The sequence below is a fragment of the Prunus avium genome, chromosome 1 (genome assembly GCF_965620075.1).
Source record: "Prunus avium chromosome 1, drPruAviu1.hap1.1, whole genome shotgun sequence".
NCBI lineage: Eukaryota > Viridiplantae > Streptophyta > Magnoliopsida > Rosales > Rosaceae > Prunus > Prunus avium.
Window position 1 is genome coordinate 44,580,467 of NC_142284.1, and position 67,196 is coordinate 44,647,662.

The 67,196-nt window shown below is 40.5% G+C and overlaps 10 protein-coding genes across 14 annotated transcripts; 8 read left to right on the forward strand and 2 right to left on the reverse strand.

The window, feature by feature from the left end:
* Positions 1-2,323: 2,323 nt before the first annotated feature.
* Positions 2,324-2,926, forward strand: LOC148297897 (uncharacterized). The gene has a single exon (XM_088248845.1). It carries the CDS (start codon positions 2,324-2,326, stop codon positions 2,924-2,926), a length of 603 nt encoding a protein of 200 aa, XP_088104971.1.
* A 5,192-nt stretch (positions 2,927-8,118) lies between these two features.
* LOC110751464 (uncharacterized) lies at positions 8,119-12,587 on the forward strand. Its single transcript, XM_021951938.2, has 10 exons — positions 8,119-8,743; positions 8,844-8,981; positions 10,027-10,215; positions 10,499-10,636; positions 10,763-10,881; positions 10,962-11,094; positions 11,184-11,313; positions 11,415-11,494; positions 11,631-11,765; positions 11,972-12,587. The coding sequence occupies exons 1-10, from the start codon at positions 8,231-8,233 to the stop codon at positions 12,209-12,211; spliced, it is 1,815 nt and encodes a 604-aa protein (XP_021807630.1). The 5' UTR covers positions 8,119-8,230; the 3' UTR covers positions 12,212-12,587.
* NDHL (inorganic carbon transport protein-like protein) lies at positions 12,215-13,876 on the reverse strand. Of its 2 annotated transcripts, none has more exons than XM_021951945.2 (5): positions 13,683-13,876; positions 13,485-13,577; positions 13,284-13,391; positions 13,081-13,175; positions 12,215-12,989 (listed from the first exon to the last, which is right to left on the reverse strand). In XM_021951945.2, the coding sequence occupies exons 1-5, from the start codon at positions 13,800-13,802 to the stop codon at positions 12,842-12,844; spliced, it is 564 nt and encodes a 187-aa protein (XP_021807637.1). In that variant the 5' UTR covers positions 13,803-13,876; the 3' UTR covers positions 12,215-12,841. The 2 variants fall into 2 exon arrangements, with proteins under 2 accessions (XP_021807637.1, XP_021807636.1); XM_021951944.2 differs by having other exon boundaries at positions 13,284-13,394.
* A 119-nt stretch (positions 13,877-13,995) lies between these two features.
* On the forward strand, positions 13,996-18,402 carry LOC110751463 (ARM repeat superfamily protein). 2 transcript variants are annotated; one of them, XM_021951936.2, is made up of 9 exons: positions 13,996-14,429; positions 14,544-14,888; positions 14,979-15,194; positions 15,440-16,086; positions 16,258-16,354; positions 16,447-16,500; positions 16,587-16,681; positions 16,960-17,150; positions 17,426-18,402. In XM_021951936.2, the coding sequence occupies exons 1-9, from the start codon at positions 14,163-14,165 to the stop codon at positions 18,064-18,066; spliced, it is 2,553 nt and encodes an 850-aa protein (XP_021807628.1). In that variant the 5' UTR covers positions 13,996-14,162; the 3' UTR covers positions 18,067-18,402. The 2 variants fall into 2 exon arrangements, with proteins under 2 accessions (XP_021807628.1, XP_021807629.1); XM_021951937.2 differs by having other exon boundaries at positions 13,997-14,429; positions 17,429-18,402.
* Positions 18,403-18,582: 180 nt separating this feature from the next.
* On the forward strand, positions 18,583-20,054 carry CRR3 (chlororespiratory reduction 3). 3 transcript variants are annotated; one of them, XR_002525858.2, is made up of 4 exons: positions 18,584-18,973; positions 19,244-19,386; positions 19,521-19,665; positions 19,813-20,054. XR_002525858.2 is itself a non-coding variant. In XM_021951947.2 (3 exons), exons 1-3 carry the CDS (start codon positions 18,702-18,704, stop codon positions 19,568-19,570), a joined length of 465 nt encoding a protein of 154 aa, XP_021807639.1. In that variant the 5' UTR covers positions 18,583-18,701; the 3' UTR covers positions 19,571-19,666. The 3 variants fall into 3 exon arrangements, 2 of the variants coding, with proteins under 2 accessions (XP_021807639.1, XP_021807638.1); XM_021951947.2 differs by lacking the exon at positions 19,813-20,054 and having other exon boundaries at positions 18,583-18,973; positions 19,521-19,666; XM_021951946.2 differs by lacking the exon at positions 19,521-19,665.
* Positions 20,055-20,936: 882 nt separating this feature from the next.
* LOC110751465 (ENTH/ANTH/VHS superfamily protein) lies at positions 20,937-25,832 on the forward strand. The gene is made up of 15 exons (XM_021951939.2): positions 20,937-21,281; positions 21,380-21,449; positions 21,578-21,675; positions 22,362-22,500; positions 22,727-22,854; positions 23,178-23,270; positions 23,387-23,437; positions 23,619-23,684; positions 23,779-23,844; positions 23,989-24,069; positions 24,157-24,237; positions 24,443-24,613; positions 24,741-24,822; positions 24,920-25,041; positions 25,226-25,832. Exons 1-15 carry the CDS (start codon positions 21,192-21,194, stop codon positions 25,574-25,576), a joined length of 1,689 nt encoding a protein of 562 aa, XP_021807631.1. The 5' UTR covers positions 20,937-21,191; the 3' UTR covers positions 25,577-25,832.
* A 3,649-nt stretch (positions 25,833-29,481) lies between these two features.
* On the forward strand, positions 29,482-34,108 carry LOC110751462 (myosin-binding protein (Protein of unknown function, DUF593)). The gene is made up of 4 exons (XM_021951935.2): positions 29,482-31,534; positions 31,663-31,851; positions 31,937-33,329; positions 33,433-34,108. The coding sequence occupies exons 1-3, from the start codon at positions 30,133-30,135 to the stop codon at positions 33,298-33,300; spliced, it is 2,955 nt and encodes a 984-aa protein (XP_021807627.2). The 5' UTR covers positions 29,482-30,132; the 3' UTR covers positions 33,301-33,329; positions 33,433-34,108.
* A 4,637-nt stretch (positions 34,109-38,745) lies between these two features.
* On the forward strand, positions 38,746-43,173 carry LOC110751460 (Protein kinase superfamily protein). Its single transcript, XM_021951932.2, has 6 exons — positions 38,746-39,096; positions 39,191-39,330; positions 40,129-40,339; positions 41,667-41,901; positions 42,014-42,164; positions 42,671-43,173. The coding sequence occupies exons 1-6, from the start codon at positions 39,033-39,035 to the stop codon at positions 43,052-43,054; spliced, it is 1,185 nt and encodes a 394-aa protein (XP_021807624.1). The 5' UTR covers positions 38,746-39,032; the 3' UTR covers positions 43,055-43,173.
* A 1,819-nt stretch (positions 43,174-44,992) lies between these two features.
* On the forward strand, positions 44,993-46,495 carry LOC110751461 (HMG-Y-related protein A). Its single transcript, XM_021951934.2, has 2 exons — positions 44,993-45,582; positions 45,701-46,495. The coding sequence occupies exons 1-2, from the start codon at positions 45,511-45,513 to the stop codon at positions 46,193-46,195; spliced, it is 567 nt and encodes a 188-aa protein (XP_021807626.1). The 5' UTR covers positions 44,993-45,510; the 3' UTR covers positions 46,196-46,495.
* A 15,110-nt stretch (positions 46,496-61,605) lies between these two features.
* On the reverse strand, positions 61,606-62,511 carry LOC148297898 (uncharacterized). The gene has a single exon (XM_088248857.1). It carries the CDS (start codon positions 62,509-62,511, stop codon positions 61,606-61,608), a length of 906 nt encoding a protein of 301 aa, XP_088104983.1.
* Between the last annotated feature and the right edge of the window lie 4,685 nt (positions 62,512-67,196).

A 67,196-nucleotide genomic window follows, 5' to 3' on the forward strand; every position in this document is an offset into this window, starting at 1 on the left:
ACATGGGGGGGGTGCATTGGGGGGTCCACACCCCTTTTGATGGTGAGATGGGCCTCCTCACATAACCTCCTCAAATTAGCTCATCATTATAGAAGCTCCCTCCATCTAATCCATCGTTCTCTTTTGGACCTCCAGATATTTCATCACCTTGTTTTTTTTTTTATGAAGATATTTCATCACCTTTGTGCAAAACAACAAACTACTTTCTCACTTAAAAAAATCTTTTTTTTACTATAAGAGTATCCACAATGGTTGTTCAATAGTTCAATAAAATGAATTATTTTGGCATTTATTGAATTGAAATGTAATTTTACTTACCATGGTACATCTCAATAGTTTAAATTTTTTGGCATGTAAGTCCCATGGTTAGCCTATTGCAATTCAATAAAAGGTTTGTGGGAGCAAATATTTTCGTCTCCAATCAGAGCATGCCATGTGGAAAAGAAGATTATCCCTTAAATTAATTAATTAAACCATTTATTAGGATAATTAATTAATTTGGATAATATCTTAATTATATGGTATTATCTCATAATTAATAAAAATAATATCATTAATTGGGATATTATCATAATAAAGGGGTATTATCTTATAATTAATGAGATAATATCAATAATTCGGGTATTATCTTATCAAAGGGATAATATCCTAATTATAGGATATTATCTTATAATTAACGAGATAATTCAGATATTATCAAAGTCCGACTCGATCTCTTCGAAACCCTAGCCCCGAGGCTCCTATAAATAGATGACTTCAGTCATCATTCAAGGTACTTCAAAAACCCTACATCTAAACCTACTCCTGATACCCGAGAAAATACCGAAGCTCTCTTCCCTCTCCCTCTCCACTCTCCACTCTCCATATTTTCTCCACATGGCTCCGGCCGCCCGGTTCACACCATACATACAAACTCCGTACCCTTTGCTTAGCTATTGTTTTCCTACAAACAATCGAACTAACTTAGGCATCGGAGGGCCTTTGGCCAACACCCCCCGGGTGTGGTCTATTTACTCCAATCTTTTTTACAGGAATCGAGGAAGAGAGAGAAGGAAGATCGAAGGTTGAAGGATCTAGAAGCGAATATTCTCCCGCGAGATTATTTGCACAAACATTTGGTGCTTTCATTGAGAGCGCGAGTTATACTCAACGCGTGCTCAAGGAATCCGTTCCTCCTATTTTCCAATCCATTGAAGCCTTCCAAGCAACCATGGTTGCAAGCAAGCGCACGAGGAGCAAGACTGCCACGATGGCTCGATTTGTGACTGCCCAAAGTCACTCCTCCCACGATCCCACGATCGACATGGTTACACCTCCACCTCTCGCTGCCGTGAACCCGCAGTAAACCCTTGTTGTTGCACCACTGCAGCCACCCCGTGTGGCTGGAACCACCGTGCTTCCTGTCGGACCCACAGCTGGGACCATCGCACCGGCCTCTGCCATCGTCGTACCATCTCAAGGCCCCGTGGCTGGATCTAGCCACCTTCATAGCGCTGCCGCCGAACATGGAGGAACCTCCCATCAAGGTGGGCTCACGACCACCGCCGACTTAGGCCCGATCTTGGAGCAACTTCAAGCATTCCCTCCATTGCCTCCGCGCTCGACGTACACTCTTGCGTACACCTCCAATTAAACCCTAGCCCGTGTGCAATTGGGCTCAACACAATTCTCTTCTCCCGATCCACGAAGTCAAGTAGACCTCAATATGAGAGTTGACCAGCTAACTCAGAGAATGGACGACCAAAACAATTTGATGAGGCAGCTCCTCAACCAAATAAACTTGGCTCAAAATCTTGGCCTTGGACAACAGGGCGAAGAGAGAATGATGGACGAACGCGCTGATAGGCAGTTCGATGTGTATCAAGTAGGTCGAGCAAGAGTAAGCAGACAAGGAGAGGGACAACAACACGGTCGGCTTGCCGACATGTCGCAAGCATACACTTAGAGCAGACGAAGTCTCTCATCTAGATTGAGTTCAAGGACCAATGTTCACGAAAGGCTAGGTCCCCAAGGAGGTCAACCTAACGACCCCTACAGTGAGGATCGTGAAGAAAAGCGCTCCGCTGCCCGCTCCCGAAGAACTAATTCCCGTCGACAAGCTATAGGAAATTCCTCACAAGCGCAGTCCACCAACACGCCGCCTAGGCAGCACAGCCGAGAAGGTCGACTCTTGCAAACCAACGAAGAAGTCAATCAACGTCGCCCAAATCGCGAAGGTCACCAACGTGACCAACTAACTATGTGTGCGGAAGATGTTTAGAAGCTTGTAAATAACCGACTTCGAGATTTAAGGATTGACGGAAATTTCGAAGATGCATTACGCATGGAGGTAGACCGAGCAAACTCCTCACCTTTTACCGCCGAAATAGAGCAAGCTGCTACTCCGAAACGATTCTCAACGCCCTCTTTCACATGCTTCAAAGGGGATTCCGATCCTGAAAATCATCTGAAGCATTTCAAAAGCGTTATGATCCTCCACAAGGTTGAAGACGCATTAATGTGCAAAGTGTTTGCAATGACTTTGCTAGGAGCAGCTCAGGACTGGTTCTACACCCTGCCATCCGGGTCGATCAGCAGCTTCAAGGAGCTTGCTTATGTCTTCACCAAGGAATACACTTCTTACCGGACGATTAAGAAGAATCCTGACCATCTGTTCAACTTGCACAAGAAGTCCGACGAATCCCTTCGAGACTACATCAAGAGGTTCAAGGCGGAGAAAGCAAAAATTGTAGGATGTGATGACCAATTTGCGTCCTCTGCCTTCAAGAGGGGCTTGCCAACTGAGTGCGAGTTGTATCGCGAGTTAACCATCTCTCCCTACCAAACACTGGTAGAAGTCTTCACCACAGCAGAGCGCTACGCACTTTGGGACGACGACCGGATTGCGGCAAAGAAGGCTGCCAAGCAAGTCGATCACCAAGGATGAAGGAATGGCAACAACAAGGATGAAGGCAAGCGCAAATCACAACCTGAAGGAGGTACTCCAGCAACTGAGAGCTACACAAGGTTCACTATCCCGATTCACCAGATCCTGGCCCAAGTAAGGGACATGCCTTGGTTGAATAAACCATCGCCTTTGAAAGGAAACCCAACCAAGAAATATACCAGTAGATATTGCGCATTCCATGAAGGGCACGGTCATTACACAAACGACTGCTTCGCTTGGAAAAGGCACCTCGAAGAGCTGGTTAGAGATGGCCATTGCACGGAATTCATTGCAAGGGGGTCTATCCAGCAAATCAAGGATTGTGATGCAGCTGCCAATGAGCCTTCACGAAAAAAGTCATACGGATCAACACAATTCTAACCGACTCCAAGAGTCCGGGCTGACCACCAGGGAGTAGAAGAGAAAGATCAAGCAAGCAACTTTCATCTCCCAAGTCGTCACCAGCTACCCAGTCATGGAAGATAATCCTGGCATCATCTTTTAAGAGAAGGAAGTTCCAAGACAATGGAATGCCCATCACCCCCAAGGGTATTATCCACGAAGCTCTTCACCTATCGACTCGCCTCCAAATAGGCGGCCGAGCCTCCCTCACCTTCATTGAAGCCAAGTTACTTTTGATATTACCCGTGCAACTCATCTCTTTTGTTCAATAACGCAATGTAGTGGCATCGACATCAATACAAGTTCAAGCATTTCTTTCCAATGAAGTGTTCGCAAAAGCAATCAATACGTCTCCGGACGTAGGCCAAACGGGCCACACTCATCGACACGTCTTCGGACGTAGGCCAAACGGGTCACACTCATCGACACGTCTCCGGACGTAGGCCAGACGGGTCACACTCATCGACACGTCTCCGGACGTCGGCCAAACAGGCCACTCTCATCGACATGTCTCCGGACGTAGGCCAAACGGGCCACTCTCAACGACACGTCTCCGGACGTAGGCCAAACAGGCCACTCTCAACGACACGTCTCCGGACGTCGGCCAAACGGGCCACTCACATCGACACGTCTCCGGACGTCGGCCAAACGGGCCACTCACATCGACACGTCTCCGGACGTCAGCCAAACGGGCTACTCTCATCGACACGTCTCCGGACGTCGGCCAAACGGGCCACACTCATCGACACGTCTCCGAACGTAGGCCAAACGGGCCACTCTCAACGACACGTCTCCGGACGTAGGCTAAACGAGCCACTCTCATCGACACGTCTCCGGACGTCGGCCAAACGGGTCACTCACAACGACACGTCTCCGGACTTAGGCCAAACGGGCCACTCTCATCGACACGTCTCCGGACGTAGGCCAAACGGGCCACTCTCATCGACACGTCTCCGGACGTAGGCCAAACGGGCCACTCTCATCGACACGTCTCCGGACGTAGGCCAAACGGGCCACACTCATCGACACGTCTCTGGATGTAGGCCAAACGGGCCATACACTCATCGACACGTCTCCGGACGTAGGCCAAACGGGCCACTCTCATCGACATGTCTCCGGACGTAGGCCAAACGGGCCACTCTCATTGACAAGTCTCCGAACATAGGCCGAACGGGCCCCACACACTCATTGACACGTCTCCGGACGTAGGCTAAACATGCCACAACCCAGAGACACTCAAGTAGTTCACAAGACAATATGCAAATTGTAGTTGAAAAAACAACTGAAATTTCCATTGCAAACTGACCAACTGGGAGTTCAACAAAAAGAAGATGGTCAAACCAGACAAATTATTCTAAATAAGAAAGCAGACTACAAAAGCTGAAAAGAAATAAATGAGTCGTCATCTACTCCGAGACGCCAGCAGGGGATCCCTGATCCGCAGCTTGTTTAGCATCCACATGATCAGCCACGATCTCAGCAGCTTCACATGCCTGATCCATGAAGTTTGCCACCATAGCCAGTCTGACAGATTTGATCAACTAGCTCAACATAAGTGGATAGGCTTGACAGAAAGTTTGTCTTCAGCAGATCAAACACGCCTACATCCCCTGCAGGGCTGCACTTATCCACCTTTGGATCAGCCGATGACGTTGTAGAAGAACCCTTCACCCGAGCAGATGACGAAGGACCAACTCTTACTTGAGTCTTCTCAGTAAAAGGGATCCTTGGCCTCTTCATCAACGGGGGATTCGGCAGAACACTCATCCTGCCCAACCGGCAGATCATCAGAGTCTAGACCGTTATGCTTCCATCTCTCAACATCTTGGGCAGGGGCAGACCACCAACTTCCTCCCGATACTCGCTCAGCAGCCACCAACGGCCACCGCCTCTCCAACCGTCTTCGGCCACCAGTCACGACGACAACCAGCCTAGTCCTACCTAGCTGGTCCTTGCAGCGAAAAATAGAAGATGAAGAAAAAATATACGTGCTCGACTTACCTTGGGATGCACGGCAACTCCTCTCTTCGACAAACAGTACAAATTCTCCAAGATCTTTCTCAAGCTAGAAAGTAGAGAAGTTAAATTTGCGATGTGAGAAAGAGTGAAGAGAAGCCCTGTATTTATACAAGTTGGACAACCCAGGTCAAGAAGGAATCGCAAGCTCATTCCTACTGGGAATCCAACTCCAAGAACAGTTAGAAGCCTACTCCAATTGAGAATCTGATCCGCAAAAGGAATCCAACTCCAAGAACAGTCAGAAGCCTACTCCAATTGGAAAACCGATCTGCAAAAGGAGTCCAACTCGCAGAAGAAAGCCCAGATACAGTTGGAGAGCCCGAAAAATAATTTCATCTCCTACATGCCACGCAAGCGCCATGCAGAAGCTGGGGGGGCATTTGTGGGAGCAAATATTTTCGTCTCCAATCAGAGCATGCCATGTGGAAAAGAAGATTATCCCTTAAATTAATTAATTAAACCATTTATTGGGATAATTAATTAATTTGGATAATATCTTAATTATATGGTATTATCTCATAATTAATAAAGATAATATCATTAATTGGGATATTATCATAATAAAGGGGTATTATCTTATAATTAATGAGATAATATCAATAATTCGGGTATTATCTTATCAAAGGGATAATATCCTAATTATAGGATATTATCTTATAATTAACGAGATAATTCAGATATTATCAAAGTCCGACTCGATCTCTTCGAAACCCTAGCCCCGAGGCTCCTATAAATAGATGACTTCAGTCATCATTCAAGGTACTTCAAAAACCCTACATCTAAACCTACTCCTGATACCCGAGAAAATACCGAAGCTCTCTTCTCTCTCCCTCTCCACTCTCCACTCTCCATATTTTCTCCACATGGCTCCGGCCACCACACACGGCTCCGGCCGCCCGGTTCACACCATACATACAAACTCCGTACCCTTTGCTTAGCTATTGTTTTCCTACAAACAATCGAACTAACTTAGGCATCGGAGGGCCTTTGGCCAACACCCCCCGGGTGTGGCCTATTTACTCCAATCTTTTTTACAGGAATCGAGGAAGAGAGAGAAGGAAGATCGAAGGTTGAAGGATCTAGAAGCGAATATTCTCCCGCGAGATTATTTGCACAAACAGGGTTCATCACATAGCACCTTCTATTACAATTGCATCTATTGCAATGAACTAAATCATACCATTGCAAGTGAGATTTGACTGTTTTAGTTCAATTTCATGCAATATTAATCCTAACCATTACTAATGCTCTAAACAATCCTTTTACTTGCCTTTATTAATCATACTTCGAGAGGTCATTTATTTCCAAATATCGCTTATAAAAAGAAGGCAAAAAGTCACTTTCGGTTTATGTGGTTTACCACTTTTACCACTTAGGTCCCTGTAGTTTCAATTTGATCATTTTTGCCCCTGTGGTTTTCAATTTAAGCAATTGAAGGACAATCTCTAATTTCTGTCAAATTAGAGTAACTGTTGTTACTTGTTGAGGGGCATTTCAGTCCAAAAATAAAGCCTGGAAAAAAAAAAGAAATAGAAAAAAGAGAAGGGAGATAGAAATCCTTAGCCATAGAGACTTTTGGCCCTGGTCCAACAGCTCCGCCTTTACAAACCACCTCCTTTCTCCTAGGACGATGATATTGAGGAGTAGAGGATTGCGGAAATTGCTCACGGGGTTGTCGACCAAAATGCCCCTTAACAAGTAACAACAATTACTCTAATTTGACAGAAATTATAAATTGTCTTTGAATTGCTTAAATTAAAAACCATAGGGGCAAAAATTATCAAATTGAAACTATATAGACTTAAGTGGTAAAAGTGGTAAACCATAGAAACCAAAAGTGACTTTTAGCCCACCTCGTGGTTCAGACAAAAAAAAAGTGACTTTTAGCCTTAAAGCAAAGGTTATATACTTATGAAAACTATCATAACATTTTGAAAAAAGGAAAAGAAGAAAGTGTCATAAAATATAAATGGGATTATACAATCTAAGGAGTGTAGTTAATTGGTATTTTAGAGAAATTTGAAAAACTTTTATTAAAGGATGAATTTTATGGATTTCTATAAAAAGAGTAATACATTCATGAATTTTTATGAACTTTTATTATACTTTGGGTATAACACAAAATTAGGAATATACGATCTTAAAATAAATAGGATTAGGATTCAGAGTTGAGAGTTATTCTAAAATACTAGTGAGCAACGAATTAATTAATTATGGTATGTTTACTAATTATGAATTAGAATTCTCATTAGGAATTGAATTCCACCTATGTAGTGTAGGATTACTATGTTTACTTCACATCAAGGAATTGGAATTCAATTCTTGGATGAGAGAACTAACCCATTATGAATTCATCCTTTTTACCAAATATATCCACACACAATTTTAAAAATTCCAAATTTGCCATCTACTTTAACTCAACAATGAGAATATTTTAGTAATTAGCACCGCTTTTATCCCAATTTCATTCAATCCATATGATTTAATAAAACTTCAATAAAAATTTGCAATCTAATTTTCTTCAATTCAACTTCTACTCAATTCAATTCATCCTCAATTTAATTCCTTGTAATCTAATTACGTATTAGAAAACATGTCATTAATGTAAATATCAACCGATGGTTGGATGATGAGATATCATACAAACGGGGACAGAGTTACGAATTGGGAATGGGGAACGCATTTCTCCAAGTCTTGGCATTGATGTAATTCTGTGGTAAAACAAGGGTCAAATTCACCGAGTCAAAGCCTTAAATTCGTTCCCAACAACCGGAGTTCAATTCCTTTCTCTTACTCTCTCTCGTGTTTCAGTTTCGTTTTCCTTTCTTTCAATTTCTCTCCCTAGAAAGTGAGAGAAAATTCAAGCCAAAAGCAGCATTAGTCATGGAGGAAAATCACGCCCCAGCTTTGGAATCAATCCCAAACGGAGACCACGAAGCTGCAACCACCACCAACGATTTTAATACCCATACCCATACCAACAACGACCATGGCTGGCAGAAGGTTACTGCAAAGCGCCAGAGGAAGACCAAACCCTCCAAGGCAGATTCAATCAACAATCTCAATAAGCTCGTCCCCGGCGTCACGATCGCTGGCGGAGAAGGCGTTTTCCGTTCCCTGGAGAAGCAATCGGAGGATCGACGCCGCCGGATTCTCGAAGCCCAGAGGGCGGCCAATGCCGACGCCGACAGTCTTGCTCCGGTGAGATCGAAGCTCCGGTCCGACGACGAGGATGGGGAGGACAGCGATGATGAATCTGTGGCGCAGAACGTGAAGGCCGAGGAGGCGAAAAAGTTGAAGCCTAAGAAGCCGAAAAAGCCTAAGGTCACGGTCGCTGAGGCGGCAGCTAAGATCGACGATGCAAACGATCTCTCGGCCTTCCTCATTGACATTTCGGTGAGTTTTGATTCTGATCTAGCTTGATCTATTCATTTGTAAATAATTCTATCTAAGTTTCTAAAACTTTTTAATTAATTTGAATTTCGGCTTGCAATAGGCTTCGTACGAGTCGAAGGAGGACATACAGCTAATGCGGTTTGCGGATTATTTTGGCCGTGCATTCTCTGCAGTGACTGCTGCGCAGTTTCCATGGGTGAAGATGTTCAGGGAATCAACGGTGGCCAAGCTTGCCGATGTAAGTTTTTCTCAATTTTTTAGAATCATGTTTTATTATTAACAGGCATAGTGGTTTATATCTATACCTGATTGATTAAAAGGTATTTGCTTTATGCTCTTTTCCATTCTATTTTTCAAATGTAAAAAAACAAACAAACAAAAAAACCAAGGACATCAATTTTCATGGAAAGCAACATTTATTTATTCAATCCTAATGGAATTTGGTCATTCAAGTGTAAAAAGTAAATTTCTTTTGGATCTTGATTAAGGTTGACGAATTATCCGTGACCTGTTTCCTTTTTCATGGATAATTTTTGGGAGGAGTAGCTTCCTTTAGGTTCTTTTCTCTTTTCTCTTCGGATATTTATGCACAAATTTGATCCTTTGTTTGATCTTGCTGGATTTTTTTAGTTGGGATTTGTTCAATTGGCTGTTTGTTTGTTTATTTATTTTTTTTAAACTGGGGCTTCTCCGTTGTAGTCCCTATGTTGAGCAGCATGCTTCCTTATAAATATTTTTCCTTTTCTTCCAGAGAACAATTTTGTACATATCGTTTCTGATAATGAGGTGGTATTTGTGCCTTGAAGGCGAATAAGTTGGTGGATATGGTAGCAATACCTTTATTATTGTTGCAGTACGTCTAGTCCTCTATGTATATTTTAATATTGTGCAACATTTTTCCATCACTTCTCTGTGTACTCATCGATGACTTTTTATTGTCACATGTTGAATGCAGAACCTATCAATCTAAAAGACATATGTGATGATAAAGATGATACCTGCGATTGAAAATTGGTAGCTAAAGTAACTTAATATTATTGAGGACATTATTGGCTTGGGACATTGACTGACATAATAAAGAGGTCAAAATCAATTGCCTTTTTCATAATTACATATATATCTTCCTACCAGTTTCATTTTATCTGGTTTGCAAAAATGATGTTTCTAACATTCTCTTGCTTATGACCCCCACTTTTCTAGGGCTTAGTAACTTATTGGTAGGAGTAATTTTGTGCATATATATATGCCTGGAAAACCTAACCACTTAGTATATTCTTTAACAGATCCCCCTTTCCCATATTTCTGAAGCCGTTTACAACACATCAGTCGACTGGATCAGCCAACGTTCCCTTGAGGCCCTTGGATCCTTTATATTATGGTCTTTAGACAGCATTCTTGCAGACCTCGCGAGTCAGGTAGCTGGTGCCAAGGGCTCCAAGAAGAGTGTGCAGAATGTTTCATCAAAATCTCAGGTAATTCCCCTCTCCCTCTTTTGTCTTTTACTTGTCCATGAATTCTTTGATATTTTATGTTCTTAAGTTGAAAGCTGATGTCCAGAGGTTGAGTTTGTTCCATAAGATGATGGGTTTTCTTGAATAGTTTATGTATTTCCTTATCATGTGATTTGGAAAGTGTTCTTTTGCACTCAATAAGTCCATCCATCACATAGTTCAATGTCTTGCTTGAGCTCCACTTTGGCCTTTGTTTTGTGAAATGGAACTTCTTATGCAAAATTGACCTTTATTCAAATCCCAGGTTGCAATATTTGTGGTTGTTGCGATGGTATTGCGAAAAAAACCTGATGTATTGATTAGTATATTGCCAACATTGAGAGAAAATTCAAAGTATCAAGGACAAGATAAGCTTCCAGTAATCGTATGGGCAATATCTCAGGTAAGTGGATAAGAATATAACACAGTTTTTGTATTGATCTTTGTTCATAAAAGAAAATTATAGGTTTGCCCCTCTTATTATGCTTCTTATAAAAGTGTTACTGGATGTCAAAAATGTTGTATGCAGGCTAGTCAAGGAGACCTGGCTGTTGGGTTGCTTGCATGGGCACACATTGTTTTGCCCCTAGTAAGTGGAAAGGGTAGTAATCCACAGTCCCGGGATCTTATTTTGCAGCTAGCGGAAAGGTATTAAAAGATGCTTATTTTTTGAATTCATACTTTCCTTTTACATTATTTAACTTTAAAATCTGCTAATTTGGTTGCAGAATTTTGTCTACACCAAAAGCTCGTACTATTTTAGTAAATGGTGCTGTCAGGAAGGGAGAGCGTTTGGTACCACCTTCTGCATTTGAGATACTTATTGGAGTTACCTTTCCTGCACCTTCAGCTAGAGTTAAGGTAATGGTAATCAGAAATTCACTGTATTGTGAGTTATTCATAGAAATATTTAGTTGTTTCCTTCTTATTAAATATGATGTTTTGTATAGGCCACCGAAAGGTTTGAGGCTATATATCCGACCCTAAAAGCAGTGGCTCTAGCTGGCTCTCCTAGAAGCAAAGCGATGAAACCACTTTCACAGCAAATATTGAGTTTTGCTGTTAAAGCAGCAGGAGAAAGTAAGCAAATTTGACTTCCTTTGTATTGTAGTTTATTTTCTAAGTGGTAGGAAAAATCATGGGTTCTTAAAATGGGATTAACATGTAGCTGTTTCTTACAGGTATACCTGCATTGTCCAACGAAGCAACTGGAATTTTTATTTGGTGTTTGACCCAACATGCTGATTGCTTCAAGCAGTGGGTGAGCTTTTCTACCTCTCATCGACATAATTGCATTCTTCCCAAAGACTATTCTAGAGAAAAACTAACACACTTTTATGCCTTTATTTTGTAAATTTAACAATCTGATTTTTGTGTCATGCATTAAATGTTCACAGGACAAGGTTTACCAGGAAAACTTAGAAGCGAGTGTTGCTGTTCTGAAGAAGCTTTCTGATCAATGGAAAGAGCATTCTGCAAAACTCGCTCCTTTTGATCCTATGAGGGAAACTCTCAAAAGTTTTAGGCACAAGGTAACCCTTTTTTTCTTATTGTTTGGAGTCCGTGAGTAGTTTTTTCCCCAGTTGCACTATAATTATATGCAATCTTATCCATCAAAGTACTTACCATCACAAATTCTATTATGCGGATTTCGTTATCTTACCAAACTTATAGATGATTTAGTTATATATAAGTATTTAACTTGTTTATGCCCTTTGGATGCTACTATTGCTTGTAGAATGAGAAGATGTTGGCCAGTGGGGAGGATGAGGCCCACCAGGAAAAACTCATCAAGGATGCAGACAAGTATTGTAAGACATTACTGGGGAAGTCGTCACGGGGCAGCGGGTGCAAGAAAAGTGTTGCCTTTGCCGTCGTTGCCTTGGCTGTTGGTGCCGCTGTCATGTCACCAAACATGGAGTCTTGGGATTGGGATTTGGAGAAACTAAGAGTGACTATCAGCTCTTTTTTTGACTGAAGGCCTTGGTTAGCAGGATGGGTGAAGCAGTTTAGAAGCTGATGGTGCAAAGCATCAATTTGTTATGAGGAAAGTAATCTAATTTACTCCATAATAAGGTGGCAACAGATGGGAAATTCTATTTATACTTTTTGTCTCAAAGGGATACGAAACTAGTAGTAGTTGGAGGTTCTGCTTGAAGGTTTAATTTGGTTGGTTTAAGCTGTTTCGGGCTTTTTGTTTTTGGTGTAACTTTTCATGTCTATTTAGATCTTTTTTTTTAAAAGTTATTCACCTCTAACATCTACAATACCAGCAATATGTTAATGAGAGCTGAGATGGATACATTTGTATTCTCGGATTAGTGTTTCAATTCAAAAGGAATTTTGAAGATAAAGTTGCATTATTTATTATATTCATTCAAGTTTTAAATTTGATTATTTATTATGTCATGCGAGGGAATATCACATCTTCATGCTTTTCTTGTGTCTTTTTCTAAATCTCAGCTTTTCACAAACGGGTGTAAGATTGCAAAAACTGGTCATATAAACGGATGCATAAACCTTAACAAAGTAGTTTACATGTGTTGGTCGTTGCCACGCATAGGATTATTAAATTGTACGTGTCCTGTCGTAGGATGTCTTTACATTTTCATGAATAATCTTCGGGTTCAGCAAATGGGTATTTTAAAAACCCAGCTTTAACTTGGTCAGGATCTTCCGGCGTTGACCAGGGGTACTTCATGGATGGATCCCTTGGGAACTTCCTGACGTTCAGAAATGGTGCCCAGAGAAGTACACTGCACAATTGGAGAAACAAGACAGACTAAGATTCCGATGGCAATTAAATTGTACCCAAAAAAAAAGAAAAAAAAAGAGACAGCCACTTACCCTGGAAAGAACAAGAAGACACACATGAACTGCAAATACATCTCTAAGAGATTTCTCTTATACCACCTTATCCGAAGCCAGTTCATGATGATTGGCTGCAATCACAGAAAAGCGTTCCTCTGAGAGTTCATCAACAAATAGAAAGCGCAAAATAGCTCGATCTCGCAAAGAAAGAAAGCATGAAGATAAGGAAATATACTTACTGGCATGAGAAGGAAGTACCAGAAGGCAATAACTCCCGATTGTATCAAAACCCATGTCAAATCTTCCTCAAAGTTGACACCAGTGACAGCAAATGCAGGCTGTTCAATCTGCTAACAGAGAGAGTTCTCATGGAGTTTATTATTACCTTAATAATTTCAAAAGGGTAAGCAGATTAGAAGCAGAGATGATGAGTGTCTTACAGTGGCCAAAACTGCTCCAACTTGAATTGCCAGACTAGACTTCTTTAGGTGAAAGTAGTCAGTTGGGTTTTGAAAGATGCTTGTGATGACTGTCTGAAATAGAAAAAGTTGGGATCTTTAATCAGCTCAATAAAACTTATGAAACTATACTGGGAAAAAGTTGAATGGAATTTACAAATTAAAAAAAAAAAAGCATACCTTTTCAGGCTTAGAATCATAGGACCGTCTTTGCTGAGAAGTGATTGTGACAGAAGTACGTCGTGGATGGCTAAGAGAAGGCAAAGCCTGGGGAATTTGGAAGGTGAATGAGCAGCTCATTTTAGAGCTTTCTGTGTGCGTGTTCTTATCTTTACGAATTCAGTTTCATGGCAGAAAATGCATGGAATTTCTTAACGAATAAAATTGAAAAAAGGAACAAATAAGATAATTATATATATTTATTAGTGCCACGTGTCCAGTCAGATTCACTCAAGTCCATTCGCACAAATTGCATAATATATTTTTTTTGGCAAATAAGGCTAAAAATCATTAGAAACCCCCAATCCAAAAATAAAAAAAATGGAAAACCCCAAAAACCAGACCATCTAAAGATTGAGTCTTGAATGGAACCAACTGGAAAACCTCTTCGAAAACCCGAAAACTGACTGCAACTTCAAATTTCTGTTTCAATCGGCCAAAATGTTGGCATCAGCAGCCCAAGCATCCTTGGCAGTCAAACTACCTCATCTCCTCCAACCCTTACCCTCAATCTCAAACACCCATATGGAAGTCATTTCAGCTGAAACCACAAAACCCAGAAACAGAAGGCCAAGACCCTTCTTTTCTTCAAACCATTTCCAAAGCCTTAACCCCAAATCACGCTCTTTTCGTACAGTCCTCACGAGGGTCAGTGGTAGTGGTGGTGGTGGTGCGGCTGATGCCACCCCACAACAGTATACTCCCACTGTAAGTTCTCATTCTTATACTTTCATTATTATCAGTAATTGTATTTTTGGTGATTAACATATTTCATGAGGAGGAAAAATTGTTAATCTGATTCTTGCCACTTTTTATTTTAAGGATACCGAAGAAATAAAATCTAGTTCTTTGGGTGATGGTTATGTTGCCTTGTTTATTCGGATGCTTGGGCTGGACCATGATTCTCTTGATAGAGAACAGGCAATAGTGGCACTCTGGAAATATTCACTTGGAGGAAAGAAGTATGTTGATGCCATTATGCAGTTTCCTGGCTGCATAAATCTCATTGTAAACTTACTAAGGTCAGACACCAGTTCTACATGTGAAGCTGCTGCTGGTCTTTTGAGATCAATATCTCTAGTTAACGTGTATAGAGATGTGGTAGCACAAAGTGGAGCAATTGAAGAGATCACTGGGTTGCTAAATCGACCTTCTTTGTCTCCTGAGGTATAGGATGGGGTATTTCACCAGTGGAATTGCTTTCCTCATTTTTCTTGATGTAGAAAAGTGAGGTTGGTTGTTATAACATTTCTGCAGGTGAAGGAGCAAGCTATAAGTGCTCTGTGGAACTTGTCTGTGGATGAGAAGTTCAGATTAAAAATTGCAAACAGTGATGTCTTGCCGTTGCTTGTGAAGTCCATGGATGATGAGGACATAAAGTTGAAGGAAGCAGCAGGCGGGGTGCTGGCCAATTTGGCATTAAGCCACGTTAATCACAGCATTATGGTTGAAGCAGGTGTTATACCAAAATTGGTGAGACTTCCTCTACCATTCTTTGTTGCTAGTATGATTTAGTTTTCAAGTTGGATCGAATGGCTTTAGGTAAGTATGATGGTTTTCGTTGTCAATGGTACTTGATATGTAGTAGTCAATTTGGGATTGTCTTGTATGCATCACGTGTTAAACAAAGATTAAGCAATTCAATCTATAAATCATAGTTAGGGATGCCCCCTTTTTTTTATTGCTTGATTATGATATAATTTTCTTTATTAATGCAGGCAAAGCTCTTAAGGACTGACATTGAAGGATCTAAAGTAATTAGAAAGGAGGCAAGAAATGCTCTGTTGGAACTATGTAAGGATGAATATTACAGAATCCTTATTGTAGAGGAAGGTCTGGTTCCAGTCCCCATGATTGGTGCAGCTGCTTATAAGTCCTTCAGACCCGGTTTGTATTCATGGCCGAGATTACCAGATGGTACGGAGATTGAACAGACTTCTAAAACTCCTTCCAGGTTTGGTGCCTCTGAATTACTCCTTGGATTAAATGTTGATGACAAGAATGTAAACATAGAGGAAGCCAAGATGAATGCAATTGTTGGACGGACGCAGCAGCAGTTTCTTGCTCGTATTGGGGCCATTGAGCTGGAAGATGAAAAGAATCAATCTGAAGTAACCACTGGTAAACAACTCACACTTTTGCCATGGATGGATGGTGTGGCTAGATTAGTTTTGATTCTTGGACTTGAAGATGAGTCAGCAATAGCAAGAGCTGCAGAGTCAATTGCTGACACATCTATCAATGAACATATACGGATTGCATTCAAGGAAGCTGGGGCAGTTAAGCCTTTAGTACAGCTTCTAGACAGTAAGAATGATGCTGTCATACTGGCAGTAACTCGAGCTCTAGAGAAGTTGTCTGTCAGGTAATAAATCATTCACAGTTTTCAAGTCTCTGATTCTGGGTTTTTTTGAATGAAACTCAAATATTTTTAAAACCTAAATTAACAGGGTGAACAGTCTTTCAAAATTATACAGAACAATTAATGTTTGACACCATACTTCATGCTAATAGGATCTTGTTTTGCTTGATGCAGCAACGGTGTTTGCCAGATAATTGAAGCTGAAGGTGTTATAGATCCTTTGATTAATGTTTTAAAGCAACCAAAGATCCCTGAAATCTTGATGGAAAAGGTCATTCATTATGTTACTTCTAGTCTATCCACAAATCTTCTGGGAAATGATTCTAGTTTAAGCTGATCATGTGAATAATTGCTGTAATGCAGACCCTTGATATTCTTGCCCGGATCTTAGATCCAAGTAAAGAAATGAAGTCAAAGGTTGGCCAATGGTTTCTTGATAAGATCTTTGAAACCTTTTAGATTTAGTTATCAATTGACTTACCAGATATGTTCATTCATTCCAGTTTTATGATGGACCAGTAAATGGATCAAAAGAGGGGTCGGCTGCAGCGATGACTGCAGATGCAGCTCATAAATGTGTATCAAAAACAAATCCCAGGTTCCATCTCCCCTCCTTTGTATTTTCTGTGTTCTATTTTGTTGCTTAAAATTATTGGAACTTTTCCTTTTCTCCATTATATTATATGTTAAAGGTGAAAGTTTGCTATTATAGCTTCGTGTACTCCATGATAAACCTAGGAAGAATAAAATGAGCAGAATGCAAATGTTTGCCTTCCATATCACCAAATTCTCTGTGTGGTTCATTGTTTTGAGGCCCTGCTTTCCTTATCCTTCTTGAAAAAAAGACCAAGTAAAGTTACAATTCTGTCTGTATAGGGAAAGTGTGCTCGACTTTGGGGTGATTGCTCACCTGGTTGAGATATTGAAGACCCCAACCCCAAGATTACAAAGAAAAGCTACTTCAATCCTCGAGTTCTGTACAGTTATTGACCCAAGGATGGAAACCATCATTTCAGTGGATGTAGAATCTGGTTTGGATGTCGTTTTCCAACAAAAGATTCTTGAAGGTATTGGAAGTTTTTTAATGAATTTCATTTAGAATTTAGCAATGGGCTTGAAAAGCACTAATGTATTGCTTCTTCAGCTTGTAGGCACAAATGCCTCCATTGAGATATGATTACAGTTGTTTTTAAATAAACTTGAAATTGAATATTTGATTTTCATAAAAGATTGCGTGTAAAAGCTGAAATATTGTTTGTCATATGGTACGAAGAAGTAAGAATAGTGCTTGTTTTCAGATTTGATTAACTATACCTTCTTTTTTTTGGCATGCGGTATTTAGCAGACATGGAATCTGAAGTAGTTAATCAGCAGCCAGAAAAATATGCCCTTGAAGTTGAAGAAGCTGGTCTTGCTATATCAGCAGCATCCCGGTTATTTACTAAACTGCTCGACTCTGAGAACTTCTGCCAAAAAATAGATTCCGCCCATTTCACCAAATTGCTCTGCGATATCCTGGAGTCTAATATCCCCCTTAACAACAAAGATTGGGTTGCTGCTTGTTTGGTGAAACTTGGTTCTCTTTCTGGTCCCAGGCTAGGTTTCGAGGACCCAATCAACATGGAAGTAACTCTTTACGAGACCATTCCAAGACTCATGGAGCAGATCAAAACCTCTTTCTCTCCGGAAGCAAAGGAAGCTGCTGTTGTAGAACTCAACAGAATAATCTCCGAAGGGGTGGTTGATTCCACTCGAGCCATTGCTTCCGAGGGAGGCATATTTCCGTTGGTGAAACTGATTGAAGAAGGGAGTGAGAGGGCCATTGATGCATGTTTGGCAATATTGTATAATCTGAGCATGGACAGTGAGAATCATTCGGCTATTGTAGCTGCTGGAGCAGTGCCGGTTTTGAGGAGAATTGTTCTATCACAAAGACCACAGTGGACCCGGGCACTTCGTTTGCTGAGGACTCTACCTACATGAGGAGGCAGTGTCAAACTCTGTACTTACTCTACCTACATGAGGAGGCAGTGTCAAACTCTGTACTTACGACATGATTTTTTGCTTAGAATTTTCCATTTTTGCACTGTTCTGAAGCCACTGAAGAGTGCATACTTCATAGTGATATGTTTGCGCTCAAAAGTTTCATAGATCTGAATGAATCTACCCTTAAATTGATGGGTAAGGTTGACTCACTAAAACTAATCTAATTGTTTTAGTACCAGGGCAGCTGATGATGCCCCTTCATATGCCTAGATTGGAATTCAACTTCTTGTACATGGTATACTGAGCAGATGAATGAAAAGTTTTGTTTGTTAATTTACACCCCAGATGATGATGAGATGATTTGTTTTGAGCCAATTGAGGCTGGTCCATTAAATTCTCCCCACTAAAAAATGTCGCCAAGCTTAAATATTAGGCTAAAACTCTCACTCATTTTGAAGAATTGCTGGCTTTTCCTTTGGTCTGACAACTACGTCAGTTTATAAACAAATGTTTATAAAACTTTGTGTTGTCGTGTCATTCTCATGTTTACATTATTTTAATTTTCTGAAGATATTTATCAGTTGGACCAGGCTAGCTGACATAACGGTGAGAATACCAGACCACCACCCACCATGTCTAGCTTATCCTCTTGCCTTTCCCTAACCAAAAACGTTGTTCATGCTTCCCTTCCCAACAACAACAACAACAACAATGGCTCACCACCACCTCCACCACCTCTCCAAGCCAATCCCACCAAACCTCCATTGCGCAGCAGAAACCAGACCCCAACAATTCTACCAAGAAAGAAGCAGCAAAACCAACCACAACGCAAGCCAAGGCAGCCTTCTGTCAACGAAATCGAACGTGCTATTGGTGCCGGCAGATTTCGTGATGCCGACCCCAGGTTTGCTGTTCCCTGCTCTTACAATTTTGAATCTCAGTATCAACATCATCATCCAAGTGTGAAATGTGACGGTGACCCTGCTGGTCTTGTTCATATATGTATACTTCCACTGTACTTTTAGTTTTGAATTCCGTTTATTGATTGAGATTTATGATGATAAAATGAAAAGGGGTTTTGCTCGTTTTATTTAAAAATGTGTTGAGCTAAGTTTGGGGGTATATCATGAGTTTGTGGTTCTGAAATTTTGAGGTTTCTGATGTACATATTCAGGGATTTGGAAGAACAGAAGAATGCTAAATTCGACATGTCAATGATGAACTTTCCTAGCAAGTTTGAAGGGCCAGTGGAGAAGAAGCTTCGCGAGACAGGAGAGTGGATAACTAATAAAACTGAAAGAGGCTTCCGTTTGTCCGGTAATCATTTTCTTTTCAGCTTGTTTTTGTTAAAATCTATCACCAATGAAGGATGTTTAAGGTAATTATATGAAAGGTTTTCTACTTGATGATGAAGATGACACTGCTTCTACACGCACTTGTTGAAATTTCAGTATCAAACAGTCTAATCATTCAAGTTTTGGCAAAGCCGCACTTAAGTTGATCCTTTTCAGAAAGTCAACAATGGTGGAACCATTGATTGTGTTCTTCTCCTTCGAATTACTAAGCTCACAAAACCACAAAACCATAATGTTGCAAGTGAGTTACCCTTTAAATTAGAGAGACAATGTTAGAATCATTAAATCAATGGACGTAGGTATTGAAAAATACCAATGAATGAATGATGCTGAATCTGGGATTGTCAGCTACTAACTGGAGTTATCTCTTTGTTTTTTGTTTTTGCAGGCAAGAAAATTCTGAAGTTTGTGTTTCTGTGGTTGCTACCGATTTGGAGTTTCTCACTCCTAGTGGCCTCTGGGACCATCAAGCTAAACTCTCCATTTATTAATGACCTCATTATGTGAATAAATTTTACTTCAAATTTTCAACAGTCAATATAAATGCTCTGTGTGTAGATTGGTAGGAGGAGAGCTCTCAGCTGTTTTACAGCATCTTTTCTTCTCAATGAATGAATTATAATTCACCAAGCTCATAATCTCTGACTTGCACCACAAGATTAAAAGGCTTTGATTGCATATAGTCCAACCGACCAGATAGTTCAAGAGACTGGAACAGTTGTTCTTCGTTGATCTAGCTCAAGGATTGATTGATTAAATCAATTTGTTGGTGAGCGCACCACCTACGAATTTTCTTTGGTCAAATATTTTCTTTTGAGTGTTGGAAAATTTATGTTCAACAGTTGTTCTAGATGCAAAATCTTTGGGAACAAAACAGTCTATTCCCGTGGTGTGCGGAAGGGATCCTGTTATGGAAGGATTAAACCAAGCTGGGTGGCATGTGGCAGGAAGAGAGCAAGATGCACGTGCAGACGCTCTGCAGCATCTTTCATTTCAGAGGCTCTCATTTTTCTTGGTCCAGCTATGCCTAAAGCTAAAGCTCTGCTTCTTCTTCATCACCAGCTTCTCAGAAACTACTGTCTGAATATTTTTTTAATAATTTGTTACAAATTACAATATAATATATGAGTTGGATCATATGCACTCAGTCCAGGTCTCATCATTCATGCGTTCATTCTTATTAAATAAATAAAAGGCGCATTCACGACTTGATACAAGTTGACTGAATCAGATAAAAGTTGGAACTACTTAATAATAGAAAGCCTATGATAAAAATAAAATTGTGGTAAATGTGCACTGAGATAAACAAAAATTTATATGAATATTATATAATAAGGAGACATTAATTATAACGAAAGTATATATTCGTTACTTGTAATTGTGGTGAAAGTGGGACACTAATTATATTATATGTGAATGATGACGCACGCACCGAACCGAAAAAAGAAAAAAAAATGGAAAAAACACTCATCTCCTCAAAAAATAAGGCCAAGAATAAAACGGAAAAACTCGAATAAAAGACGACGCCGTATGAGTGCGTCTCTTCTCTTCTACTTTGCAGCCTGTCTTTCTTGAATTCTTTCTTCGCATTCCATCAAGTCCTTTGCTATCCTCTCTCTTCCCCAAAGCATCGGAGCCACAGGGAGAGAGAGAAAAAGAGAGAAACAAGGTCTGAAAGCCAGGTCAGTGCATTCTTCTAGAGAGAGAGAGAAAAAAAGAAAGACCGCGATCTGAGCGGCGAAGCAGTTTAGGTATAGTAGTAGAGAAATGGGGACGCTTCAGACGTGGAGAAAAGCCTACGGGGCTCTCAAAGACACCACCAAAGTCGGCCTTGCCCACGTCAACAGCGATTACGCGGTAACATTCCTTTCTTTTTATCTAATTTATTTTTAAAAAACTTAGATTTTTGATATCTAAATTGGATTTTGATTTTGGATTCTGTGTTCTAAGAATAGGATTTGGATGTTGCTATAGTCAAAGCCACTAACCACGTCGAGTGCCCGCCCAAGGAGAGACATCTCAGAAGTCAGTTCTTTCTTTTCTTTTCTATTTCTGATTTTCAGATCCATTCTTTTGTTCGTTTCATTTATCAAATGGGTCGTTGATTTTTTAGCGAAATATTGATTCTTTTTTTGGGGGTGTATTGGATGCAGAAATCCTGATTGCCACATCGGCAATTAGGCCACGAGCGGATGTTGCTTATTGCATTCATGCTCTTTCAAGAAGATTAAACAAGACCCATAATTGGACGGTATGCCGCTTATCCATTCAATTGCAATGCGATACTTTTCAATTTTGTATTGGACGTTTATTGGACTTAAATGATTTTTTTTTCTTCTTTTGAATTTCAATTGGGTTTTGCTTAATACTATTGTTTAACATGCCATACTATATGAGGTTCTCTGTGTGTGTGCACGTTTCTGTTGATATCATTTGGATTTGCTCGGACTCGTACTTGGTTGCTTTCTTAAACCACGTAGATGTGCCTAAGTTACTCAATGCATGCTATTGTAGTGTTAGACAATGACATTACAGTTGAAGACTGACCTTAGGCTCTGACATATTTACCAGTTGTTGATCCTCTCCTTAGTTTCCATTACTTTCACTAGACTAATTGAGGAGACAAAGTTCATAAGTACTGCGTTTTGTGTGTGCATAGTTGCGATTTATGAAAGATCTGAAGTTTTGTTTAAGCATTTGTGAACTCTATCATGGTCTTCTACTCATCTGGTTCAATTCTGTCTCAAAAACTAAATTCTTCTCAGCATTAGCATCGTGAAGCCAACTGCATGAGATGAAATAACTCTTATTTGACGTTTTCCTTTTAGCAGTATATGGCTCATCATTTTCTTATGGATAAATATGCTTATGTGCGTGTATATATTTATTCTTCCCTGCTAAACTTGCATGTATCATTTCTGTGTTTGGCATTGGCAGGTGGCTTTAAAAACATTGATAGTTATCCATAGGACTTTGCGGGAGGGTGATCCTACTTTCAGAGAAGAACTTCTAAATTTCTCTCAGAGAGGACGAATTCTCCAGCTTTCTAATTTCAAAGACGATTCCAGTCCTATTGGTGAATTTTAAATGCCTTAAATCTCTCTCATTCTTTGTCCTTCTCATCTGCGTGTCATTATGAGCTATGAGTTGCAGTACTTGAAATTATGACGTTGCTTTTGAACTCCAAATTGAAGAAACACAAACACATCTTTTACTAGAACATGATGATTTTGAACACAAACACATCTATAGCTCAACAATAACTAATTGATGATTATGGCATTGCTTTTCCTCCTCTGCAGCTTGGGATTGCTCTGCCTGGGTGCGTACTTATGCATTGTTTTTGGAGGAACGACTTGAATGCTTTAGGGTTCTGAAGTATGACATTGAAGCTGAACGTCTTCCAAGGCCTGCCCAGGGGCAGGAGAAGGTACTTACCAAATAATTCGTCATACCTTTTTCTGGATAATAAGGACAAAGCACTATAGCAGCATTTTTTTATAGAAAGAACAACTGAGTGACAAATATGAATTCAAAAGTAGAACATGATTTTGCATTACCTTCAGATTGATCTCTGTTTATTAATTATCAACTTTTAAGTTGTCTCATAAACCTTTATTTTTTCCACAGTCCATTACTAATATGGATTAGATGATGACTCCTAGGTTCAGATGCTTTCTTTTTCCTTACAAAATGATCATTATTTCTTACGATTCACCATATATTTCCTTTTCTTTTCTTATATACTTACAGGGTTACAGTAGAACCCGGGAATTGGATAGCGAGGAACTCTTGGAGCAGTTGCCTGCTCTACAACAGCTGCTGTATCGCCTTATTGGTTGCCGGGTAGCATATCGGGAACTTGCTATTTATCTTTTTCATCCAAACATGTGTACAAATCTTGTTTTTATCCTAGTAATATATTTGTGCAAAATAATTTATGTTGCTTTCTGACTTTACAGCCAGAAGGAGTAGCTGGCGTCAACTACGTTATACAGTATGCGCTGGCCCTGGTATGACCTGCAAGTCCAGTTTTGTTTTATTTTCTCCCAGATATGAAAATGTTATTTAGATTGTTAATGGAGTATCAAAAAGAGAGCTTTAGTCATTAAGCTGTTAAAGCCAGTTTAACAAATAACAGACAAAGGGCTATATTTGATTTTATATCTTACCTTTTTTACCCTGTATTTTCAGGTACTGAAAGAGAGCTTTAAAATTTATTGTGCTGTCAATGATGGAATTATAAATCTTGTTGATAAGGTAAATCAGTTATATCATTCATGCAAATACTATGTTAACAATTGCTATTTGTTTCTCGAATTTGCCTGCTGTAAGAAGTCTGCTTTTGTTGCAGTTTTTTGAGATGCCAAGACATGAAGCAGTTAAAGCCCTTGATGTTTATAAACGAGCTGGTCAGCAGGTTAAGATCTGCAATAATTTTGGTCTCACTTATGAATTGATTATTTTTATTGATTGCATTAGCAGCATCAGTTATTGATGATCTAAGGTCAAGTGGCTTAGGCTAATGCTGCTCTATTAAAGACATCTTTGGTCTTTGATGCAGGCTGCAGGTCTCTCTGATTTTTATGAAGTTTGCAAAAGATTGGAACTTGCTAGGAATTTCCAGTTTCCCGTTTTGAGAGAGGTCTTACAGGGATCCAATGTATTTGTTTTAATTCCTTTTTTGCAAGTTTCTCAGTTTATACTAATTACTTTGTTGTCACTTTTTCAGCCTCCACAATCCTTCCTCACAACAATGGAAGAGTATATAAGAGAGGCACCACGGGCTGTTACAGTTCCACATGAGCCATTGGTTGGTATTCTTTCTTTTTCTTTTTTCTTCTTTTCTTGATCCGAGATACCTTGTCGCCAAAATCTATTTCAAATTTGTCATCTTTGACTTAAGTTTTGACCACTTACGTAGATTTTCTAGCGTTCTGAGTTTTGACCACTTAAGTTCGTTTATCAATGGAAATTTCTTTTGATATAGATAATTAATATCTGGTCGTTGTGAACAGCTTCAGTTGACATATAGACCAGAAGAGCCTTCTGAAGACACAAAGTTATCTAGTGATGAATCTGAGCCAGCACCTCTAGACATTGTACCTGTGTCAAATGTTGAGACTGCAACTCCTTCCCCACCTCCACCTCCTCCTCCTCAAAGTAGCCAGGACACAGGAGATTTACTGGTACATTATCAGTTCTTTCTTTTAAGCTTTTACTCTGTTTTTGTTTCTTTTTATTCTACAAAGCTTCTTACTCTATATCTGTTTTTCCAATTTGTTCGCCCCAATAAATCTCCTTTTGTGGGTTCAGGGTTTGGATTATACTGCAGCTGATGTATCTGTGATGGAGGAAAGAAATGCTTTGGCTTTAGCCATAGTTTCATCCGAAACTGGTAACATTTTGTTTCATTATTTCTCTTCACTTTTCAAATAATGCCACCCTGACATCTGACTCTGGTGGCTTGTATTTTCTCCCACTTTTATTTGCAGATGCAGCTCCAACATTCAATTCTAGTGCTGTGCAGCCAAAAGATTTTGATCCTACTGGTTGGGAACTTGCCCTGGTTACCACTCCAAGTAACAACATTTCATCAGTTAACGAGAGGCAATTGGTAGGCCCATGATCATCAGTTAACCATGCATTTAAAATTTTCAGTTTTTATCCTTCATTATTTCTGTTGTCCATGATCATTGTAATAAAAAAAATACATGTCACTAACCGTATGAAGTACAGATATCTTCTCACTATTTGATAATGGCTTGCAATCTGATTAATTCATGTTTTCCGTCTGTCAGGCTGGTGGGTTAGACTCACTTACTCTGAACAGCTTATACGATGAAGGAGCATATAGGGCTGCTCAGCAACCTGTTTATGGAGCACCGGCCCCGAATCCGTTTGAGGTCCAAGACCCATTTGCTTTGTCAAACAATGTTGCTCCCCCACCTGGAGTTCAAATGGCTGCAATGGCTCAACAACAGTCCAACCCCTTTGGTCCTTTCCAACCAACCTACCAGCCGCAGCAGCAGAATGTGATGATGGGGCCAACAAATCCTTTTGGTGATACCGGGTTTGGGGCATTTCCTGCACATCCTCCTGCTCCTCACCCACAAACTAGCAACCCATTTGGAAGCACGGGCCTGCTGTGATTGACACATGCGCTTGATGATTTATATATATAAGAAGAAAAGAAAGTGTTGATCCACGCGATGAAGTTGGTTGGTTTTGGTGTATTTTGGTGAGTATAGCAAAGTGGGTTTTGGGTTTTGGTATTGTTCGGAATGAACATAAGTTTGGTGTAAAAGTCGGCGAGTGAATAGCGAAGAATGTAATAATTAGTTGATACGTTTTAGAAATTCTTGTAATTTTGTTTTATCAAAAGAAAAAGTTATGTAATTTTTGAAATTCTCCTCTCTCGTGCATGGGATAGTGTATGTATGTGATGCTTTAACAATTTCTGGAATGGAAACTTGGATAAGAAAAGAGATAAATATTTATCAAACAGGCCATCCATATCCTTGTATTTAATAATCATCAGGTGGCCAGGGAACAACTTGACCCATACTTTTGCTCCGTTTGTGCAAACGGGCATAATAGGGCTCCTTTGCATGTTCATTCCATTCCATTTCCATGGAAGAAGGAAAAGCAAAACCAATGACACAATTTGGATTTGATTTAAATTTAAGTTTTGATGGGTCAAGAAACCCTACAACTACAATAGGTAGGGTCCATGGGAAATGGGGGCTGCTTGGAATTTGTTGTAAAACAAGTTAGCAGAGAGGGACAGAGGGGAGGGTGGTATCTTACCGGGCGGCTTTCAATGTATTAATTGGTCTACTTACTTTTGGCTTTTGGTTTTGGTTTTGGTTTTGGTTGGATACCTAATGTTATGTCCCCTTGAATCCTTTTGAATTTCTTTATTCACAATTTAGCAGATTCATGGTTGGTCCTGACTCCTGATGCTGCTGGCTGACCCTGATGACTGACTATGCAAATAGTGTCCAAATTAAAGAATCATAATTCAATGAACTTGGTTTTGTTTTGTTTTTTACTTTTTCGGGTAACGAACATTATCAAAACCAGTTGATGTTTACTTTTGGCTCAAGTAAGTAGTCCTCCAAGATATGTAAATTTTGGGCAGGCAGGCTCACGATGTCTACGATGACTTAGTAGTGCGCATGAAAGATGAAACGTGCGTAAAGGAAGTGGCTTGACATATCATATATCTCATCAGTTCTTCTTGTGCATTTGCATGCTTAATACTATAAGGGCAAGCAGCAGGGGCATAAGTTAACCCACCACTTAGCATTATAGTTTGATTTGGATTCTGCATTATGTGCGCCGCGTGTGGGGAATTAATAAAAGCCAAAGAACTTAAGGGCAGAAAGTTATAAAGGAGAAAGAAATTAAGGGAAGGGAGAGGGTGAAAGAGAGCTTGCAGCAGAGCAGGCTGCACAAAAGCAAAAGAAAAAATAGAGAAGGGTAGGGTAGGGGGCCATACAAACTGTCCCACATTTTGAAACACACTCAAACACACCATCATTACCATCACAACCCCAAACACAATAAAATACACTCCCATTTATGTTGATTCCCTTTCTTTTCTTTTCCATCTTCTTTTCTTCTTTGTTTAACACTTGCGAGTGGTATCCCATGATTTGTGTGTGCACAGCTGTTGTGTTTTACCTATCTAAATTATTATTTGCTTTCTTGTGTTGTTAATCATAGGATCCGAGGCCCTAATTAACCACAAACCCTACAACTCATATCATTCTCATCGCACCGTACGTACCTTTAGCTTTGGTTAATTAACCAAGAATATATATATAAGTCTGGAATGTTTGCTCAAACTTAATAAGAAAGATTATGTGATGTTTCAAATGTGTGGTTTGGTTGGAACATGAACAAAGGAACCAAACCAAACCAACATTCTCATGGCCGGTTCATTCAGACAGACAACATATTCCTAAGAATAATTAACAGAAACTTATAAAGTGATCAAGTAATTGTGCGTGTAAACAGAAAAGGCATATAATCTTGGAAATCTTGGAAAGATCATTCATATGCCTGTTGGAGGCTAACAGAGTATGAACACATACATATATCATATGTATGATGTTTTTTCAGCACCCGTGTTGGTTTTGTAAATGAAAGCACATGATGCAGTGCAGAGTCAAATTCTGCCACTTCGTGTAGGGCCATAGTTTTGGGGGGCCAAATGATGACATACACATACAAACCTCTTTCTCTTTGTTGATCATTCTTTCATTCAATGCAAAAGCTGATCACTCTTAGATCTATGTGGATCTAAAAACCCAAACTTAAAGATGCCTTTAATTTAATTTCTTTTAATTCCACCACCACGAACAAATTACAATTGTTAATCAATCCACAATAAAGTACGGGAACCAAAGAAACAGCAGGTTTTGTAAATTCTCTCTGTATAGGGAATTATTGGGACACACACACAAATGATATCATGGAGTTCGAAACCTGAGACGACTTGTCTACAAGTCAATGCTGTATTGCTCATTAAAATTGAGGTTTAAGAGATATCATTGGCAATGGCCAATGGGCAATATATTATTGCACTTAGGGCCCCTTGTATAATTAATGTAAAAGATTAAGCAAAATACTTTGTCAATTAATATATATAATTAGATCTTTCCGTAACGTTAGATGATGTCTTTGTAACCACGCAAGTTATGTACATGATGCCCACGGGTCCCTCCTCTAAATATTTCAACATAGGGATGTGTGGCTGGCTGACCTAATTGCCTGCCTAAGTCGTCAAATTTGAATTCTTTGATGATATAAGAATTCATTAGGAGCTATCTTGGCGCATTATTTTCTTTTTCAACTAATTTTAATTACTTCCTAAACAAATGTGATTATGGGATTTGAATTTATGGAACAACTTTAATTATTGGTTTGAGAATTTAAAGAATCAAATATGTAAATCTTGAGCTTCTATCTACGTATTCTATACATTGTATTTTTCCTGTTTATACTGACACTATATACGTTGTGGTAATTACTTTTGTGGGTCTTAGATTAATATTTGTCCTTTTGGTCAAAAATTTAAAGAGTAATAAAGGAAAAGGGAAGCTTGTAATCAACTTTTGAAACAAAGTTTGACTTTGCAGTATTACCAAGAAACCTAACTTTTGCTTTATAATTTGTTTGTAATTGTAATAACAAATCATTTTATTCTTAACAACAAACCACTGTCAATTAGAATGGTATATATAGTTATATTCATATTAGTTATGATTAATGACAGTTTAGTATCGTATGGTTGCACTTGTATCGTAAGTCATATTAAAGAAACGTATAATTATGCTCAAGTTTTTAAATCCTATGTGAAGTTGACAGTTTGCAATTGCATGCATTCTTTTCGCCTTCTAATATAAAGGCTATATACAAACTCTGCAAGAACCACAGTAAAAAGGCAACTAGCTAGCTAGGTTAAACCGGGTCTCTCATATTATCATGTGGCAGGCAGGTAGCTGGCAGCATCGGGATCGACTGAATATCATTGGTAGGGCCAAAGATGAAACATTAAGAATTCACGATATAAACTTGACCAAAGCAAAAGCAATTTGGACTGTTTCACAATCACAAGCTTGGTTTTGGTTCCTTCCTTTCAAAAAGATGGAATTGATACACTGCATCACTGTTGATATTTTTATTACGTACAGTACAGAAACTAGTTTTCATTTTTTCTTTTTGGGTAAGTATCGAATTAATACTGATAAGAAAATCTATTTCAAAAAGAAATTATTCTTTTATAGAATGAGAAGAAATGAAATGAAATGGAGCGGAATTGGAAAGCAGTGCCAACTTGCAACTTGCAAGGCAAGTACTTTTACTTAAAATACTTTCAAAAAAAATAGCTTGCAGGTACACAAAAAATGAAGAGTTTTTGTAGGAAAAAGGGTCATTGTGGGAGATAAGAGTTGCATTATGAAGTGGAGCATCTGGATCCATAATGTGACCCACACCTTACTTTGAGAGTGGTCCACCAACTCAACTCAATGGTGTGGTTGATGGGCCACCCCATTTTTGTTGCCCTAATTCTAAATACAAAAGAAATGGGAGGAGCTGTCAAGGGGAAGGCGCCTAAGAAAGATATCGGTGCTGCTGGGATTCATTTCATACCAAGTGAGAATTTTACTGCAAAACCCCAAATTATGATAAAGAAATGAAAGAAAGCTTGCATATTTTAATGCAAAGTAGAAACCATATCTCATTTCATTTCTAGAGCAATCTATCCAAGACTAGTAGTATTAGTATCAGTGACATTTATCATTCGTTTTGTGTAATCTATTACTTGTTGAATGCCTAATTGCCAATGCTTTGCTTAATTCTGTCAAAAAAGTATTTTATATAGATAAAATACTTCAAAAACATTCTTTAATTTTCTTCGACTCAATCCATTTTTTATTTTATTTTCCCTTTTTATCTGCTCTGAGTCTTCTCTTGTTGGTTGCCATTTCCAAATTCCATTTCAAACCGCCTTCCCACAGTCTAAATAAAAACCACTTCCTCATCTACTACTATTTCCTATTTGATCTCTCTCTCTCTCTCTCTCTCTCTCTCTCTCCCACTGAAGAGCTCCATATCTGATTCTCCATATTTCTTTTTGTTCTCTCTCTCTCTCTCTCTCTCTCTCTGTGTATATACCAAGAACAGAGCCTCATCAATGGCTGCCAACAAGTTTGCGACCATGTTGCACAGAAACACCAACAAGATCACTCTTATTCTCGTCTATACACTCCTTGAATGGATTCTGATCATCCTTCTTCTTCTCAATTCACTGTTTTCTTATCTAATTAAAAAATTCGCTGATTACTTTGGCCTTAAAACACCCTGCCTCTGGTGTTCTAGGCTTGATCATATCTTAGAACCCGGAAAGAACAAGAATTCTCATAGAGATCTTGTGTGTGAAACACACGCCAATGAAATATCCAAACTGGGTTATTGCTCAAATCATCAGAAACTAGCTGAATCGCAAGACATGTGTGAAGATTGCTCATCGCAGCCAGATTGTGAAGAATGGTCAAAGAAGTTCGCTTTCTTTCCATGGATGAAGCAAATTGGTGTGATTCAGGGTGGCGATGAAAAAGTCATTGAGAATGGGGATGAAAATTTGAACTGTTCCTGCTGTGGCATGAAGTTGAATAAATTCTACCCTCCGTGTATTCTAATTAAGCCTTCTTGGGAGGTTTTGGATTACACCCAAAAACAGAGTTTGACTATGGAAGCAGGGGTTGATGCTCAAACTGAAGAAGGTGATCACTCAGATCAAAGCAGATCGGATTTCATAATCGATCAACATGAAGATGAAGAGGCTATTGAAGAAAACAGGGAAGACAATACGATTTTTGATGTTGATGGAGGCTGTAAAAGAAGAGAAGACGAGGCAGAGGAGCATTCTGCTTGTTCTGTATGTGACTATGGCTGCAAGGAAATTGTTGCCAATGAAGATGACAAAGTGGACAGGGTTATAGAAGAACAAGAACCCATCAAAGAGGCTAACTTGAATGTTTCAATGGATGATCAACCACGTGATCACCAGACTTTCATTCAGGCCAGTTGTGATAAGGGTTTATCTCCTGAAATTCTGCCTCAGCATCTGGAGTTCTACATTGATCAAGATGATTGTCGACTGGTTCTGGTTGATTTGAGTGATTCTCCCACCACCACTGAAAACCAAAGTCACAAAAAGTACAAGGTGGAAGACCAAGGAAACGGTAGTTATGAAGATGTTATACTGGATTTTGGCACGTGTTTCGAGGCACAAGCCAAACCGGTCGTGGAGAGTTGGCGCAGTTCAGAAGAGTCAGTGACATTGCTTTCATTCCATGAGAGTAAGGAGGAGAGCAGGGCTTCAGTTCTTGATTCAGAGGATTTGGGTGAGAATAGGAGCTCCTCCTCGGTCCTTCAAGGAGAAGGAGGTATAGCAAAGGAGGAAAATGAACCAGTTGCTACTACTCAAGCAACACAAACCTCATCTCATGAGAATAATGATGATGATGATGATGATGATGGCCAATCTACTGCAGCTATAGCAAGAGATGACATTGATTCAGATGTTCATCAAGGTACACATGCCAAATTTGTTTCACTTATAATTTTGTGCTCCTGTTCAAATTAATTTATATTCAGTGTTTGTTTCTGTTTGTTTCTTGAATTTGGATGAGAAAATCTTAATGTTGCCCCACGTATGCAGCTTTTGAGGATGATGTCTATAGGCATAACGACGAGATTGATGCGGAGGTCTCAATAGGGACAGAAATTCCTGATCAGGAACCGATTGATGAAATTCAATTAGCTCAAGAATTTCTGCATTCCTCCTATCCATGTGCACAGGAAGACCCTTCTACAAGTTGTGCCAATCTTCATGCTTGTGATCATCATGGTAAGCCTCACCTTCTTTCCGCACCACATTCCCAATCTTGAATCCTAATCATGTCTGATAATCTTTTACTTTCTTTCATTATTAGATTCTGGGCAAGCAGAGGAAGAGTTACTAGAATTTAAAACCTTTTCAGCTGAAACGGGCGAGGAAGCAAAAGAAAATCATTTCTCATTAGGTTCAGAATTTAATGAGATTGAGGAAGAGAAAGTCCCCGATACACCTACTTCTGTAGACAGTCTCCATCAGTTGCATAAGGAATTGCTACTCTTTGAGAGAAGAGAAGTGGGAACAGAAGAGTCATTGGATGGAAGTGTCCTAAGCGATATTGAAGGTGGTGATGGAGTCATGACTATTGAGAAATTAAAAACAGTGTTGAGAGCTGAACGGAAGGCTTTGAATGAACTATATGCAGAACTTGAAGAAGAGAGGAGTGCTTCTGCAGTGGCAGCCAGCCAGACAATGGCAATGATAAATAGGCTACAGGAAGAAAAAGCAGCAATGCAGATGGAAGCTCTGCAGTACCAGAGAATGATGGAAGAGCAGTCTGAGTACGACCAGGAAGCTATGCAGCTCTTGAATGAACTTATGGTAAAAAGGGAAAAAGAAAAGCAAGAAGTTGAAAGGGAGCTGGAAATATGTCGAAAGAAGGTCCAGGATTATGAGGCCAAAGAGAAAATGATGATTTTGAGGAGAATGAAAGATGGCAGCACAAGAAGTAGGAGTTCATCGGATCCTTGTAGCAATGCTGAGGATAGTGATGGGCTATCTATTGATTTGAATAATGAATCCAAGGAAGAAGATAGCCGTGAAGAAGGAAGCAATCAAAACACCCCGACTGATGCAGTTCTGTATCTGGAGGAATCTTTGGCTAGCTTTGAGGAAGAGAAGTTATCCATTCTAGACCAGCTCAAGGAATTGGAAGAGAAACTTTTGACCTTAAGTGATGAAGAGGAAGAACATTTTCAGAATATTAAACCAATCAAGCATTTCCTTTCAGAGAATGGAAATGGCTACCATGAAAAATTAGATGTTAGCAGTGAAGAAAACGGCGTTGCAAATGGCCATTCCAAAGAAATGAATGGAAAGCATAACATCAAGGGCTCAAAGGGAAAGAGACTTCTTCCACTTTTTGATGCCATTGAAGCAGAAGCTGAAGATGGGGAATTGGAATTGAATGGAGATACAGGAGGGTATGATTCTTTTGCATCACAAGACTTTGTCATAAAATTTGAAGAAGAAAACAAGAAATTTGCCATTGAGGAGGAGGTTGGTCATGTGTATGAGAGACTGCAAGCGCTTGAAGCAGATAGGGAGTTTCTAAAGCATTGCATTAGCTCCTTGAGGAAAGGAGATAAGGGATTAGTTCTTCTCCAAGAGATTTTGGAACATCTTCGTGATCTGAGAAGTGTGGAACTCCGTCTGAGGACAACGGGAGACAGCATCCTATAATGGCTATCTATGCATCCAAGACTTCATAGGTAAAATCACAAGCCTTCAGCTCTAAAGTTTGAAAGTTTCTACTAGAATTTGACTGGAACTGCATTTGTTATAGTTTATATTCTGTGTGCTTTGGAAATGCAGGTGTTCCGTTCGGGTTAAAACAGCTGCAGATATAGGAAGAATACCAATGCCATGGTGTTCTGATGTTACTTGATACAGAAGGCAAATATAATTATGCAGTTTCAACAATTTCAAGGGGGGAAATTCCCTGGATGGAGAGGGAGGCTCCTGGCAATAGCATGGTCTGTTTGGTGATCATGGTGGACTTCAAATTCAAGTCTGCCAATTTTTATTTTTATTTTTATTTTTTACTGGTTTTGTGTCAAAGTAGGCCCAAATTTTTTGTGGGCTGCGCCCATCAAGACCTTTTGAAGGAAAAAGGGGGATGATAAGCCTATGTGTGTGTAGGATAGTGAGGTGAAGCCACCCTGTCAATTGTATGTTGTGATGATATGAGAAAAGGCCTGGCTTGCAAAGCTGGCAAGATCCAACAGAGATTCCAGTGCCAGGTACATAGAGCATTAGTTTATTAGACAGTTAGAATTACTTAGGACACTTTTTTTCTTTCTTTATGGTAAGTTCTGTTTGTGGGAAAGGAAAGGTAGGGGATGACTAATCCCTATATCTTTCTCAACTTTTGCATCATTTGATCATATGGGATTTGTTTATTATGTTTTGAGGGACAAAGAAGTTGAGTTACTAGTTGTATATTACATGTATCCATCTGTAAGTACATAAAAAAGTGAGTGTTTGTTTATACTGTCTTGGAGTTGCCTTGTATTGTATTCTTTCTTTGTTTTGTATTTGATGCCTGCGTCTCTGATGGATGTGTTGAATTGTTATACAATTTAGAAGACAAGAGAAAGAAAGAAAGAAAGAAAGAAAGATTGCTTTCAATATAATGGATTTTTCTTTAAGCATAAAACAACTCTTGATAGCTGTCAGAAGAAAACCGATAAAATAAGATGATTGCTAAAGCACAAAAGTCGGTGGCCTAACAGCTAATAAGGGAGAGAGGATTAGTCATAGGCTCATAGCCATAGGTAGTAGTATTATCTAATAATTATCATTAATTTTGGATTGAGGCATTAAGGAATCGTTTAGTACGGCAGATTGTCATGAACTTGACTAAATACTGGGACTGTCATGGATTGGCTTGGCCTGTTATAAGTTGGATAACACTTGTATTACTTTTGATGTATGTTTGATTGGACTATGACTAAATTTTTAAAAAAATATTTTTTCGAAAAGTAAGTTTTTTTTAGTGACAAGTAAGTTTTTAAAATATTTTTTTGACTTTTCTTCTCTCTCTTTCCCCTTCTTCCTCTTCTTCCTCGTCTTTCTCTCTAATTCTCTTTCATCTTCTTTCTCTATGCATCCATTTCATCTTCTTCTTCTCTGCATCTATTTCATCTTCTTCGGGTTAATGACCTAAATGGTCCACAAACTATTGCCCCAGTATCATTTTGGTCCACTAACTAAAATTTTCAATTCAAACGTCCTTAAACTTTCATAATGTACCAATATGGTCCATCCGTTACAGATTCCGTGACTTCTGATCACGCGATGGCCACGTGACTGAGTTTTTGAAGGGTATATACGACTTTTTGCGAAGCTAACACAAAACTCCCCGGTTATTGATTTCAATGGTCCCCCAACTATTGCTCCAGTATCATTGTGGTCCCCAAAACTCCCATTTTCTTCTTCTTCCTCCTCCCTCCCAACTGCCACTAAATTGTTGCAAGATTCACTGTTAGCAATTCAGCAAGTTTCAATCTTTATGTCGGCCATGGATGATGGCATTCCAAGCTTCACAAACATACACGAATCACATAAAATCCTTGGGCGGAAGCCGTAAAAGAATGTCGAACACAAGCTCCGGTGGAATGTATGGGGTGGTTGTTGAAAGCTTGGGTTTAGGGTTAGAATTTGGGGCCATTTCAATTTGTGCATCAATGGATTCAACACTCAACATACTCTCAGAGTTTAAAAAAAAAAAATCTAATTTCTTAACAGCTCTCCACCTATAACAAGAACCCTAACAATCAAATTCAATTTATTTTATTTATAAATAAAGAAGAAAAGAAATTAAGCACAATAACAAATTGGTACATTATGAAACGTTTAAGGACGTTTGAATTGAAAATTTTAGTTGGTGGACCAAAATGATACTGGGGCAATAGTTTGGAGACCATTTAGGTCATTAACCCATCTTCTTCTCTATCCTCTCTCCTCTTCTTCCGTCTACTTTTCTCTTTATCTTTTTTCTAAAATTTTCTCTTCTTCCTCTGCTTTTCTGTCTTCTCCTTCTTCTTTTTTCAAAAATTTTATCTTCTTTCCTCTTCCTCTTCTATTTTGTCTACTCCTTCTTGGGTGGTTGTGTTTGGTGGTTGTGGCTGGTAGTCGTGTTTGGTGGTTGTGGCTGCCAATTGGAGGGTCGGTGGTTATGGGGAGCTTGGGAGGGGTTGGTTGCGCTTGGGTCGGGACTGTTAGTCCCTCCTCTCCAAACGGGTTTCACTAAGAACTCTTAAGAAGGTATTTTTGGTGGGGCCTGTATTAATTAATCTCACTTAAAATTAGAACTGGGTGAAACAAACGTGGGATAAAATCTTAGCCAAGTCAGTCCATGCATGCACGGTGTAACAAATAAGCCCTAATGGTATTATTGAAGGGGGAATTTTAGCAACCTTTTCTCTATTTTTTTTTTTTTTGGACTTTCTCCCTTCTCTTCATAACATGTGTCACTTTCTCTACACTTAAAAAAATGTCATTAATACATTAGACAATATATCTTTTGTTTCCCAAATTTCCCCTTATTAAATGCATTGGACAAACAAACTTTTATTTCCACCTTTGTTAAAAAATTAAGGGAGAATTTTAACATCTTCTACAAAATTAACGTCAATTTTTTTTAATAAAAAAAATATGTTTACTCTTTTATTGGTGAGGGAAGGGGGATGGATTTTTGGGTATGAAATGGAGGAGAGAGAGTGAGAGTACAGTTCACGGTGGGGTTTTTGATTGGAGAGGAAAGGTGATGATTGGGTAGGGATGGGGGCCGCTGTTTTGCCCCAGGGAGGGGATTGGGTTTTGAGTTTTCTTTTTCTTTTTTCTGTTTCTTTTTATCATTTAACTTTTTTAATCAATTAGAATGTTCATTAATTTAAAAAAATATTTATATGTATTTTTTTAAAATTCCATAATTTTTAACGGTTTTATTGTAAAACTTATTTTTGGAATCAAAAAAAGTTTTTTTTTAAAAGGGAAGTATACTTCGTTTTTATTTTCAAATATTTATTTAGTTAAACTTTTAGTGTTTATTTTTTAAATGTAATTGTTTAGGTTGCTAGCATTATAAAGCTTGCAAACGAGGACTGATTAGCAAGTAAATCAAAGAACACTAGCTAGCTCGCAGCGTATGAATCAAAATCAGATAATTTTGATTAACCATTACCCTAACTGTTTTTTCCCACGTGCATTACTGGGTTTATATATATATATATATACATTATTTTTTTTCTGATGTGCATCACATGATGACAGCCTTTCTTTTCATTGCTTAAAAAGAATGTCCTCACTATTTTTTTGGTGGAAGCAGCTTTGCTCTGCTTATATATTATACATACCTGGTTTTGACTTTCGGCTCGCAGTTTGATTAATGATATTCGAGCTTAGAATAGAGATGTCCTAATCATGATTCATACCTGAGCATATCTTTCGGAAAATGAATTCTTTGATCTAATCTCAGCCAGCAATGGCATGCGCTACTGTGGGACCTGCAGAAAGCTCATCTATGCACGAGAATATAATTTTGGGAGCAATATTTGAAAGAAATTAGTGGATATTGTAACCCTCCTTGATCTGGATGGTGTGACTAAAAGATTGACAAACTCCAAATATTAAAAAGAGGAGAGAGGAGGAAATGTAGATTTAGATGTTGCAATTGCAAGGGTATTATTACATATGAAACTGAAAGGGCTCATGACTCAAATAGCATATTTGATAGAAACAAACTTTCGCGACATTGATAGGTTGTTTTTGCATGCGCACCATGTAGAAGGTCCTCTACTCCTTGATGCTGCATATAGTCCATATATAGGGTTATGATTAATATTCATGTCATGACCTTGACCTTGACATTGTCCAATTCACAATAGCTGGATGGTACTTTTTTGGTCTTTGGGACTATGGTCTATGGGGCTCGATCGAAAAATATCCAATAAGAACAAGGCACGCGCATGGGGTCTCTTTCCAAAATTTGATTTCAAGAAAACTTTGGAGCTCAGCCGTCATGGTCAAGTTTTCTCATTACTCTACTCGTTACGATTTCTATGTGTAAGGACCAAGTAGCGGTAGTAACTTGAAGGCGAAGCTACCCCAACCCCACCATATTAATTACAATTTAATTCAAGCAAAAATTAAGAGGTTGGTTCTCTAGTCAAAATTATAAATGTTTAGGAGATTAGTTGAACCTACTGAAATGCTCAAATTCTTCAAAAATGAGATGAAAATGTTTTGTATATAATGAGATTGAAAAATTAAAGAAAAGATAAACGCAAGTGAAAAAGAGAAGCCGGCAATAACCAAATCTATATAATAAGCAATTGGTTGAATTTTCTTAGAGATATTTAGTCATATACATATTCTTAGCTCCAATATTATAGATAAACCCTACACCATTTAATTTCTATAAACAAACCCATAAATTACAGCTGGTCCTATTGAATTTAATTTTAATTATTAAACTACTTTGATGCCTATTGAGTGTTTTAAGTTTTTTTTTAATGAGATTTTGGGATTGAGTTTGTTTTAAGAAATTAATGGCAATTTTGTAATATAAAAGAAGTTAAAAAGTCTTTTTGTTATGTTGTAAATAGGTTTTGGATGTGTTTCTAAAGTCCATTTTATATAGGGTTTTTTTATTATAATTTGGGCTCCTATATTGGGTATAATAGTGAATATCCCTTTTTTGTTAATGAGATTTTGGGGTTGTATTTGTTTTAAAAAATCAATGGCAATTTTGTAATTTATAGAAAGTTCGAAGTCTCTTTGTTATATTGTAAATGAGTTTTGAGTGTGTTTCTCAAGTCCATTTCATGTAAATTTTTTTTTTATAATCTGAGTCCCTATATTGGGTATAATATTAAATCTTCCTAATTTTTATTCTAAATTAGTTTGATTTAGATTCGAACCAAGTTCGACATGGCAGAATTTATTTAGTTGCTCTTTGGTAAAATGTCACACTTCTTCTTTTAACCAAAAACAAAATTTTCTTAGTTCACCGCTTTCGTCACCCGCATAGAGCAGGAGGAGCTGATTGAAAAGCATCCACTCTTCTTGACTTTTCTCTTCCTCAACAAACCAGCATAAAGATAATAATAAAAATCCACAAGTCAATATAGGGTCACTAAGTCAACACGCCGAATGCTTCCAAATTTCTCTGTTTCTGGTGTTCTTAATAGCTCTTTCTCATCATAAAACAGAAACCTTTAAAGAGCGAGATAAACATTAGGAAAACAAATTTTCCACACAATCTTATTCATTCACCACCTACCAACAGCCAAAAATCCCACGAAAGAATTCTAATTCGTCAGAGAAGACGAAGTTCCAGACGTCACCTGAAAATCTCTCTCTCTTCTCTTGCGCTCCTCTATGGGCTGTTGTAAAATTCACAGAAAACCATGACCAAGTCCAAGAAGTTCCTTAACAATATCATCAAAACTTTTGGGTTCAGCTCAAGTAAAGGTAAGGAACGAAACCCAGTTTGCAATTTGGTGAATTTTAGCATCTGCTACTTGTACCGTATGACTTATGCTTTTGCTCTGTTTTGTTTGATCAGGGGGACAAAATGAAGAGGACTTGGAAAAGATTGCTGCCCAGGAGCAGAAGGTTTTCCCTTTCGAAACATTGGTTGCCGCTACGAAAAATTTTCACAGCACTCATGAGCTCGGAAGAGGCGGTTTTGGGCCCGTTTATAAGGTAGATCTGCGTACGTTTTAGTTTGACTAGGCTGTTTGGTTGCTGAGAAAATTTAGGGAAAGAACTGGTCAATTTTTTTTCATGCTGGCATTTTTTTTTTCCTACTGAACTTGTTTTCCAAAATTCGTGTGTGCGCTTTTTGGAAACCGAGAAAACAAGAAAGCGGTCCATTTTCTCTTTAGTGAATGCTGTTTTCTAATTGTTTTAGACTGCAAAGAAATCTTTTTGTTACTTGGTATTGTTATTTATATTTATGCTGGCATTCAGTGAAACAAATTATTTAGGAAAATGTGTGAAATGTCATAATTTTAAGAAGGTTATTCCTCAGTCCCTTTTTTTCTTTCTTCCAAGGCAGCTGCAAGTGCAAATGTGCCATTTTAGCCCTTTTGGAGATGGAATCATGGCTACTAGTGAGTAAGAAACTCCAAGTTAGCTTAATTACCAACTCAATCATATACTTGTAAGCACAACCTGCTACTCTCTTGGGTGTTAAAGGATTTAGAAAGTTTGTTATGGCAATTGAAGGATTATATAATTTGACAATATAATGGAGAAATGAGTATCACCATTCTAGTGTACATGTATGTCTTTCATTTCATTAGGAAGCTACATCAAAGGTGAGTCACATATGACTCACCCAGTGTAGTGTTTTGTAAGGTTCTAAATTATAAGCTTCTGGTTTCTCTCCCTGATTAAAAGGCCTTTAAATGCCCAATGGGCAGCCTTTTCAGTTTCTTCTTGACCAAACGGGACAATTGATGTGAATTCCAACTTGTGTGGTGCTTTTTTTTTTCTCAGGGGAAGTTGGAGGATGGGAGAGAGATTGCGGTGAAGAAGTTGTCACAAAGTTCAAATCAAGGAAAGAAAGAGTTTATGAACGAGGCCAAGTTGTTAGCTCGTGTGCAGCACCGCAATGTGGTGAATTTGTTGGGCTATTGTGCACATGGGGTGGAGAAACTACTTGTGTATGAGTATGTCGCAAATGAGAGCCTTGACAAGCTTCTCTTCAGTAAGTACTGGTTAATCCTTCTATCTTTGTTTATTATCGCATTTTTATTTGGCAACTGCATGAAGAAAAATAGATAGTGCAGCACTAAAAGCTGCACTGTTTTGTGACTCAGAAACTTATTTTCTCATTTTCCTTACTTCAGGATTTTGGATAGATTGCTTTAGTTGTCAAGATGGAACTTATTCGAACCCCCAATTCCATCAAATTTCCTGATATGTCTGTCAAAATTGTATGGAAATTTGTTCTGGCCAGCATTGCTTTACATATGCTGAAATTTGGTGAAACTTGCTTTGCATATGCAAAGAATGATTCTTACAAAATTAATAGTCATTTGGAATTATAGGGATGCCTTGTTTTTTAGGCCAATGTTCCGCTACATTGGAGAATCGAGATATATCGAGGAAAATGAGAAGGTTATGAAGGTTTTTTTATTACTCATTTCGTCGTCGTTTCTTAAAAAATACTTATTGACTAAATTCTTTCTGAATTTAAAAGGTATAAATTAAATGTTTGCCTTCTATTATAGTAAGAGCATCCACAGTGGGGGGGTGTAAATTTGGGGTTGTAAAGCCACTTTTACATCCCCTTTACACCTCCGGGGGGTGTAAATATGTTTTTTGCTCCAGTGAGGGGGTGTAAATTCGGGGGTGTAGCCGTGGGTCCCAGCCTTTTATGTTGACTTTTCTTCATTTTTGTTCTCTTTTCTCGGGTGGGTCCCGCCTGCAAGGGATGTAAAAATGGATGTAAATATACATTTTATTTTACATCCCCATGGTGGTGATGTATATTTACATACATTTACATCTCACCATTGGAGACGATTCCGATGACTCGGGGTGTATATTTAACATACACCCCCATATACACCCCCCACTGTGGATGCTCTAACATGAGATGAGTTTTGTTTTAAGACTATTATTATTTAAGCTGTTGTAGGGAACTTTCATTTAGCAGAAGGCAATTAACTTTTATTGATCTTTGTCTATGATTTTATTTCTGAAGCAAGATTTCCATAATTTAATGTATTCTTTGCTTGGTTCTTAGACACCTGTTTATTATGACATCATTAGCCTAGTTATCACATTTTGATATAAACAATGTGAATGATATGGCTTTGAAGACATTGACTTTGTCCATGTTCTTTTAGCCCAAGCACCCAACAGAAATTTCTGAATTGTGACACAACCTTGCCAGCTCACAACGGAGACAATCTCCACCATTTTGTCAACCCTCTTGACTTTAACCCCTAAATTAGCAAATCGGATATTTTTATGTGATGGTTATTGTACTTGGTTTTGATACACTGATTCTTATGGTCTTGATACAGAATCGAATAGACGGGAGGAGCTTGACTGGAAGCGGAGGTATGATATAATATGTGGCATTGCGAGGGGTTTGCTTTACCTTCATGAAGATTCACACAATTGTATTATACACCGAGACATCAAGGCGAGCAATATTCTACTTGATGATAAATGGGTCCCCAAGATTGCTGATTTTGGCATGGCCCGCCTCTTTCCTGAAGACGAAACGCATGTCAATACCCGTGTCGCTGGTACCAAGTATGTTGTCTTGTGCCTTAATATCCATATGTTAGTATGTTGACTCCAAGTGCTTGGGATCTACGTGGTTGACTTGATTTTAATATAGAACTTTGTAATATGGTTGAAACAGTGGGTATATGGCTCCAGAGTATGTTATGCATGGCCATTTGTCAGTGAAGGCGGACGTGTTCAGTTTTGGAGTTATGGTTTTGGAGCTGATCAGTGGCCACAGAAATTCATCGTTCAACTTAAATGTTGATGCGCAGAGTCTTCTTGATTGGGTAAGATTGTAGATCAGACTATTATAAGTATGAAAATTATGTGGCTGGCGCTGGTCAAGCTGAGCTGTTTGTGCCAAGCACTTCATACATGATGATGCATTAGGTTTCATAGAATGAACAAGCTTTTGGCCCACCCTATGGGTCAAATTTTATCACCCAATATGTGGGTCCTAGTCAAAATTTGATTACTATATACCGGATCGCATCACATAAGAAAAAGTCTTTGAGAAATTTGAGGTCTGTCTGGTTCCTTTTGGTTTTTACTGGGAAAAAAAAAAGTTTTATGTCACTCAAATCATGAAAGCATAATACAAGGCATAACATGCTACCAAAGGAGTTGTTGGAAACTGTTTGTTACAACATTTTTCAGAGAACAAGCTTGAAAACAGAAACGTTAGAAGTAATGCATACATAATCTGTTTTCAAGTTTTGAATTCAGTAGCTATAAAATTTATTGAAAACATTTTGTACTGCAAAGCCTAAACATTGTCCGACTGTTGCTACAGGCATACAAGCTTTACAAGAAAGGGAAGAGCTCGGAGATTATGGACCCAACATTAGCATCATCTGCTGTCACGGAGCAAGTAGCAATGTGCATTCAAATGGGGTTGCTATGCGTACAAGGTGATCCCCAACTCAGACCCACCATGCATCGTGTGGTGGTAATCCTATCCAAGAAACCGAGCAATCTGGAAGAGCCAACTAGACCTGGAGTACCCGGATCAAGATATAGAAGATCTCACCGGCCAGTAGGACTATCTTCCACTGCTGGAACTTCTGGTGAATCTAATTCCCGTTCCCGTGCATTTGATTCAAGCTTTACTGCCACTGGAACCACTTCAGCAGCACCAGAACTAGATGACCGTGGCAAGCGTCCGGCGGAAAGTTAGGTATACTCTTTATAGGAGGTTTTGGTTATTCTTTTTGTACAATAGAAATGTATAATTTTGTGTAATATCATATAAAAAGTTAAAAGAGGAAAATCCAAAATTGTTGCATTTTTGTTCAACTCCAATTATTTCATGTGTTGGTTTGTTACAACACTACAAGAGAAGGGCTTTCCACCGGAAGTTCATATTCTGATTACGCCTACCTTTACCAAAACCAAAACCCATCTGAAATTTAGTTGGGCCTACTTCTTTTTCAAGAGAAATAAATGAATATTAGTTGGGCTGCTTCTGAACGATTACTTTTACAATGGGCTTTATGAACCTCCTCGATATCCAGAGTGTTTAAGGCCCAAACTCGAATGCATAAAATGAGGGGGTTGTGGGTGACAAAACTTATTTTTTATATTTTTTTTTTCAACCTAAATTAAAATCAAAGTTAATATCTCTTTTGAGGACTCCCTTGAGATGTCTGAAGCATTCATGAGACTTGTTTGCATCAATGAATTACCAAATAATGGTGAAACAAATTGTTGGAGTTAATACTAAGGTTTTTGGAAGTAGGATTTTTCGTTTACGTTTGATTAGGGTTGAATGTTTTAAGTAGGGTGTACTTATTAAAATTACATTTGCTTCACAATTCAATATATCCTTTAAGTCATATTTTATTAGGATAAATTAGCAATTCAATAAATAATTTAGTAGTATAGTATACTAAGTTAATTTTAGAATTTGTTTAACAGCACCCAATTCTAAATAGAAAAAGTTAGAATAAGCTGACACAATTGACAAATGTCAAAGTTGCATTTATTTTGAGAATGAACTACTCCTCAGCCAATCAATTTACTAAACTAACGGGGAGTGTCGGAGTTGGTAGGTATTGTAAAAAAAGAAAAAGAACAAAGTTTAATGTGACGTGTCAAATATGATGAACAGCTTGTTGATATCCCGACACGTGTCCTACACAAGACGGGTAGTTCACGAGAAATGTCAGTACTTTGCAGCTGACTGGTATACTTATGTGAATCAGTAACAGTATATAATCCATATGCATTTTTGGTACCAAAAGCTTAAAAATAAAAATAATTCCATATACATTTACACAAGCACAGCAGCAATTAAAAAATAAAGGGAGATTAACTGTCAGGAGCCCAAATTATAAAAAAATCATATATGAAATGAACTTTAAAAACACATCAAAAATTCATTTACAACATAACAAAAAAGTTTTTAACTTCTTTTAAATTACAAAACTGCCATTGATTTTTTAAAACAAACCCAACCCCAAAACCTCATTAAAAAAAAAGCCCAAAACACTCAATAGGGCATCAAAGTAATTTAATAATCAAAATTAAATTCAATAGAGTCAGCTGTCATTTTTTGGGTTTGTTTATAAAAATTAAATAATGTAGGATTTATTTATAACTTTAGTGTTAAGAATAGATATATGACTAAATATCTCAAAAATAAATTCATATACATTTCGAACCAAAAAAAAAAAAGCACGGCAGCAATTAAAAAAAGGGTACAGGGACCCACCAAGTCAAAATATATTAAGTGAAGCATATCCATCATCGATCATCTATCACCAACAACACCAAACATGGTTCTGCCTCGAAATCATTGCACCGTCTCTCAACCTTTGAATTTGGAGCAGAGGGCTGTGATTGCATACCAATAGCCAAGTCTGTGGACTACCGTCCGATTCCAAAAGTCAACTCCAGCCTCACCAGTCAATGGCTTCGATTTCTTTTAAGGAACCGGCACCCTCACTTTTCATCCTAGGCACCACAAGCTCGTCAGATGTATAGAAACATATCCCTCTGCTGGGACCACACATGACCACACCCGGGTCCTAAAGCGGGCCCCGCACTCCGCACTTGGATGCTGGATCTGAGAGCGAGAGCATTTTGAATCCCAAAGAATCAAGCATTGCCGCTCCATTTAAGCTTGCTGTCATGTCCTAATCCTACTGGCTCAGTCCTCTTACCATCTCACGTTTCTTCACCTTTTCGGCCAATCAGCCTCTGAGCCTTGCAAAAGTAAAGCTGGCCAGAGCCCTATCCGATCCTCGCTCGAATTATTCGAAGGGCTTTGGACAAGACGCGATTCAAACTGAGGGACTGTTACGTAACTTCATCGAAACACAAACTTCAAAACCCCAACTCAGTCCTTTGTTCCACGTCATCGATCCTTGTGACCCCAACTAAAACGTCGTTGGCCGTCGGATCATAACACAAACTAACAATCCCCAACCGTCAGATCTCTCTTCTTCATCCTCCTCCCTTTTGCCCTCGATCCGATCGTCAAGAAAACCCACCTTTTAAATCCTTCCCCTCTTTCCTCCCTCATCATCTGTGCCTGAACTTCCCACCAAACCAAAAACAGTTTCTCTGTACTTCTCTATTAAACGGTCTCAGTCTCAATCTCTCACCCATTTTTCTCCACAGAACGCTGCCATGGCCACTGAGAACTCCGATAACCCTCCGGCACCGCCTCCGCCAGCTCCCTCTCTCCCGCAGTATCCAGAGGTACACAAAAGTTTTCCTCCATTTTCTTTTCTCGCCACCCAGACATCTTTTCCCCACTTATTTTCGCTTAATTTCAGCTGGATTTTGCTTAATTTGTCCTGATTTTTTTTTTCTCCAGATGATTATGGCGGCGATCGAGACCCTGAACGACAGCAACGGGTCTAACAAGTCGGCAATCGCAACGTACATCGAGTCCACGTACGGCGATCTACCTCCGGCCCACGCCACACTTCTGGCGCACCACCTCAACAAGATGAAACAGAGCGGCGAGCTCGTCCTGGTCAAGAACAACTACATGAAACCCGACCCGAACGCGCCGCCCAAGAGAGGCAGAGGCCGTCCGCCCAAGCCCAAGGTCCCGCTCCCACCTGGAACCGTTGTCTCGCCTCCCAGGCCACGTGGCAGGCCCCCGAAGCCCAGAGACCCGTTCGCTCCGCAACCGGAGCCCAAGAGCCCTTCTGGGACTGGAAGGCCACGTGGACGCCCTCCTAAGAAGGCCAAAACGGCATCGGCTCCTCCTCAGGCTCCAGCTCCAGCTCCGGCTACTGGCGCGCCCAGAGGCAGAGGCAGGCCACCTAAAGTGAAGCCTGCTGTGGCACCGGTCGGCTGTTGAGTTTAGCTGAGCTCAGATAGTGAGAAAGAGGGAGGGAGTGTTAATTTTAATTGAATTGAATTTAATTTTAGGTGTGTTTAGAATTTAGTTTCCGGATAATCGATGGTTTAGTTTTTAAAATTTTTTTTGAATGTAGTAAGTGGTTAGTTGGTGCTGTGAGGTTGGGGGTGGTCTTATCAAAATGTGACTGTAATTGCCATGTAAATTGTTTAGCGGCTACTTAGGCTTTTCTGCCTTTTGCCTCTCTCTGGCTACAAAAGGGGGTTAATTAAAATGAGGCTGATTCTGATTACTTTTTCACTTTTTGGGTTTTTTGGTTTTTAAAATTCCAAAAGTTGGCTCTCTCTGTCTTTTAACACTTTTATCTCTCGGCGTGCTGGGATGTGGTTGGTTTGTTTGAAGAGAACCTGTGCTCTATGCTTGATTGAGTAAAACTTGGGTGGTGAAAAATAAATCCAAGTGTTGATGTGTTGGGTGCAAATAAGGGTTGCTTTTTCAGTTTTTAAAAATGTGTGGAACCTTTACAGGTAATGTTGTGTAGTAAATACCATAACAGCATCTTGTCTTTTGTATTGCATGGTTAAGAATTCTGTGATGTGGATGATGCTTTTTCTCCATGTAGGACCTCAACTATTTTTTGGAAAAAAACATAAAAACAAATCAAAAGGGCCATGAGCGTTTGGGCTAATTTAATTTGGTTTCCCTTATGCGCTTTTGCTAATAATCCTACTAAAAAATTCAAGATTATACATGGTAACTAGTCTGATAAAAAATACAAGATTAAATATGAACTTTAGTGCAAAGCGATGGTTATTAATTAGGGCCTTTAAAATGAGTGGTTGCATTTACATTTCTAGTCTAAATTGTTTATAGATTTTTTTGTACACAAGTGATATTAGGGGTGGGGGAATCAAATCTAAGACCTAAGGTGCAAGTATAAATACTCTTAACCATTTGAGCTACAAGTTTATTACAATTGTTTATAGATTCTTAGAAACTTCGTTCAATAAAATACAAATGTAAATGTGAGTTTTTATTTTTAGAATAAGGGATAGTTTTTATTGATAAATAAAACAAAAGTACAAAATAAACCATGTGTCGAATATGAGTAAATTTAGGTATTTAAATAGTGATTTGGCTACAAACTATATTAGTTCAAGGATGTATTTCTTCCCATATTAAAAGAGACCTTAAGTAGAAATCCCCCTCTCAAAATAATAACAAGGCTTATTTATTGTAGTCCCCCTTGAAACTATGGTCAAATCTCACTTTACTCCATGAAAGTTAGGCCCCGTTTGGGATTGCTTTTTTTTTTTTTCGCAAAAAACCTGCTTCACTTTAAAGTTAAGCAGTTTAAGGCGTTTGGTAAAAAGAAAATATCCTAATTATTTTAAAAGCAATGGCCTTTTGACAGAAGCTTTTAAAAGCAGACTCTGGGTTGCTTTTCAAAGCTGCTTTCAGGCTTAGTTTGGTATTGCTGTGCTTTTTAAAAAAACTACTTCTGTTGTGCTGCGAGAATAAACAGCTGTGAAGTGAAGCAGCTAACTGTTTGGTAATTCGTATTTGTAAAAGTGCTGTAAGTATAAAAAGTAGTGTCATAGCGTTTGGTAAACTTTTTTTTAGAAGTTCCGTGAGAGTGTATAATGACCAAAAAGGGTATAATACTAAAAGTGTTATTTATTTATTTATTTACTGTAAAACACAAGGAATTGTGGATAGCGAACATCTGGAATTAAAAAATAAAAAATATGAAAAACCCTCTCTTCGTACCTAGCTAACCCAGAAAAAGAAAAACCCTTCCCAGTCGCCGTCACCCAAAAAAAGAAAATCCCCTCCCGTCTCTCTTCCTCTCTCGCCGACCAAAGCTCACAACAGGCGCTATCGCAGCTCCATGACCGTCTCTCGGGTTCTCAGCCCGAACTTGGAACATCAGCAAACATTAACAGCCTTTTGGGCTCTGCGTCGTCGTCGAAAGGCCTCAACTTGAAAACCATCTCTGCAGTTCCTCTGTTCGTGTACAAAACAGAGGAGAAGGAGGGAAGTTACGAAAATGGGTTATTGGAGATAGAGTGTGTGAGATTTGTTTGAGCCCATTTGAGGACAACATCATGGGTAGGAATTTGCCCAAATGTGATAACTGTTTTCATGTGGAATGCACTGTGCATGGCTGGGTTCACACATGAACTGCCCAATTTACAGCGCTCCGATTGTGACCAGTGCTGATGGGATCAAGAAAAAGATAGGATATAGCATGTCATTTGTTAAAAGAGATAAGGACAATATGGGCAATTTGAAAGTTTCATTTAAGCCTCCGCATGCTTCTCCTGGCAGCAGATTTCAGAAGCAGCTCCCCACTTGCTTCTGTTTTTTAGCTTTGAATGACAGCAAATTATTAAATAAGCAGCTTGGATTTGTTTTACCAAACACCCAAATCTCCAAAACTTTTTTTCAAAGCTGCTTATTTTTTAAGTTAAGCAACCCCAAACCAGCCCTCAAAATAAGCAAAGATGAACATTTAATGAATTTTTTTAATTCCCAAAATACCATCATTCATTTTAAAAAATGACACCACCTCCACTTCCACATCCAACTCCACCACTTGCACCACCACATTCACTACCTCCACAACCACCACCACCGCCACTGCCACCACCACCACAACTGCCATCCCCACCACCACCACCTCCACTCCATCACTACCACTACCACCACATGATTAATACATAACACTTTTAACATCATGTCTATTTTAGTCATTATTCACAGTTATAACAATTTTCTATAAAAATTTACCAAACATTTTTTACATTGCTTTTTGTACTAACAGCACTTTAAAAATATTGTTTACCAAACATGAAGCTGCTTTACTTTACAGCTAATTATTTTCAAAGCACAGCAGAAGCAACTTTTTTTAAAAGTGACAGCAATCCTAAACTAGGCCTTAAAGTGACCCAGAGAGTACCCCCTTCACCAAGGTTTGGTGGTTCATTTTGCCCCAAACACTGGCGGAACCAAGGCAAGGGCTGCCCTTGGCTGTAGCCCAGGGACAGTTTGGGAAAAAAACAAATTAAATATACATATAGTATATATTTTAACTGAAAATAAATAAATAAATATACAATTTCAGCACCAATATGCATAGTAAGAGATCTTCCACATTTGTATTTGGTGTCAAAGTTTATCCCAACATCAATTTTAAAATTGTTCTATTAATTTGTCTCCAAAAGAAAAGCATTTTTCTAAATGAAATTCACCCTCTCACGAATAATATGGCTCTAATTTCAATTTTTTTCCTTGTGTTTACAATTATGTGATTTATATGATTTAATGTATACTTTTATTTCTAGAAAAACTATAGAAAATGTAAGTACAAAAAAAATTTATCATTATATTTTAAGCTAATAACTTTAGCTAGCCCACCCATTAAAAAATTTCTGGTTCCGCCATTGGCCCTAAACCGTTAACTCTGTTAAAAACTATGTTAACAAGAGTGGATCCACGTTAAGGCTAAAGTGGGCTCTAACTCAGTGTTGACTTTGGAGAAAAAGAATTTTGGCTTAATTGTACGTACAGTGATCATATCTCTCTCTCAAATTCTGTTGTTCGATTTTATTGTTTTTGCTTCTTTTAGAAATGTTGAAATCTGGTTTCCCTACATGGGTTTCAAAATGTGCATCGTTTATTCTTTTTTGTTTTTCTGAATCTTTTGTAGTTTCTAATCAATTATTGTTCATTGTGAAAAATTAATAATTTTTTTGGTGGTTTATTTTTCATTATTTTGGTCTCTTTTTTTTAGGAACGACATAAATTTTATTTGGGTGTTTCATATTTCATAGTTTCATACCATTCGTTTTTTTTCATGTTTCAAATTATTACTACACTAGTATTTTGTCTCTCTCATAATTATACTTTCAATTTATTATAATTTAAAATAAATAATTTTTTTTAGGACATTTCCTATTGAAATGGGCGATAATAAACTAAACTCACACACACTACACAGATGCTGGGACTCAAACCCAAAACCTTATCTCGGAGAGTAATTACTCAAAACCAATACACCAATGGGTCCTTTGCTTTAAAAAAAAAGTTCTTAATTTGATGAAGAAAATATATTGAAAAAACAGGGCTTTTTTTTTTTTTTTGGGGTAACAAACAAGGGATTATAATTGACGAAAATAAATTAAGCCCACTCCTCAAATATTTTTGGATCTGCCATTGTATGTTAAAAATGATGAGGTGGCACGAATGGGACCTACTCTCTTGTTGAGTAAGTGTCACATGTGAGAAAAACAATAAAATCTTTTATTTTAAAAAATTTAACAAAAAGGAAAAAAATTACTTATTTCCCTCTCTCTCTCTCTCTCTACCTCACCCCTTCCCCCACCAACCCACTTGAGGCAGCCACCACTGCCCCACCCACCCACGACAAAGCCCAGCCCTCACCCTCTCTCTCTCTCTCTCTCTCTCTCTCTCTCTCTCTCTCTCTCTCTCTCTCTCTCTCTCTCTCTCGGTCTAGTGAGAAATTTTTTTTTTTCATATGATGTAGAACATTCTTTTGGTATTTAGGTTCCCAAATAAAACAAGATAATTTCACTACTTTTGTGGTGAGAATTGAGAAATAAAAAAATTGAGGCTGAGAAATTTTGGTAAGGGATAATGGGTACTGTGATTTGGGAGTAACGAAAGGGAAAGTGTGGGAAGGAGGTGTTAGGATGGGGGATGGGTGTGTTGAGAAGTTTTAGGAGGCAGAGGGGAAGGGGTGTTGAGGGGAAGGGTGAGTTGGGGTAGGGGCTGATGGGTTGGGGGATGGTGCATGGTGATATCTAATTGGGTTGGGAAGAATGGGGAGAGAGAGAGAGAGAGAGAAATAAAAACATGTTTTAAAGAGAGAGAGAGAGAGAGAAATAAAAACATGTTTTAAAACAGGACAAACTATATAAAACCCCCCAAAATTATATGGTCATTTTCAAGTTCATACTCAGTTTTAGAGATATTTACGAGTACATATTCAAACTCTCGGAAAACCTACAAATTACCTCCTCCGTTAGTCAAACCGTTAATAAATTTGTTAAATGCTGATGTGGCGAATGTGGGTTCCATTTTTTAATGACGTGGACTTACATATGGACAAATAATAAAAAAATTATGTACATGTTAAAAATAATTTTTAAATCATATTAAAATCATTAACAAATTAAAAAGAATTAAAAAAAATATATCCTATCTCTTCTCCTACCCAACCAACCCTCTCTCCCTCCCGACTCAACCCTACATCTCAGCCACCCCTCTCCCGTCGCCCACCCCCAAACCCAACTCTCTTTCTCTCTCCTTCTCCCTCCCAACCCACCCCAACTTCTCCAGCATAAGTGAGGCAATAAGGAGAAGCTCAGAGAGGTGAAGGTGAAAGTGTTATAAAAAAATGTAGTTTTCTTTTTCTGTAAAGCTAAATATAAAAAAATTATATTATAAATAACATATAAATAAATTGGAAAACTTTTAAGGTATAATGAAATTTAAGAAAACAAAATAATAGGTAAGTAAAAGGAAAATAAATAATAAATAAGAAGGTGAGTTTGGTACGGTGAAGCACGTCAAAGACGTTGTCTTAAAGCCTTTGTAGCCTCCCTACGTGCAGGTACTGGCGGTCTACAAGACTCCAAGATACGACCCCTTGTACACAAACTCAAGATCCGCTATGAGCACGTTCATAGACGGATATAGGTATCCAAGTCACAGAACCATTGCCAAAATAATAATATAAAGTAGAGAATATATATAAAAGTAGAAAAGGAGAGAATTAGTTTGTGGTGGTGATTGTGGTATGTGATATTATGATGGTGTATTGTGGTTGTTTCAAATGTGAATGAGGAGTGGCCTTTTATAGGCATCCAATAACATGTAACCTTCACCAACCAAAAAGGTTCACCAACCAGAAAATTAAGGCATTCAATATATAGAATTAAAACCTGAATATTAAATATTTATAACCCCCACAATAAATAAAATAAAACAGAAAAATAATTAAATAAATAAAACAGTTAAAATTTTAAAATTTACCATGACAAAAAAACAGTGAAAAATATATATTTATATATGGGCAATATAATACTATGTAATAGGTGTAGGTGCCTTCCGGGCTTGAACCTTCACTTAGTGATGATAGTCTCCATTTGAGGAACCTGAGTGTACACAGTATTGAACTCGACACCTTTGACCAAACTTCAACATATCCCACATGTCGGCACCAAAACTGAACAGATAGAGATGAGTGCAACTTACAAGTGGTGAGGACGATCTAGCAGATCGATTGAGTGATAGATGCAGATTCTTCTTGTCCTTGGATGCAGATCCTGAATAGAAGAGAGTTGAGGCTCGTGAGGTCTATGGAACCGGTGTGGAACCAGCCTAAGACCCTCCGATGCTAAAGTAAGTTTGTTTTCTAAGAGCCTTCGCTGTTGACAATATATTAGTATAAAGGTCAAGCTGAAAAGTCTTACCCCTGTATTGTAGTGAATGGGCCTATTTATAGAGGGCATTTTGTATGCTCTTAGTACTTAATTTCGATGTGGGACTCGTGGGAGGGTCCTATGAGGTCGACACGAGTCTTTAGATATTTCGGGCGGGTGCTTCGAGGTTGATTCTGCAGAATCGGTAGGAGATACCGATTGTAGTCTATGTTGGGCCTGTAGCGACCTTTTGCCCACTTGAGACAATATCATCGGTAGCCGATGCTGATTGTTCGGAGCCTTGGGCACTTGGGTAAGCTTCTAAGATCCACGTGTCGCTGTATGAGCGGAGGGTCAGATATGGTACAAATAGTAGTCCCCCAAGTTACCGATTGAGAAGCTTCTCGGTTGGGGACTTGAATCTGTCTTCGGCATTCTGACCTGGACTCGATGGTCTCGTTGTTGCCGATGGTAGTATGTAGTCCCCCAAGTGCCCGAGGGAGTGAGCTTGGAAAAGAGACGGCATTCGATACCGAATGGCCCGAGAGGATAGTGTAGGTCAGGGTTTAGGAACACCTGCTGTTCGGCACGAGAGGTGAGTGAAAACTCAACAATGTGAGCCTGCCGTTCGCGAATGGAGTTGTGCTCGAAGGTGGCTAGAGCTGCAACGTTCGGGAAGTTGAAGCGTCTCTGAGGATTGGAAACGTTTCAACTGACAACGTTTGGGCTCCCCCATGCATGCGTGACACGTGTCGGCATGGCTGTGAGGAGTCGCGTCGTTTCGTGTCCCGATGCGTCGCTTCGCTTCCTGATGCTAGGTTCGTCCTATAAATGTGAGGAAGGGACGATAGTTCAAATACTTGGAATTTTTGAGAGCAATCAGAGCTTGTGAGAAGCAATTTCCGGCAATCGTGCGAAGGCTGAGCATGCGATTTCCGGCGAGCGTGAACAAGGTGGAGGCGATTTCCGGCGAACTTGAACCACCGTGCAAACAAGGTATGTTGCCGTGTTTTTGAATTTTTACGAATCAAGGTGTTGAATTCGATGAATTTTTGTTTGAATAAAGCATAAACAAGTATGAACAATCATGAACATAGGTTTTTAGGTGGTAGAATATTAGTTTTGATTCTAGCATGGCCCTTAGTGTCCCTTTATTTGTGTTTGTAGATGTCCGATACCGAATCCAAGAGTAGGCGTAGTCTGAGGGCCTATGAGGACAAATCTTCCTTGAGAAGTTCGTCCGAGGGGAGTGAGAGTGCCGATTCTGGGAGCCCTTCAAGTTGTGAGATAGTGGAGGGGGCAGGAGTGCGCACCGAAGCTGGTGGCACTCCACGTGAATTGCCCCAAGGCAATGAGCCGTCGAATTCGGGTCGTGGGGCCGATGCTGGTGGCGTGTCCGTTGCTGTGCCAGGGGAGGGGGTGCTGAGGGTAGTCAGTGGTAGGCAGCGGATCTCGATGGCGAGGCCGACGAAACTGGTGTTCGAAGTAGACCATTTAGAGCCGAACACACTAACCGAATCTGAATTGGCTAAGATTCGGGCGGAGTACTGTTCGGTTCATTTTTACACATGATTTTTCATGTTATTCACCCACTATTTTGAGTTAGTTCTTGACATTTTATAGCTTTTTACTTCCTTTTTGTGTTTTCTTAGATTTTACCTTGGTTGGAATGAAAATGAGCTAAAAGTGCATTATTTGTTATAAATTCTGTTTTTGTTCATTTTCGTAGGTCAACTTCTTGGCCTGGGATCAACATGCTCTGGTGCTCGGATGAGGTCATGATCTTAATGAGACTTGTTCCAATGGATGTTAACTACAACATATCCAAATTTGAGCTCCATTGGACAAGTATTGCCTATCCATCCAATCCAACATGTTACCACAGCTCTGGAAATCCGGAATTGTCCAGCTTTTACCTCCTTTGTGTTATCTTGATTTTCTTGTTACCATAACTCTTGGTAACAAGAAGTTACCTTAGCTTTGAGATATTTTCTGAAGCAATTGGCATCTTATTGAGGACAAAACTTCATCATGGCAAGGGGACAATGAGCTAAGGCTTTATCAAAGGTGGTAGTTTAATATTAAAAGGTAAAAGCTGGAAAGGAGGAGAGAGGGAAGAGAAGTCAAAGGTGCAATCTGATTTGGGGGAAGCTTGAAACGGGAGAGAAGAGGATTCTATCATTCCAGACAACTAGAGAGCAGATTTTGGAGATTTGGAGCAGCCAAGAAAAGTGGAGAAGAAGACTTCCACCATTGATGATCTTGAAGCTTTCATCATTTTCTGAAAATCTGTAAACTCTTTCTAATTTCATTTTGAGTTTGTATTTGAAATAAGTATGAGCAACTAAACTCCATAGCTAGGGCTTAGGTTGAAGCCCTAAACATGATTACCTTAATGTTTTGATACTTGAGTGTATGAATTTCTAGATATTGTTGATGAATTCCAATTCACCAAATTAATCTATCCTTGATGTGTGTTTTTCCTTGGTTGGCCATCTTTGAAAGCATGCTTCTTGAGATTGTTGGGATTATGTGTATCTTCATGTTATCCTAAGCAATAAATGGATGAAGTAAGAATCATCCATGTGAATTGGTTTCTTGAATACCTAATGTAAACACCATGCTATTAGGATTCTTGTGATGTTCATATTCTCTTTGAACTTAATGGGTTCTCCTTGTAATTGAATCGAAGTACGAACCATACCTAGGTTCGGTTATGGGGAGGGCACAAGTATTGTAGCACGAACCATGCACTTTACATACATTAGAGAGAATCAATGCGTCTTGAGCCACGAACCATGGTCTTGATTGCGAACATCTTCATCAACACGTTTAGAGTTCATCACTTGAGTATTTATGAACATAGGTAGAATTGTTTAGGGTGGATTCCGAAACCCTAGTGTTTGTTACATTTTAATTTCACAATTCGATAATTCATCTCTGCCTTTCTCATTTAAATTCAAAGTCCATTTACTTTCATGCAATAGAAATAGATCACTTGAAACAAATCAAAACCCCCCCCCCAATGTGTGTGTGAGTTGTGAGTTCGACACGTGGTGTGTATTTGATACTGAATTTTATTTGTTTCCGTAATTGTTTTGGACTTTTGGTCCGCGTTGTGTTCTTGCATTTTCTGTTCTGAATCCAACCGTATAAAGAACGTGAATTTTCGACGTACGGTTGGAAAGTTATAGGCAAAACACTGGACAGAGGTCGAAACTGAAAAACAGAGAAATGAATCTGCCCAAAAACGACCGGTCGTTACTGTTCACGACCGGTCGCTCATCACACGTTTATTGAAATTTCGACTCTGCCGAAAAATGACCGGTCGTCACTGTTCACGCGACCGGCCGTCACTGTTCACTGTTCACGGCACTGTTCATGTCACTGTTCACTGTTCACGGCACTGTTCACAGGTGATAAAATGGCGATAGAAAATGCTGTTTGTGTTTTTCTTTAGTTTTCTTGTGTTGTTTCAATTCTTTTGCACTTCTTTACTTATTTTTAGTTTCCATTTTGCATTTGCGTATTTGTGGTGTGTCAATTAAGTGTTCTTTACGTACTCAAATTAGAACTTATAGGGAGCCGACAAGTTCTTCGTGGGATCGACCCCGTACTTGTATAATCTATACTTCAATAGACTCGTGCACTTGCGGGTATTTTTAATTGGTTGTTTGCACATTAATTTGTGTCCTCTTAGGAATGCAACAAGTACAATATTCCGGAATCGGTAGGGATGCGAATTCCGGAACCCTTAGAGTCGCTTAGTGACAATGACAAGTGAGTGGTCTTCTTCACCGATGTCTTCAAGCATGGACTGAGGCTGCCGTTGAGACATTTGGTGCAGAAGATTTTGGCCTCGATAGGGTATGCACCGGGGCAGTATAATCCAAACTTTTGGATTACGTTTCTAGGGACGATCACGGCGTTCGGCCTGGCTGGCGAGGGAGAGCTGAGCTACGAACAGTGGGCCCAGTTGTACAGTGTGACAAGGGCGAAGAGTGCCGATCAAGGGGGGTGGGTTCAGTCCAACTGTCTATCGGCAGGGCAGCGTGGACACTTTGTGGTTGGGGTGCCGAGCTCCCAAAAGACCTGGCGTAAGCGTCAGGTCTGATCGGTAGGGTCGAACACGACCGAAGAGTGAGGGAGGAAGAGGAAGAAGAAAAAAGGCAGAGTAAAAGATGTCGTTCGGCAGGGTCGTTCTTGTCTACTTTCTAAAGCTACCGTTCCCTTTCTAACTTCGTGTGTTTTGCAGTGGCAAGTGGGAGGCCGATGAGTGAGGCTACCAGGCGCCGGCTGGAGGGGCAAGGGGCACCGAAGCAGAAGAAGGGGCAGTCCCCCAGGCCGAAGAAGAAGAAGACGGCAAGAGCTGCTGGAGGGGCTTCGGCGGATGAGATGACGGTGGCTGATCGCCGTCGGGAGAAGAGGGCGGCCGAAGCTGAGGCCGTTCGGGAGGTCCACCTCCAAGTGACAGGCAAAAGGATGATCGAGGGTGCCCTCGATGCAACGCCGTTGCCGAAGCGACCAAGGGGGCCGAATGAAGGGACATCAGTGCTGATTCCCGATGATGAAGGAGAGGGAGAGGAGGGGCCGGTCAACATAGCTTGCCCTCGGAAGGCAGTGTCGTTCATCAATTGCATGATCGATGACGCTCAGATGGAGCTGTCAGAGATCGAGCAGTTGTCGACGAAGACATTGCATGAGTAGACCGGACGCGCCTTCCGGCTTCAGGCTGCAGTAAGTTCGAAGAGATTTGAATTTCAAGTGTATTTTGATTCGGCATGTACTAATGTTTCGGTTCGTGTTGCAGGCTAATATGGAAATGTGGCTCTGCGCAAAGCGGGCTGTGAATGCTGCCAAACGATACCAGAAGAGGTTTGAGGAGGGCCGTTCGAAGATAGTCGATGCCGGAAAGATGCTCCAAGAGGCGGATCGGCGCGCCGAGGAGAATGCTGCTAAGATTGCCGAGCTTGCATCGAAGCTGGCGGCGACTGAGCTGGAGGTGGCGGCTGCTCATGAGGCCAAGGATGCGGTCGAACGGTCGCATGCCAAGGAGCTGGAAGAGGCGAAGGCGAAAGCCGTTGCCGACTACCGAGCGTCGGAGGAGTTCACGGTGGACAAAGAAGTCATGGAGCAATGTGACGACTTTGTCTACCGATTCAAACGGTATAATGCTGACAAGAAGCTGAAGCTGAACTTCCTCTGGGATCCGTCGCCGTTGCCAGAAGGGGTGACCGAAGAGATGGTGGAGGCTTACAAGGGCGAGGATGCCAAGCCCATGGAAGCCGATGACACCGAATCGAGCAGCAAGGAGGAAGAGAACCATCTTGCACCGAACGCGTCAAGCGTGCCGATCATCGAAGCTTCGACAGTTGCCGAGGATGTGAATGCCGATCCCGATCCTGAAGGTGCAGCTGCTGATGCCGAACCCTAAGCCCCTTAGTGATGTTGTTGTATTTTTAAATGGATTCGACTTTTGAACACGCCGAATGGCAATGTGTAAAGACAGATGGCCCTTCTGTGGCCTTTTTTATCAGATGGCCCTTCTGTGGCCTTTTTTATCTATGTTAACTTTGCTTCGGTTTAATATGCTAAGTTCCTTAATTCTGTATGTGGGCATGCCGTATGTAGAATATTTTTGATGTAATATTGCCGTATGTAGTAATGTCGTATGTATAGAGTAGGGATCGTATTGAAATAAACCGATTACAAAGGTGATGACCGAAGGTGCGATCATTTGTACGAAGGTGACGACCAAAGGTGATAACCGAAGGTGCGATCACTTGTAGTAGTATTTGAGATGCTCTATATTCCAAGGGTGGCCGAGGGTTTGACGGTGATGACCTCATAAGGACCCTCACATGAAGGGCCAAGGGTGCCGTCGTGGGAGTCTTTGGTGGAGAGAGAGACTTTGCGTAAAACCCAGTCCCCCACTTTGAACGATCAGCGTCTGACGCGCGAGTCGTAGTGGCGGGAGGTCCTCTGTTTGTAGGCATCGTTCCGAAGCTGAGCCTGGAAACGGTGTTTGTCGACGAGGTCAAGGTTGAGTGCAAGTAGTGTCTCATTTTGCGCTAGTGTGTAAGATGCTATTCGGCACGAGGGTGCATTGATTTCGACTGGGACAATAGCTTCGGTACCGAAAGCAAGAGAAAACGGTGTTTCGCCAGTCGATCGTCGGTAGGAGGTGTTGATGGCCCTTAACGCCTCCGGGAGCAAGTCGGGCCTGGCTCCCTTAGCTGCCCCAAGCTTCTTCTTCAGTGTCCTCTTGATGATCTTGTTGATGGCCTCTACCTGGCCGTTTGATTGTGGGTGTACCGGAGAAGCAAAGAACAAGTTGATGCCGAATCGGTGGCATAAGTGCCGGAACTGAGAGGAGTCGAATTGTTTTTCGTTGTCGGTGATGATCGCGTTCGGGAGGCCGAATCGACAAATAATATTCTTCCATACGAAATGTTCGAACATGGCTGCGGTGATTGTTGCCAAAGCTTCGGCTTCGGTCCACTTTGTAAAGTAGTCGACAGCGACGATGGCGTACTTGAGCTGTCCCTTCCCTTGGGGCATGGGGCCGATGAGGTCTAAACCCCATTGAGCGAAGGGCCATGGGCTAACAATCGGAGTGAGTGGTTCGGCGAGCAGTTTTGGAACTGAGCCGAAACGCTGGCATTGATCGCACTTCTGGACGAGTGCGGTGGCATCGGTATGGAGGGTCGGCCAGTAATACCCTTGCCGAATGGTCTTGAATGCCAGAGATCGGGCCCCAGAATGGTCTCCGCATGCTCCTTCGTGAATCTCTCGTAAGACGTAGTCTCCCTGCTGCGGGGTCATGCACCGAAGCAATGGTAAGGAATGGCCACGCTGATAGAGAGTCTGATTCAAGATTAAGTAGCGTGCCGATCGGCGACGGAGAGTCTTGGCCTCAGTGTTGCCGTCTGGCAGCGTTCCGCTTAAGAGGTAAGCATATATTGGATCCATCCAGCTTGAATCCTGCCGAACGGCATGTACCTCGCCGTCGGTGGTGCTGCGCCGAGCGAGGATTTCGATCGGCACGTGGCGACCTACGTCGTCGTCAATTGCCGATGCCAGGCGCGACAGGGCATCGGCGTGGCTGTTCTCAGATATGGGGATCTATTGAACCTGATACGCGTCAAAGTGGTGTAGCAATTGGCGGGCATGCGCCAAGTAGGCAGCCATCGAAGTATCTCTGGGTTCAAATTCAGTCAACACCTGATTAACGACAAGTTCTGAGTCGCTGCATATCCTCAGTTGTCGAGCGCCCATTCCCTTGGCGAGCCGAAGGCCTGCCAAGAGAGCTTCATATTCGGCTTCGTTGTTAGAAGCCTGGAATTGGAATCAGATGGCGTACTCGATGGTCGTTTGATCAGGGGCTTTGAGCACTAAGCCGGCCCCGCTGCCTTGTCGATTGGACCAGCCGTCTACATAGAGAGTCCACAGGGGAATTGAAGGGTTATACGTTCCTTCGGTCAGATGGGCGACTGGTGCGGCCGATTTCGGAACGGCATCGTGTGGATTGGATCCTTCAGATGTGGTCATTTCACAGATGAAATCAGCTACGGCTTGACCATTCTCGGCAGTATTTGGCGTAGGGGCTGATTGGTGAGAATAGTAATACTGTGAGCCTGAAAATATGGCCGAAGCTTGCGTGCTGAGAGAACAAGAGCATAGGCAAGCTTTTCCAGCTCAGGGTACCGAATCTCGGCATCCTGTAGAGCGTGGCTAGTATAGAAAATTGGAAGTTCTATGCCGTCCGGCTTGCGGATGAGTACGGAACTTAATGCCGTGGCCGATATCGATAGGTAGAGAATTAATTCTTCGCCGGGAAGAGGGGTGGATAACAGGGGCGCCCTGATGCCTTGAGGTCTTGGAAGGCGCGGTCGCATTCGGCAGTCCAGATAATCTGCCGCTTGCTTCCTTTGAGGACTTTAAAGAATGGAGCGCACCGATCGGTGGCCTTGGATATGAATCGAGCCAGGGCGGCGACACGCCCCGTGAGGCTCTGGATATCCTTCTGCGTCTTCGGTATCTGCATGTCGAGCAGTGCCTTAATTTTTTCAGGGTTGGCCTTAATGCCTCGTTGGCTGATCATGAAGCCAAGGAATTTGCTCGAGGAGACGCCGAAGGCACATTTACTTGGGTTGAGCCGCATATTGTATTGCTTTAGAACGCTGAACATGAAGGAGAGGTTGTGGAGGTGAGAATCGGCCGTTTTGCTCTTGACCAGCATGTCGTCCACATAAACCTCCATCGAGGTGCCGATGAGTTCAGAGAACACTTTGTTGACCAAGTGCTGGTAGGTTTCCCCAGCGTTTTTCAGGCCGAACGACATAACGTTGTAACAGTAAAGTCCTTTGTCGGTGATGAATGCCGTATGTTCGCGATCGGCAGGGCTCATGAATATCTGATTGTAGCCCGAGTATGCGTCCACGAAGCTGAGAAGTTCATGGCCTACCGTTGCGTCTACCATCTGATCAATCCTTGGCAAAGGAAAACTGTCTTTGGGGCAAGCCTTGTTCTGATCGGTATAGTCCTGACACATTCGCCATGCACCGCTCGACTTTTTGACCAGCACCGAATTGGCCAGCCAAATTGGGTAGGCGACTTCCTGGATGAAGCCGATTGTGCGCAATTTCTCCACCTCGATTCTCATCGCTTCGTACCGTTCGGCGTCGTAGCCCCGCCGTTTCTGTCTGATGGGTTTGGCAGTAGGACAAATGCTGAGCTTGTGACTGATGACGTTTGGGGCGATGCCAGGCATGTCGTCATAGGACCAGGCGAAAACCTCTGTATTGGCGCGTAGGAAGGCAATCAATCGGCCCGTAGTGCCGAACTCAAGGTGGTGCCGATCCGTACTTGTCGGTCGGGCTGTGCGTCGGAGAGGGCGACCGATTCTAGATCATCAATGGGTTGTGCTTGTGGGATGACGGCCTCATCTCGGGGATCATCCTATTTTTCTATCCCCCTGCCGTTCGGCACAGTCATTTTGGCAGAAACTGAATATGTTTCGCGAAGCGTCGCTCGTGCTGATTCCTTGGTTGCTGCAACGTAACACGTCTGTGCACTCAACTGATCCCCTCGCACTTGGCCAACACCAACGTGCGTGGGGAACTTGAGGGGGAGTATGTGTGGCGATAGCATGGCCTTCATCTTTGTGAGTGATGTCCTACCGATGATGGCGTTGTATGCCGTCGGACAATCGACTACTAGAAAATGGGTGTAGATGATCGTTCGTCTGGGGATAGTGCCGACAGCGAACGGGAGCTGAACACTGCCGATGGGTTCAACCACGTCACCAGAGAAGCTTAAGAGGGGGGTGATATCCTTATTTAGGTACTGAGGGTCTATGCCGAGGGCCTCGAAAGCATCGGCAAAGAGGACGTTGACCGAACTGCATGTGTCGATGAGGATTCGGCCTACGTCGAAGTCTGAAATGTCGGCTCGTATAATCATGGGGTCTGAGTGGGGGAAAATGATGCCACGCTCTTCCTCTTCAGAAAAGGTAATGGGTTCCCAACCGATTCGCTGGACCTTGTTGTTGCGGCCTTGGTCTATGCTGAGGATCGGGGGGTACCGAACAGCACAGACATAATCTTTGACAGATCGGTTGCTAGTTTTGGCGATGGGTGTCCCCCCACTAATCATATTGATCTGCCGATTCGCTGGTTTGTCCGATGCTGGTTTAGTGCTCAAATACTGATCCAGCTTTCCTTCGTTGATGAGGCGCTCTACAATTTTCCGAAGGGCGATGCACGATTCCGTGTCGTGGCCATTGTACTGGTGGTATCGGCAGAAGACTCCTGTATCCTTCTCGTTCTGTCGAGGGAGCTTGCGATTGTTCGGTTTCGGTATCATTTCCCCTTCTGTCAGGAGAACGCGCTCATAAGTAGTGTTGTGCAACGTGAAAATTTCCTCTGGTCGATTCTTCTTCGGATTTCCGAAGTCGCCTCACCTGCCGGAATCCTTGCCCTTTTTGTTGCCGTCCTGCCGATCCCGGAAGTGGTCTTTCCGTTTATTTCGTGCCCCGGAAAAAGCAGAGACAGGTGGTGCCATTCGGTAGGGATCCTGATTCGTTGTCCGATTCACGGGGAAACGGTCATAACTTCGTGCCGAAGGCCGGTCGGTCGTTGTTTCCTTGCTTCCGAAACCGACCCTTTGGAGTTGAAATGTTCGGCCTTAGCGTGGATAGCCGCTTGCTTCATTAATTCGGAATAGGTGGTACAGTTGCTGCTGTGGACCAGATAGCCGCTTTTGAAGGCTGCTCTATCATCAGTTTCCGGGCATCGGGAATACTCGTGGCTGAACCTGGCCGCATATTCCCTCAATGGCTCATCGTCTTGCTGCCGAACGGTATAGAGGTCATCGGCAGAATACAGGCGATCGGTCTGGATCATAAAATGGTTGAGGAAGGTTTGCTTCAACTGATCGAAAGAGTCGACCATGCCTGGTTCCATTCGGTAGAACCAATTCAGAGTAGCTCCGGTCAGGGTGGAGGGGAACAGTAAACATTGGCCTTCATCCGTCAGTCCTTTGCAACCCAAAGCTGATTGGAAGGTATGAATTTGAGTAACGGGATCTTCCACCCCGGAGTAGAACGATATCCGGAGTGTTTGGACCTCCTTCTCGTGCCTGAACGTTCGGATGCGACTGGTGAATGGCCCTGGTTGTACCTTCCCCCATGTTGGCGTCCGAGCCTGGTTCTGTTCTTCCTCGATACGGTTCATCTTCTGGAGGAGGAGACGGATAGTTGGGTCGGTGGAGGGAAGGTCGTAGCCAAAGAGGTCCCTTGCTTGGTTTTCCATGCCCCGGCGAGTGTTGTCGCCACGTGTTCCTTGACTCGCCGTTTGGCTGGGGCTTCCTCCATAACCTCCGGTCTGTCGATCGTTTCCTCTATCCGATCGTTGGCTATAGCTATGATGTTCCTTTGAAGGTCCCACCGATCGGTGAGAGATAGTGGTCCCTGGTGAAGTCTGATTCGTCCGTTTCTTCCAGGCCGATCGCACCGTACCTTCGGCGTACGGGAGATTTCGGTCCGAGCGCCCTCAGATGTTGATCATTGAGCTTGGCTTGAATTCTGATGGGCGAAGATTGCCATTTTTCGCGCTGATCGTTGATCCTATCACGGCAGTCGGAGTAGACTTGGTATTCTTGATGCTGCTCCCTCGAGGAGGGTATGAACAGCCTTCGGGATGTGAATGGTTTGTCTACGGCATGCCGCTTCTCCTTATCCTGAGCGTTGGGTTTTCGTATGCTTTTAAACGACTTCTTCTGCCGAGGATGCATGGTCTGTTCCAGGCCGTTCTGCAGCTGGGTGGAGTGTGTTTGCTGACCGTGCAGTTGCCTCTGGGTGTCATCCAGTTTAGAGGCGAGGATATTGTTGTGCTCCTGCATTCTGGCCATGTCCTGCTGTAGAGTCTCCATGCGAGCCTCCAGAGTGTTTGGCTGAGCAGAGGGATCTGTTCGCGGTGTGTGGAGCAGAGGAACGAGGTTGGGCTCGCCACCGATGCCCAGAATAGCGCCATCGGCAGGGAGGACCGAAGATGGATTCATTTTTTGGTCTCAGGGTTTTCTTGTTTGAGATATGGGTTAATCGATAAGCGATTCCCACAGACGGCGCCAATCTGTCGGCACCAAAACTGAACAGATAGAGATGAGTGCAACTTACAAGTGGTGAGGACGATCTAGCAGATCGATTGAGTGATAGATGCAGATTCTTCTTGTCCTTGGATGCAGATCCTGAATAGAAGAGAGTTGAGGCTCGTGAGGTCTATGGAACCGGTGTGGAACCAGCCTAAGACCCTCCGATGCTAAAGTAAGTTTGTTTTCTAAGAGCCTTCGATGTTGACAATTGTTCAGTTCATTTTTACACATGATTTTTCATGTTATTCACCCACTATTTTGAGTTAGTTCTTGACATTTTATAGCTTTTTACTTCCTTTTTGTGTTTTCTTAGATTTTACCTTGGTTGGAATGAAAATGAGCTAAAAGTGCATTATTGGTTATAAATTCTGTTTTTGTTCATTTTCGTAGGTCAACTTCTTGGCCTGGGATCAACATGATCTGGTGCTCGGATGAGGTCATGATCTTCATGAGACTTGTTCCAATGGATGTTAACTACAACATATCCAAATTTGAGCTCCATTGGACAAGTATTGCCTATCCATCCAATCCAACATGTTACCACAGCTCTGGAAATCCGGAATTGTCCAGCTTTTACCTCCTTTGTGTTATCTTGATTTTCTTGTTACCATAACTCTTGGTAACAAGAAGTTACCTTAGCTTTGAGATATTTTCTGAAGCAATTGGCATCTTATTGAGGACAAAACTTCATCATGGCAAGGGGACAATGGGCTAAGGCTTTATCAAAGGTGGTAGTTTAATATTAAAAGGTAAAAGCTGGAAAGGAGGAGAGAGGGAAGAGAAGTCAAAGGTGCAATCTGATTTGGGGGAAGCTTGAAACGGGAGAGAGGAGGATTCTATCATTCCAGACAACTAGAGAGCAGATTTTGGAGATTTGGAGCTAGGAGAAAGCCAAGGTGCAGCCAAGAAAAGTGGAGAAGAAGACTTCCACCATTGATGATCTTGAAGCTTTCATCATTTTCTGAAAATCTGTAAACTCTTTCTAATTTCATTTTGAGTTTGTATTTGAAATAAGTATGAGCAACTAAACTCCATAGCTAGGGCTTAGGTTGAAGCCCTAAACATGATTACCTTAATGTTTTGATACTTGAGTGTATGAATTTCTAGATATTGTTGATGAATTCCAATTCACCAAATTAATCTATCCTTGATGTGTGTTTTTCCTTAGTTGGCCATCTTTGAAAGCATGCTTCTTGAGATTGTTGGGATTATGTGTATCTTCATGTTATCCTAAGCAATAAATGGATGAAGTAAGAATCATCCATGTGAATTGGTTTCTTGAATACCTAATGTAAACACCATGCTATTAGGATTCTTGTGATGTTCATATTCTCTTTGAACTTAATGGGTTCTCCTTGTAATTGAATCGAAGTACGAACCATACCTAGGTTCGGTTATGGGGAGGGCACAAGTATTGTAGCACGAACCATGCACTTTACATACATTAGAGAGAATCAATGCGTCTTGAGCCATGAACCATGGTCTTGATTGCGAACATCTTCATCAACACGTTTAGAGTTCATCACTTGAGTATTTATGAACATAGGTAGAATTGTTTAGGGTGGATTCCGAAACCCTAGTGTTTGTTACATTTTAATTTCACAATTCGATAATTCATCTCTGCCTTTCTCATTTAAATTCAAAGTCCATTTACTTTCATGCAATAGAAATAGATCACTTGAAACAAATCAAAACCCCCCCCAATGTGTGTGTGAGTTGTGAGTTCGACACGTGGTGTGTCTTTGATACTGAATTTTATTTGTTTCCGTAATTGTTTTGGACTTTTGGTCCGCGTTGTGTTCTTGCATTTTCTGTTCTGAATCCAACCGTATAAAGAACGTGAATTTTCGACGTACGGTTGGAAAGTTATAGGCAAAACACTGGACAGAGGTCGAAACTGAAAAACAGAGAAACGAATCTGCCCAAAAACGACCGGTCGTTACTGTTCACGACCGGTCGCTCATCACACGTTTATTGAAATTTCGACTCTGCCGAAAAACGACCGGTCGTCACTGTTCACGCGACCGGTCGTCACTGTTCGCTGTTCACGCACTGTTCACGCACTGTTCACTGTTCACGGCACTGTTCACAGGTGATAAACAGGTGATAAAATGGCGATAGAAAATGCTGTTTGTGTTTTTCTTTAGTTTTCTTGTGTTGTTTCATTTCTTTTGCACTTCTTTACTTATTTTTAGTTTCCATTTTGCATTTGCGTATTTGTGGTGTGTCAATTAAGTGTTCTTTACGTACTCAAATTAGAACTTATAGGGAGCCGACAAGTTCTTCGTGGGATCGACCCCGTACTTGTATAATCTATACTTCAATAGACTCGTGCACTTGCGGGTATTTTTAATTGGTTGTTTGCACATTAATTTGTGTCCTCTTAGGAATGCAACAATTTTTGGCGCCGTTGCCGGGGAACTGGCACGGTTGCTTATATGTTTTGTTTGAGTATGTTTAGGGCACTTAGTTTTATTTTTGTTTATTTATTGTTGTTTCATTTTATCTTGATTTGTTTTTGTTTCTTTTTCTTATAGGAACATCCGACGAGTCACCTCCACCATCACCAATGGCAGCCGCAACTGAAATTGTGGAACTTACTATGCAAGATTACTCCAATAAATTTGTGATGGAGGAAGCAAATGCTTTTGGCTCATTTCAGAATGAGTTGACTATGAATGAATATTTCCAACAAACATACAATCCGGAGTGGAGAAATCATTCAAACTCCTGGTGGACCGACAATCCAAATTTTCAACAAGGGTTATATCAACCATATCAAGGCCAACATAATACTTTTCCACCTTATGGTCAACCCCAATATTATAATCCACCACCACTTAGTCAATCTCACCAACCACCTCAAGGACCAACTTTGGAAGAAATTGTTGCTTCAATGG

What these genes read in the sequence shown, in the direction of transcription:
- LOC148297897 (XM_088248845.1), top strand. Translation starts at nt 2,324, where the DNA reads ATGGAGGTAGACCGAGCAAACTCCTCACCTTTTACCGCCGAAATAGAG.
- LOC110751464 (XM_021951938.2), top strand. Translation starts at nt 8,231, where the DNA reads ATGGAGGAAAATCACGCCCCAGCTTTGGAATCAATCCCAAACGGAGAC. An exon ending in CACCTTCAGCTAGAGTTAAG is followed by an intron (nt 11,095 to 11,183) that starts GTAATGGTAATC and finishes TGTTTTGTATAG; the next exon opens with GCCACCGAAAGGTTTGAGGC. An exon ending in TCAAAAGTTTTAGGCACAAG is followed by an intron (nt 11,766 to 11,971) that starts GTAACCCTTTTT and finishes TATTGCTTGTAG; the next exon opens with AATGAGAAGATGTTGGCCAG.
- NDHL (XM_021951944.2), bottom strand. Translation starts at nt 13,802, where the DNA reads ATGAGCTGCTCATTCACCTTCCAAATTCCCCAGGCTTTGCCTTCTCTT. An exon ending in TTGGAGCAGTTTTGGCCACT is followed by an intron (nt 13,395 to 13,484) that starts GTAAGACACTCA and finishes TCTCTCTGTTAG; the next exon opens with CAGATTGAACAGCCTGCATT. An exon ending in GGTACTTCCTTCTCATGCCA is followed by an intron (nt 13,176 to 13,283) that starts GTAAGTATATTT and finishes CTGTGATTGCAG; the next exon opens with CCAATCATCATGAACTGGCT.
- LOC110751463 (XM_021951936.2), top strand. Translation starts at nt 14,163, where the DNA reads ATGTTGGCATCAGCAGCCCAAGCATCCTTGGCAGTCAAACTACCTCAT. An exon ending in CACAACAGTATACTCCCACT is followed by an intron (nt 14,430 to 14,543) that starts GTAAGTTCTCAT and finishes TTTTATTTTAAG; the next exon opens with GATACCGAAGAAATAAAATC. An exon ending in CTAGAGAAGTTGTCTGTCAG is followed by an intron (nt 16,087 to 16,257) that starts GTAATAAATCAT and finishes TGCTTGATGCAG; the next exon opens with CAACGGTGTTTGCCAGATAA.
- CRR3 (XM_021951946.2), top strand. Translation starts at nt 18,702, where the DNA reads ATGTCTAGCTTATCCTCTTGCCTTTCCCTAACCAAAAACGTTGTTCAT. An exon ending in TTTCGTGATGCCGACCCCAG is followed by an intron (nt 18,974 to 19,243) that starts GTTTGCTGTTCC and finishes GTACATATTCAG; the next exon opens with GGATTTGGAAGAACAGAAGA. An exon ending in AAGAGGCTTCCGTTTGTCCG is followed by an intron (nt 19,387 to 19,812) that starts GTAATCATTTTC and finishes TTGTTTTTGCAG; the next exon opens with GCAAGAAAATTCTGAAGTTT.
- LOC110751465 (XM_021951939.2), top strand. Translation starts at nt 21,192, where the DNA reads ATGGGGACGCTTCAGACGTGGAGAAAAGCCTACGGGGCTCTCAAAGAC. An exon ending in AGACGATTCCAGTCCTATTG is followed by an intron (nt 22,501 to 22,726) that starts GTGAATTTTAAA and finishes CCTCCTCTGCAG; the next exon opens with CTTGGGATTGCTCTGCCTGG. An exon ending in AGTTTCCCGTTTTGAGAGAG is followed by an intron (nt 24,070 to 24,156) that starts GTCTTACAGGGA and finishes TCACTTTTTCAG; the next exon opens with CCTCCACAATCCTTCCTCAC.
- LOC110751462 (XM_021951935.2), top strand. Translation starts at nt 30,133, where the DNA reads ATGGCTGCCAACAAGTTTGCGACCATGTTGCACAGAAACACCAACAAG. An exon ending in TGATTCAGATGTTCATCAAG is followed by an intron (nt 31,535 to 31,662) that starts GTACACATGCCA and finishes CCACGTATGCAG; the next exon opens with CTTTTGAGGATGATGTCTAT. An exon ending in TCATGCTTGTGATCATCATG is followed by an intron (nt 31,852 to 31,936) that starts GTAAGCCTCACC and finishes TTTCATTATTAG; the next exon opens with ATTCTGGGCAAGCAGAGGAA.
- LOC110751460 (XM_021951932.2), top strand. Translation starts at nt 39,033, where the DNA reads ATGACCAAGTCCAAGAAGTTCCTTAACAATATCATCAAAACTTTTGGG. An exon ending in ACCCGTGTCGCTGGTACCAA is followed by an intron (nt 41,902 to 42,013) that starts GTATGTTGTCTT and finishes TGGTTGAAACAG; the next exon opens with TGGGTATATGGCTCCAGAGT. An exon ending in CGCAGAGTCTTCTTGATTGG is followed by an intron (nt 42,165 to 42,670) that starts GTAAGATTGTAG and finishes CTGTTGCTACAG; the next exon opens with GCATACAAGCTTTACAAGAA.
- LOC110751461 (XM_021951934.2), top strand. Translation starts at nt 45,511, where the DNA reads ATGGCCACTGAGAACTCCGATAACCCTCCGGCACCGCCTCCGCCAGCT. An exon ending in CTCTCCCGCAGTATCCAGAG is followed by an intron (nt 45,583 to 45,700) that starts GTACACAAAAGT and finishes TTTTTTCTCCAG; the next exon opens with ATGATTATGGCGGCGATCGA.
- LOC148297898 (XM_088248857.1), bottom strand. Translation starts at nt 62,511, where the DNA reads ATGATACCGAAACCGAACAATCGCAAGCTCCCTCGACAGAACGAGAAG.